At 36.4% G+C, this 72,089-nt stretch overlaps 1 long non-coding RNA gene and 1 other non-coding gene across 2 annotated transcripts; both read right to left on the reverse strand.

The window, feature by feature from the left end:
• Positions 1-22,414: 22,414 nt before the first annotated feature.
• Positions 22,415-31,497, reverse strand: LOC136794893 (uncharacterized). Its single transcript, XR_010842368.1, has 3 exons — positions 31,453-31,497; positions 23,105-23,131; positions 22,415-22,436 (listed from the first exon to the last, which is right to left on the reverse strand). It is a non-coding gene; the product is annotated as an uncharacterized lncRNA (long non-coding RNA).
• Positions 31,498-64,903: 33,406 nt separating this feature from the next.
• On the reverse strand, positions 64,904-65,010 carry LOC131763117 (U6 spliceosomal RNA). Its single transcript, XR_009337518.1, has one exon. It is a non-coding gene; the product is annotated as a U6 spliceosomal RNA (small nuclear RNA).
• Between the last annotated feature and the right edge of the window lie 7,079 nt (positions 65,011-72,089).

The following is a 72,089-nucleotide window of genomic DNA, read 5'->3' on the forward strand; positions in this document are numbered from 1 at the left end:
TGGCTGTTTTGAAGAATCGAGTATTTTATTAAACTTTGGTACAAGTTTCATAAAAAAAAAACCACCTAAGATGCCACAACAGGAAGTGGGGTGAAGTGCTTGAATTGTAGATATGTTCTCAAGGCAGAGCCAACAGCATCTCCTAATAGACTGGATGTAGGATGTGAGAGGAAGTGAAGAGGTCAGGGTTGTTCAAATGATTTGACCTGAGCAAAAGGAATGATGGGAACTGACATCAGCTCACATAGGAAACCTGCAGGTGGAGTAAGTTTTAGGAGGAACATCAAAAAAATTCAGTTTTGATTACATTAAGATTGAGATGTCTTTTTAGCATCTACCTTAGGATAATCTAAATTATGCTAAGTCTCAAAATGTCAGTGGCTTAACACATCAAAAGGTTACTTCTCAGTCATGGTACACTTAAAACATAGGTAGTAAGGGCTCTGCTTCAGACATATACTCAGGGACTAAAGCTGATTGAATTGCTGCCATATTGTAACTGCATTGGAGACATGGTTTCCACGTTCATAAAACAGGGGAAGAGAAGAACTAGAGAGTCACATGTTGTCTCCTAATATATCAACCCAGTGACACAATCTGTCAGGCCCAGAGTGCTTACCTAGGATCCTGACAGGCTATTGCAATCTCCATTGCCTTAGGTATTATCATTTCTCTTGGGAACAAAATTGAACAACACAGAGATTTGCTTTGGTGGTGGTGGTGATCATGGTGGTGGTGGTGTGTGTGTGTGTGTGTGTATTTTCTTCATTAAATCAAATTGGCAATAATTAACCAATTAACTCCATGCATCATTGGAACTGTTCTAACTTTTTGGATGTATAAAAACCATTTTCTCTGAAATTAGTAGATGCTATATGGTAAAGTTGCCATGTTCTGAAAAATCAAGCTATTTTTGCTGTTACAATTCTAAACATGTCTAAGAATAGTACTAATCATTGAATCACAGAATTATCTAGAGTGTTCCTACACTGTAGCAATTTGTACCCATAGGAGAGGAGGAAAAGATTTTAGAGGCCATATGGTAGCCCACTGCCATCGTCTATATTGCCCAAAGAAGGGAAAGACTGTGAAATGGAATTGCCAGTGGAGCCCCTCTCTGGTCTTGTAGGCAAGTCTTTTATGAAAAACACATTTAATTAATTCTTCCATTCCAGACCTTTTAACAGGATAATAGTTGACAAGCTGCCAGGCTTTATTGGCCAGAATAGAAACAAACATCATTATGTCATAACACTTAGTCCTAAACAGGAGCTTTTACACTCTTTAATGCAGCATTTGAAGATTCTGAATTTTTGATGCATTTGCCTTGCTTTTCCGCCTTGCTTATCAGGCTTAAATTGATAAGCTGAACATATAGATATTCACAGAATTTTATTTTTTCTTACATACATTGAAAAATCTTATAAACATAATACATGTCCATGTTTAAAAATAACATATAGAAGAATTTATAGTTAAAAGAATCAGCCCTCTGCCACATCTTTTCCTACACGGAATTCTGTTTTGCAGAGGTAAGTTTTTTCTTCTCTCTTAAGTGTTCCCATCTTAACTTTCCTAGTTAACTTCATATATCTGTATACTGTGTATACTATGTCACTATCTCCTAATTTTCCATGTAGACATTATTCATTGACTTTCTGGTAGATGACGATTAGCCTAGGTAATCCCCTCTCCACCTCCACCACCATCACTACCACCTTCCAGTTTTTTGTTACAGCACTGTTTATGACTTCTATTGGTTATTTGTGTTTTCTACCAATTACAGACAGTATCTCTAGACTCCTCACTTTATAAAAGAACATTAGTGCCCCTACCCTTGATTTAAACTCTTCTTATTTCTGTCTCCCAAATTATATTATTTATACCTTTCAGCATTCTGGGCTGTGAATTTTTTTTTTTTTCTGGCCAATTCTACTAGTTATCCCATTTCATTTTACTTTTTGTCTCCTGAAAATTCATTGAAAAATTATTTGCTGATGGTTTGTCTCTGGTTTTCTCTGTTTTTGTGTTCTTTTCATCTAATGCCTTCTTTATTTCTTTACTTTTAATAAGATCTAGAGAAGGAAAGAGGATAAACAAATGAGCTCAGTCTACCATTTTGCACCAGAAGCTACTTTTTTACTTGAATTTTTTTCCTGATACATATGCAACGAAAGTGTTGTACCAGCAATAATTTAGCTAGATGTTCATATTTCCAGTAATATACTATTGGAACATTTGATCCATATTTTCTTTTTACTTCTGCAGTCTAATGTTTCATTATTCCTTTAAATTTGGAAGAAAAATGTTCTAATCCAAAACACTCTGAGAAAGCAAATTGGAAAAGCAAATCCACACTTTGGAAAATTTAAAGAAGCCTAAAAAACTGACCATCAATTTTAATTGTCTGTTTACTTTGACATTCTTCAAATATATTGAAAACAAATATCCTTTTCTTTTAAAGTATTGGCATGATATTTTGAGTCTTTATTCTTCTCCAACTACAGTTTATAATACACCTGGCAGGCAACTACCCATTTAGATATCTTTATCTGCACTGCAGGATAAGATACTAAAATGCTTTCCTCTTGCCTCTGCCTTTTGTGAAGTCTGGTTTAGAGTTTCAATAACTCCTTGGAACAAGTTACTATACAACATAAACATATATTCCTGTTTATTCAGAGTGGCAGATTTGTTATTGCTGTATTATGAAAACAGTTGTGATTCCAAATAAAGTATACTCATAAATTAAAACCAAGAGAGCAACGTAACTACAGTCTATACACAATTTAAAGTCCCAATAATTTTGTTTCACAAAATTCAGCTAGCCTGAAACACATTGCCTACAATAAAGGCAATGTCTGCATAATTCATTTTTTTTAAGTATGTCAAATTTACGTCTCCCTGTTTTCTTACTGACCTCTAATAGTACAATCTTCTTGGATATTTTCATTACCACTTTGTGAGCTTCAGGGCATGTCTTGATGTACCAGCTTTATCCTTGACTGAAGGTGATCTTTTGGAAAGCTGACTTCAAGAAAAGAGAGGCAGTGCAGCTTGGTGGTGAAGGGGCCTAGCTTGGAGAGCAGGCAGTGGGTGCCAGTCCTGACTCATCCTCTTACTGACTGGGTGACCTTAGACACTTGACTTACTCCCTTGAAGCTTGTGAAATGGGAATAATAACAGTATTTACCTTAGAGAGCCGCCAAGAGTCTAAAATAAAATAATACATGTAAAACATAGCAAAATGCCCACACTTATTAAATACACATTAATTGTTAGTTATTTTTATTCTTAGTAACAATAATTATTAGAAAGTATTAATCTGTCTGAGCACACAGAAATACCCCTTAAGTTTTTTGAGGACCTAAAATACATTCTAAGGATAGCTTTTCAATATTAGGAACTTTTCCTGTTTCACTTTATGGACATGATTTGTATTTTGGGAATTACTTGCACTAGGCAAAAATGTTAAGTCCAACTTTAACTTTTCCCCCACTTAGGAAGTCAAGTTTGTATATAGCTTATTTATATCTAAATCCCTGTTTTTTTTAAGCTGACTTCAATGGATTAATATGTACATTAGTTTCATAAAACCTGTTTAACCTTCACTTGACATAGCAAACAAATCTCTAAATTTCTAAGAGGGAAGTTTGTGTATCCCTAACAGGTAAAGGAGAGAAGATGAGGAAGAGGCAGGACAAATACTAAAAACTCAGTTTAATTCTGGTTCTACCACTAACTTTCTTTGTAACTTGTCAAGACACTTTATTCATCAATTCATGCATGTTTATCCTGTATCATGTACCAGGTACTAAAGTAGAGACACAAATAAAATCCCTTACCTTGGGAAACACACAGCTTGGTTTGGAAGGCAGAGCTAGTACAATAAAACATCGGTCCCCAGCCATTTTGGCACCAGGAACCGGTTTCGTGGAAGACAGTTTTTTCACGGACTGGGGTGGGGTTGGGGGGGATCGTTCAGGCATAATGAGAGGGATGGGGGGCGGCTGTAAATGCAGATGAAGCTTCTCTTGCTTGCCTTCTGCTCACCTCCTGCTGTGCAGCCCGGTTCCTAACAGGCCACGGACTGCTACCAGTCCTCAGCTCAGGGGTTGGGGAGCCCTGCAATACAACATATGTGACAGTACATACACAGTGTGACAATATATATATCACCGAATGATACATGATGTGATGTGTGTGAATGTATGTGGCATAATACATGTACTATGAAATCTATTTTACTATATTTTATTAGTTTTTTTTTCATTTTTTAGTTTTTTTGTGTATATATATATCTTGCTTGATATTTGCTGAATTTCTGAAATCTTTAAATTTATATCTTTGACAAAATTTGGGATATTGTGTCATTATTTCTTTAAATATCTTTTCTGCCCCATTATCTTTCTCCCTTCCCTTCTGGGATTACAAATACACACATACACACACACACACACACACACACACACACACACACACACACACAGGAAATCTGCTATTCTCCCACAGATTCTTAAGGCTCTGGTAAGATATTTTTCCTTTTCTTCAGATTAGAGAATTTCTCTTATTTTATATTAAAGTTCACTGACTTTTGTAATTTAGAAGTATTAAATAAATATTAAAGTTAATCTGTCATCTCTAATCTGCTGGAAGTTTTATTTTAGATATGTAGTTTTCACTTCTAGAATTTTCATTTGATACATTTTTATAGTTTCTGTTTCTCAGATGAAATTTGTTACATTTGTTCATTCATCATGAACATATTTTCTTTTATTGAGCATAGTTATAATACTTACTTTAAAATACTTGTCTGCTGACTCCAATATCTAGGTCATCTCATAGTCTCTTCCCATTGACTGCCATTTTTCTTGAGCATGGGTCATGTTTTTCTGTTATAATTAAATCTAGGAGTTTGGGATTGCATCCTGGAATTTACAGAAGCTGTGCTCTGGAGACTCTGAGATTTTCTTATATTCCTCAGAAGAGTGTTCATTTTTCGGTTTTAGCAGGCAATTAACTTGTCTAGATTCATACTTCCAGCCCTGTCTCCCCTATAATGGGTAACAGCTAAAGTATCTATTTAGTTCTTTCTATTTAGCCCTAACTGGGCTGCTTGCAGTCTGCCCTATGCTTATATACTACAGGGTACAGCCAGAAATTTGGGTAGAGTTTATGAACAGGATTTGGAGCTCCCCCTCTCTTACTCTCTCCTTTTCAGGGCTTACCACCACTTTCCAGCTGCTGTGGTTACCTGAACTCTCTTCTCTCATTCTTTACACCAGAAAGACCATCGGAATCTATCAGAGTTCTAGACATCCAACACTGAGCCACACTGGGTCCTCCCCTCAGATAAAAGGCTATAAAAAATTGGAAATCCACCCAGTGCTGATGTCTTCTTTGTGTAGATTCTCCCTCACATCCAGATTCTGCCTGCTTTGCCTTGTTTGTCTGTATTTTCAAGCAGTTATTTTCTGTGTTTTGTCCAGAGTGTGTAGTTGTTATCTGCAGTAGGATTGATCCAATAGGAGCTCCTCAGCCATTACCAGAAAGGGAATCCTCAATTTGTATTATCATACATAGAGCTAGAGAAGTTAATTTGCTTCTGTAATTAGCATTATACCTCAACAAGTAAATAGTAAATTCTATGTGTTCAATTTATCTCTTTTATAAGTACTAAATCCTTCACAAATGGTCTGCTGCTATAGATCTAAGAAGTGTAGCTATACCACATTTTAGGGTTAGTTGATTTAAACATTTACCTATATCTGTGCTGGGTGTTGTAGCATGCTGTAATTTAAGAGTGATGCAAAGTACTTGAACTCACCTCTAAAAAATATTATTATTTTTGGAGTAATGCAGAGTGATGAAAGAAGTTTGTTTTAATTATGTGACTTCAGTATGCTGTTTATTTATATTGTTCTATAGGTGTGCTATCTAAAACAGTAGCCATAGCACATGTGGCTACTTAAATTTTTAAAAAGTAAAATGAGAGTCTAGTTCCTCAGTTATACTACCCACATTCCAATTACTAAATAGCTACATGTGGCTAGAGGCTACTTTATTGGACACAGAAGAATAGAACATTTCCATTATTAGAGAAAGTTCTGTTGTTTAACACTGTTCAACAAAGTGCTGCTCTTTGAGCAGACAAGTATACTTACTAGGAATTATATTTGTTTAGTTGGTCATCTGAAGTCCACAGGTGTAGAATCCATTGCCAACTAGAGCCATACCTTGATGGACACGGATGTTTACCCTCTTCTGTCACGTTTGCTATTTTTCCCTTTCACGGGTTGATCAACTATGTAGATCACTGCTTGTTCCTGTGAAATATCTCTGTAGACTTAAAGCCAGTGATACTTTGCATGGCTTAACTATATTCTAGGCACTGTGCTCAGCACTTTATCTGCATTATCTCATTGAATCATTATAACAACTTCATGTCATACGTGCTGTTAGTCTCTCCACTTTACGGGTGGGGAAGCCAAGACAAGAGGCTACATAATTTTCTCACAGTCCCGTAATAGGTGGGAAGTGAAGCCAGGATTTAATTGTGGAAGAATAAAGAAGTGGAAGAATATATATATTATATATATATATATATATATATTTTATATTCCCTGTGTGAAACTTTCTGAATATCAAAACTTGGAGATGACATTGTTTTACTTTTATGAACAGAAATATAGTACAAAAGGATTACACAGAAATTAGTCACATCTTTTTAAACTCATGTAAAAATATTCAGTTATATATCGTTCCTTAGTCACATAAATTCCTGATCTAGGACTGTTTGTGGAAAATATTTATATTCCCTTCCATTTTTCACCTCTCTCAGATGTCAAATTTCCTTTCAAAGTACCAGCTTCTAGATCACAGAGCATCATTCTAATTCTGACCCATATCACTCTCCAGCCTATTTTAAACTCTTTTAACAGTATAATTTTTGTTTGTTTTTTATTTTTCTATTTAAAGATGATTAACATTTTAATATCTCCTACCAAATACACATTTCTATGTTTTAAACTTCTTTCTTTTACATAAAAGAATTTCTTGGCTAAATTAATTTATTTTCATTTAGAAGGTTTCATCTTTTTTATTAGCATATATTGATTCTATTTATTGATTGATTGCTCCTCCACCATTACCCTTCCTTGTTCTCAGTAACATTATATGAAACATGTCCTAGTGGTTGTGAACTCTTAAATTTAATGTTGGGGTAAAAGCTCCCTTTTTTAATGAAACGATCCATCCAAGAGAGGAAGCATAGTGACCACAGTGCTGAAGCTGGAGCATAGAACCACTTTCTTGCTTTGTTTTTTATCTCACAAATACTATGCACCTCTTGCTACCATTAAATGTGTCTTGGTGGTGTCACCAGCTCAGGCTTCATCAGCCTTCTTTGGAAACAGAATAGACAGGACTGACCACTTAAAGCTCATTTAGATTAATATTTGTAATAAAAGAATAACATCTGTAAAATATATTTTGCCCAGAAAAGGAAAGCATGACATAATTATTGTGACATACTTTTTCTTAGATATGAATAGAAGAAAAAAGCTCTAAAAGATTCAGAAATATATTAATAAAGAGTACTTAATAAGCTTTTATAAAACACTAAAAAAATCTGATTATAGTTAGAAATACAAGTAGAACAAAGTTTTTATAATGGCCTGGCCTTTGGTCTCAAGTAAATGAAGTGAACTTGTCCCCATCAAAATGTTCTTTGCTTATTCTGTAGCCATCTTATAAAAGAGGAAAATCTGCAGTGAGGTCCTGTAGGTTCAAATCACTTAACTCTACTTATTTTTATTTAGAGACAAAAACAGGAGAGCCCTCATAACTCCATCATGAACCACAAGAACAATAGTTTTAGAAACATGCAAATTTCCTTTGGTATTCAGCTGCAAGGAGCTCTTTGAAAGAACTTCCCAGCCATACTTATTTTGGAGATGCAGCTGGATAATTATATACATGTGGCAGAAACAGGAAGGCCTCATTTCCTCAGCATTTTACCACTCTGCTCTTCAAAGGGAATGTGAAAATATTTTTGTTAAAGAATGGGATTCCCTGCATTTCCTAATAGTTGAAATTAGTTGCTCCTCATTAAAGTGTTACATTTTCCCCCCTGGATGGAGCACCTGTGTTTCTGCACACTCTTTTTTTTTTTTTTTAATTTGAAGGAATTTTCTGTATTTACTTAACAAATGAGCATATTAATATGTAACATGTACTAGATTTTTGTGAGGTTCACTGCAGGTCAATTTATTACCTACTGAAAAAGTCAAGGGAAAAAGTGCCTTAAACAGAAAAGTAGAAGAATCAATCATTACTCTATTTAGAAATGAAATTCTACATCAAAGCATCACCAAATTTAGAGTGATTTGTGAATTACTTCCTTTTCTTTTTACGTCTTTGTATTTTAACTTTGTCAATAATATTTGTTATTTGTGTGATAAGAAAGAACAAGAAAATGAAGCATTTACCTATCTTATTTTACTCATAATACAAGGAAGACAGGATTTAACAATTTAAAAGACTTTAGTCTGGTCGTTAGCATATTATTCTCTCTTACAGATATATTTCACCATTATTAGCACCATCTAGGTCCATGTTGTCCAGTTGTCTATGGTGTTGGAGACATTCTGTATAATGCTGCTGCTTATTACTCTAGCCACATGTGCCTAGTAGCTATTGAGCACCTATGATGTAGCTATGGTGACTGAGGAATTGAAACTTTAATTTATTTAATTTTAATTAATAAAAATTGATATAGCAATGTATTGCTAGTGGTTTCTATATTGGACAATTCAGACTTAGAGCCAAAACAAAAATCATTCACAAGCATCTAAAAATTATTATAAGTTAGGGATATAGGATTAAGAAATACAAACTACTATGTATAATATAGGTAAGCAATGAGGATATATTATACAGCACAGGGAAATATAGCCATCATTTTGTAATAACTTTAAATGGAATATAATCTATAAAAATATTGAATCACTATGCTTACACATGAAACTAATATAATATTGTAAATCAACTATACTTCAATTAAAATAAGAGTATTGTAGCACCATTTGTGGTTACCGAACCTGCATTTGTTTACAGATAGTTCTTTGGATGTTTATTTTCTCTATAAATGATGTGTCTATAAAATGGAAAGTTTGTTAAGTAAGTTTTGTTAAGTTTGTCCATACTTAACAAAAGTGAACTAGAATTTTGCTATAATACTATTAGTTATAGGAGAAATTAAGAAGAATGCAGGTCATAACTAAAATGAAATACTACAAGAATTTTAAAAATCTGTAAGATAGTCACAAGCCTTTGTCCTTGATTCTAATATTTCAGAAAAGCTCGGGTATGTGTAAAACATGTTAGACCTTCAACAACTCTAGTAGTAAGGGAAGGGAATAAGCTAGGAGTAAGCAGGACAGAGACTGGTGAAACTCCCAGACATGGGACCTGACCTTGCATGAGTAGTGAGAGGTATATAGCAAGACTGATATTGGTTTTAACAAGTGTCACTATGGAAGGAGGTATATATAAGCGTAAGCTAGTATTATTAAAACAACTAGGCATTTGAATTTATGAGTAGGGAGCCTTTAATCACTATTATTGTTTCTGGTAGGTACAGTGGGTTTTCATAAGTCATAAGGCAAAGGGTAAGAGAGTGAGATAAGGCATGAAAATTTGGGAGTGGCTGAGGGCTTGAGGAGTAGATAACATAGATAACATTAAATAACATAATTATAAATAATTGAACCACAGGTTCTTTAAGAATAGAATGACTTTAATAAAGGCTACCTCTTATTGAGACATTGACAATGCATTAGGCACTATACTAAACACTGCATATACATTAACTCATTTTTATTAATTTATGGTTACTAACTCATAACATTGTGAGGTATATATTATTATCCGCATTTTACAGATGATGAAACTGAGGCACAGCAAGTCTACGTGATTCCCTAAGGTCACATAGCTAGAGGATACAGAGCTGAGAGTCAGCCCAGGCAGTGTCTCCACATTAGCTCCTTTGTGATGTCTTTATAGTCATTTCTATGTTAACAAATTATACCCCTGGGGATCCTTTCATTGTAGGTTACAGAAAACCCATTTCACAATGGCTTAAACTATATAGAGGATTTATTGGCTCATGTAACCAATATCCCCAGAGATATATCAGACTCTAGAACAGCCTATCTTGCTCTGGTTTTGTTCCCTGTGATTTTCATGGTTCTGCCTTTCTCAAGATGTCAGCCTCATCATCAGCTACATGGATGAACTGGTAGGGAGTTGACTATGGTTGTTCTAGGTGCCATCATTCAAAATGGAAGAGACGGGGCTTCCCTGGTTGCGCAGTGTTTGAGAGTCCACCTGCCGATGCAGGGGACGCGGGTTCGTGCCCCGGTCAGGGAGGATCCCACGTGCCGTGGAGCAGCTGGGCCCGTGAGCCATGGCCGCTGAGCCTGCACGTCCGGAGCCTGTGCTCCGCAACGGGAGAGGCTACAGCAGTGAGAGGCCCGCGTACCGCAAAAAAAAAAAAAAGGAAGAGACATTGTCTCCAGTTGTTTCCCAGAAGAGAAAGTTTCTACTGTAGAAGCCCCTGCAAGTACCTCTTCTAGTCTCATAGAGAGAAATTAGGTCATACAGCCTCCAGTACCAATGGCCAGTGGATGGACTTGTCCAGGATGGTGTATGCTGGAGCTGCCTGCCTCACTTCTAGATCCAGGATGGAGTCAGCTTTCCCTGAAGCATGCAAGTTCCTCATGGGCCATGTGAACAAGCAAGCTGAGGGTGGTTATTACCAGCTGACTGGGGAGTGGATGGTAGGTAGGGAACCCTGGTGCTTACTGCATCTCTCATATTGAGGATGTAGACCCTTAGAGGTATGGTGACTTATCACAAAGTTATTTAGCGATTCATCTATCTTTGAGCTATAAACATCTAAATTCTAACAGCTTCTTCAAGGAAACTTTTAAAATCATGTCTTATTGGAACTCTTCTGGGGAAATAGCATTTATCTCTAAATAATTTTTTTAAAATATGAAATAATCAAGGTTTCTAAGAAATTAGAATTTTTAGTTAATTACGAAAAAGAAAACAGTATGAAAATAAAACTGATAATTATCTAATTCTCATAGTATATTTAGAGATTATATACATTATATATACAATATATTTTGTATTGTATAACACCTTGTAATTATAAAAAACAGTATAATAAACTATGTAGTACAATACAATCGGCAGATAGCTTACTACTTTATATTTGATTTTAATTTTTTTGTGAGCCCATATACAACTAAAAATGATTTTAAAAACTCTCTGAAAAGTAAGTAGCTAAGATATATTGTAGAATATCTGTTAATCAGCCCATCGCAACCTCAGTTCTCTTTCACTAAAACTGTATTTGCCGTGTTTAAAATTGATATCAAAGCAAACTCTAATAGACATGCGTTCATCTGTTCCTTCATTTAGTGAATTCAATATTTATTGAGGGCAAAGCACTTGGGGAGGGAGTGTTGAGTACTTGTTAGCTGTATTTAAATTCTTTGTGTATTCTCAGGATTTCTTTCCTGAGAGGCTAATTTGCTCCTCTGTGTGTAACTGAGCCTTTTTACATTCTACCCGCAGAGCAAACTTTGTAAAACTCAAATTCAATAATACTATGTTTCTGCTTAAATAACTTCAGTAGTTTCCTGAGAACTATAGGAAAATGTTCAAAATCCTAGAATGTCTTAAAAATGTTTTCACAAGCTAGCCTGGACAACTCCCAAGCCACATTTTGTGCTGCTTTCTCACACATACATCCCTAAACCTGCCCTATTGAACTCCTCACTGTGCTTTAAATAGAGATATTTTTAATGCTAAGGCTTTGTACATGCTGACCTTTCTTTCTGGGAGATCCTTTCTTGCTCTTTTCCATCTACCTACGTTCTACTCATGCATCAAAAACTAGCTCAAATATTACTCGTTCTGTGGCTATGGCAAACTGTCTAGGCAGAATTACTTATCCTTTATTATATTTCCATGAAACTTGATGTGACATTATTGTTCCATTTAATACAGTGCATTGTTTTTGCATATCTCTCTCGTGAAATGAGATAGGGTTGATCTTTGAACCCAGTGTTATCATTCACCGATATACCAGTCTGACCAATACGTAGACCAATGAGCATTTTCTTTCATTGTTTCTAAAAATACTTTTTGAGTACTTTGTCTAGGCCAGGTACTGAATTGGTATTTAGCTCCAAAATATGGCACAGGGACTTTGTTTTATTTTTAATAATCCATGTGCTTTTTGGACAGTTGGATGTTTATTTTGGCTTTGGTGATCTTCCAAGATGTATCAAAATGAGAATTGCCAATGCCAGAAATTGATTGCATACTAGTTATTTTTTTTCTCTCTGTATATAGAAATGTACTAACAGGGCAAGAGTGATTTGCTATCATTCCAACATACTATTTATGATGATGGCAATTCAATACTAAAATATTAGGTGTTTCTCTCTTTTCTTCCCAGATAATTCTTCTGCCTCTCAGACAGTTGAATATAACAAAGTTTTAATTTAATTTTTTCATATTTCTATCTGCATATTATTGACTGCAAAATTCCAGGTTAAAAAGAAATGAAAGCATATTTGTTTGGAATTAAGGCTCTAACTTGGACTTCAGATTATACAATTTTACTAGAAGATTTTTTGAATTACTCCAAAGTTTTCTGACCTATTAATTTGAAAAATGTATTTCACAAAAGAAAACTGTGGTACACTTAAGTGATTTTTTAAAAATTCCATTGAAGAACAAACTTTGAGATCGTAATTCCTGATTCTGAATCAATGAAGTAATGCTACTTTTGCTTATAAATATTCTTACTTTAAACATGCACAAAGTATGAAAAGCTTATGTCATTTCCCTATAAAAAAACAATTAGAAAAAGCATCACATTAAAAAATTGTTAGGTGATATTTCAGAATTAGTTCAAGCATTTTTAATTACTATGGAGTATATTAATCTTCCTTCTAATTAATAATTTTATGAGTGAGATTGGACTTTCTTTTCAAATTTTCAAGCAGTACCTTGTTGTAAATGGTTTTCTTACATAGAGGGTTTTGATTCTTCCCCCTTCACAATTATTTGTTCTTTGCCTAGAGGATGAATATATTCCATCAAAACATTAAAAAAATGCTATCCTTATCCTTGTGTTTGTTAGTCCTGAATGTTAGAGACCTAGGATATAACCTTTTGGGTCTCTCTCTCTCTTTCTGTCTCTCTGCCAAGCCCTGAGGAATGCAGTCTTGCAGTACAAAGTGGAACATGAGGCAATGAAAAACAGAGTGCAATAAGCATGATTGTTTTAATTTGCCACTGCCAATTTTCACTAACAGGCATTACACTGCACCTGTGTTTCTAAAAATTGGACTAAGGATCTCACCACAAAAAAAGAGTTAACTATGTTAGGTGACAGATTTGTTAATTATCTTGATCGTGGTAATCATTTCACAGTTCATGTATATCAAGTCATCACATTGCACACTTGAAATATATGCAGTTATGTTTGTCAGTTAGTCCCTAATACATCTGGAAAAAAATGCAAATAAAGAAAATTTGAGAAACAAAAGATATTGAGACAAAGGAAAGATCCTTCCAGGATAAAACAGGAACAAAATTTAACATTATATCAATGAGTTTCATCACAGACCATCTCAGCTTCTCCTGAGCTGACCACACTTGGCCTACTCAAAGACTGACATGAAGACAAACTATAGTATACCATGCAGGTTGAAGTTTATGATTCCAGCCTGATTCAGACTCAGGCTAAAAGCCCATTGGGACAATCCCATTCAGTCTCATTGCAGAGACAAGAAATATATGGCAAGATGGTATAGGAAGTATTCATCTCTGGTGGGATAACAGTTCACATACTAACTAATGTCAACTTTCTTGTTTTCCCTGTTGTACTGCCACCTTCTTCCTATTAGGCAATGAGGGAGGGGTACACCTGCTGCTCAGAGAAGGAAAAGCCCACACGTGAGAACAAAGAGCTTCTACATCCTATTCTAAGCTATATTTTAAGCTTCTACAGTCAAAAGATATCTCAGTTTAAGACCAAGAAGATTTGATGCAGCTCCACTAGCAGGGAGAATAGGTGTGTCTTTCTGCCCTTCATACTAGACAAAGGAACTTCACAGGAAGTGGAGAGTTTAGGAAATAAGTTAGAAGTATTGCAGGGGTCATGATTTCTGCCACTCCCCGACGTAGGAGTCTGGTGTGTGTGTGTGTGGGGGGGGTGGTGTGGGGAGGAAATGATATAATTAACTTTAAGTAGGAATATGAGGATAAAGGGTCTCATGCCCCACTACACATCTAACATCTTGGAAGGCAGCAGCGTCATGGATGTGGTACACTCTGTCTACCAGGGTGCTCTAGTAGGGACAGTGAAATGATGTATCCACATTTGAGAGAAGGGACAAGTTGGCTAAGAGGTCTTGGGACTGGGAAAGCAATAAGCAGAGATGTGGGTGCTTTCCCAGCAACAGATAAGAAGGATTGGCAGTGCTAAAGTGCTGGGTGATCCACCCGCGAGCAGTTGCCCTCTGAGTGTAACATATGCTTCACACACGCTGTCCAGTTTCCTGTGAGTCAAGTTACACCACTAGAAAAGTTCTCAACACAGGATAGAGAAAAAGGGAGACGGAGAGAAAGACTCCCTGTTCCCCCCACCATGACAGAGTGGCCGTTCTCTAATGACCACCTCTTGACCAAGGAGTATGGGTTAGGGCTAAAACAGGAGCACATATACCTTAAAAAATTGGAATTGGTTAAAAGGAATCCCTGGATAGGATTGAGAAATATGGAAGTTGACTAAATTGAGTTTTTTTTAAATATCATGTAGATATGGGAGCTCATGATACATAATAAAATTGTTAGTGGAAATAAAGTTATTTTTACAACACAGAGAATTTTGTGGACCATTGTGTCAGAAAAATGCACACACACATATAGAATGATAATCAGCAGAGCAAGATGGCAGGTTATGTATGTGTGTACAGAATAATTGACTCTGGAAAGCAAGGGTCTTGTGAAATTCATGTCAGGAATGCTGTCAGAATCAGATTAAACCCTGGCATTTTTAAAGTGCATATTTATAAAACTGTATTTGGCATAGCTGAGCCAGTTATCTATTTTCATTTCCAGCGTTTCTACTGAAATGTGAGGGGGTTTTTTTAGCAATGTTTTTCCCCGCAGTGAAGGATAATGAGCATATGTGAGCATATAAGACAGAGAGAGACAGAGACAGAGGGAGACAGAGAGGTTCTTGGAGCAGAAGGAAGCCCCCAAAACCTAAAAGATATATTGCTAGCTCTGCCCTCAGCCTGGTAGCACAGACCATCCTTCCTCTGTGATAACTGATTGCAAAATCCTATAGTAAATGCCTGAAACCACAGAGAGCAAAAAGGGATTCTCAAACACACCAGGAACTACAAAAAAACTGAGAAAAATCAAATTGAAGAAATGGAATTAATGGAGAAAACAGAAAACTTAAAAAAAAATCATTACTATCTTCAGAGACACTCAAGAGATAGCATATCAATAAAATAAGAACAGGAGGTTCCAAGAAATAGACAAAAGATTTTTAAAAAGAAAAAAATTGAGGATCAAAATATGTATCAGTTAATGGCTATTGAAATAAAATGTAGCAATATTAATATCAGGTAATATATAGTGTAAGGAATATATTAATTTAACATTGCTTTCCATTTTATCCTTGTTCTAAATTAATTCTTCACACACTACTGTACACCATGGGACATGGTTCACTATTGTATCCTAGAGAATTGCCTTATACTTAATAAGTACAGTAACTATTTCTTTAATTGAATTTAATTTAATCTGAATTACAAGATCTCTTTTTTCAGCGAGCTAGACTGAGGAGGAGGGCATATAACTTCAGTTTTTTGTTTTTGTTTTTTGTGTGTGTATGTGTGTGTGTGGTGTGTGTGTTTGAGAGAGAGAGAGATGGGGGATAATTGTTAGTGAAAATTTCAGACTCTTTTGTAGCAATTTCATGTATAAAGTGATGCAATTTTTCCAGTTCTATGCCCTATCCATATTCATTTTATAATAGAATGTCAGCTATCTCCTGGAATGCTATTCTAAATTTATCTTTATGATTATACTACTGAGGTCACAAGACTCACAGCTACACTGGATCCATTAAGGCTATGGTATCATTGGCTTTAAGCCCAGATAGAAAAAAATTATGCTTTTGACTCCGGTGAATGGAATTTCTGAGTCACACATCCTTGCCCTGCTTCATATGCAGATGCATCCTCAGAAGATGAGAGCCATTCTGAAGAGGCATTTCCCTGTTTTGGTCAAGGGTATCCAAAACAATGAACTAATTATTTAATTTATTCAAAAGGTATTTTTTGTCTTTGTACAGTATTATGAGATTCATTTTGGACCCCTTGATATATTTATCACACAATTTTCTAATGAAATTCAGAAGTCGTTAAGAAACTATTATCTAGGCCTCAACTTTCTATTCCCTGAGGAGCCAGATGTTACCAACAAGATTGTGGAAGAATTCTGCAGAAGCTTGCTATTTGATGACTTTATTGTGACAATGTGCTGACTTCTCTTGAAAACCAAATCTATTCAGTGAAATTATATCACATACACAAAGGGGTAATGACTAAAAACCACACCTATCCAGTGCAGGCAGGCAGTCTTTATAATCTAGGCAGACTTTAAATTTAAAACACCCACATACTATGTCAAAATGCATTTAATAGCAGATTTGCAGGTCCCTACTCTACCGGTATTATAATTATGATCCAATATATCCTAGTATCCCAAAACTTAATGGCAGGTACTCTTTTTCCAAATCTCTCAGACCTTGACATTTCTGTTCATTAATCTAGATTTATTGAGGGTGTGCTAAGTGCCAAGCATGGCTCTATGCACCATGGATGCAACAATGAGTTAGATACACCACTGTGCCAAATAGCTTATATTCTGGGGGTGTTGGGGGGAATCATAAACAGATAATTAGAAACAATCTGATGGTGCTGTCATAGAAGTATGCTCTTGGAAATATGGAACTACCAATGAGAACTTCACCTGACTTGAGGACTTGAGGAAGACTTCCTGCTGGACATGATAACAGAGGTGAGTTAATTAGGTGAATAGTGGGCAGGAGTCCATTCTAGAGACAGTAGACTGCATGTGTTAGTGCATAGAGGCAAGACAGCATGGTATGTGAGGGATTTACAAGCAGTTCTAAGGAATAAGGGAAGGCAGGAAGTGATGAATGATAAACTGGAAAGATGGAGGGCCATATGTGAAAAGGTAGCTTTAACCTTATCTTGTGAGTTAGGTGGACTAACATGGTCATATTTTTATTTTAAAAATTTCCCCAGCTTTATGTGTAGAGGATGGATTTTAAGTCCAATTCTGGAACCAGGGAAACCATTTAAAAGGCTTTTACAAGGAACTATGAGATACTAAGCTAGGGATGGAGAACTGGGATAGATCGGTGATATTTTTAAGGTGGTAAAACAGCAGGACTTGGCATTTATATGTGGGGTTTAAGGCAGAATATGGACTCAAGAACAACTCTTGAGATTTTTAGTGTGGGTGACTGGATGAATTGTAAATTATGTGTTTGTATATGGAGCTCTGAAGATAAGTCTGAAATGGAATACTAGTTTAAGTTTCATAAGCATGTAAGTTTTAGTAGAATTCAACACCAGGGGAAAAAAAGGACATCTCTATCTGTGTTCCAATATATTTTTTAGAATTTATACCCATTGGGTCTTTTTCTTTCCTTTCCTTTTTTTAAAAAATATTTATTTATTTGGTTGCACTGGGTCTTAGTCATGGCAGGCAGGCTCCTTAGTGGCAGCTCGTGGGTTCCTTAGTTGAGGCATGCAAACTCTTAGTTGTGGCGTGCATGTGGGATCTAGTTCCCTGACCAGGGATCGAACCTGGGCCCCCTGCATTAGGAGCGCAGAGTCTTAACCACTGTACCACAATGGAAGTCCCCTATCCATTGGATCTTAATGATTATGATTTTAGAAAAACAAGGTTATTCTTCTACCCAACTCTCATACACTGTTGGTGGAAATATACAATGTTACAACCACTTTGGAAAACTATCTGGCAGTTTTTTAGGCAGTTAAACAAACTTACCATGTGATCCAGTCTTTCTACTCCTAGGTATACCCAAGTGAAATATAGCATGCATCTATACAGAAACTGGTACACTGACATTGATAGCAGCTTTACTTGTAATAGTCAAAAACTGGAAATAACTCAAATGTTCATCAACTGGTAATGAGTAAACAAACTATAGTATATCCAATGCAATGGAATACTACACAACCAATAAAAATGTTTTTTGATAGTGGAACTATTGATACATGTTAAAGCATGGATGAATCTCAAATAATTATGCTGAGTGAAAGAATCCAGACAAAAAAAGAGTACTTATATATGATTTAATTCATATAAAAGTCTATGAAATGAAAACCAATGTATAGTAACAGGAAGCAGGTCAGTGTTGGCCTGGGAGGGGTGGGGTAGGAGGGAATGATAACAAAAGGATACAGGAAAACTTTTGGAGGTATGGCTATATTTATTATTTTGATTGGGTTTTCTCTTTTCGTTTTTCAGAAGGCAATTTGGACAGATTTTCATATTTTCTTAAAAGACCACAGGAATATTGAACTGATTAAGAGAATGGGTTTTAGAGTTGGTTTGGAGCTCAGATCCAAACTCTGTGATTCAACTTTGGCAAGTGAATTAATCTCTCCAAGTTTTAGTTTCCTCATCTTAAAAATGGGAATAACAGTAGTACATATCTTACAGAGTTATTTTAGGGACCAAATAAGATAACACATAAAAAACACAGCATAGTACCAGGTATAACACACAAAATGTCAGGTACTATCCAGAATCCTTGAAAAGTTCCCACTGCCTGTGAGGAAACCTAGAACTGAGCCTTCTGACATGGTAGGGGGCAAAGAAGGAAATTAGCAGAGACCACTATAAAATTACACTTTGGTACATTTCCTTTATTTAGAGAAATAACACTGCTCCGCTGGTGTAAAACCAGAGGAATAAACATGGAGGGAAGCCTCAATATAAGAAGTAATAAAGAGACTATTTAACATCTGTGCAAATAAATAAGCAATCTCAGAAAAAGGCATCGGGAACACCATTATCTGTGCTGCTAAGCCACTACTTTAAACTGAAGGGAACTTTTTTGTGGGGCGGGGGAGGCACACAGGTGGAAAGTTGTATTTTAAGAATAGATGTGGTGAGTGGAGAAAGAGGATCGAGAAGGTGGTTAATTCTTGTCTATGCTTTGGTTCCACATTCGCTCACTCACTCCTTTTGCATTTATGTTGTTTCCAAATCCTTGCATTGCTCCATCTACTACCCACACACTCTTAAGTTAAAATGAACTTCCTATGTTAAGGCAACAAGTGTTTTCCTCATGAAATGATTTCTAGCGAAAACTTTAAAAGGTGAGGCTGAATTCCTTACATTTCTTTTCTCTACACCCTGATTTCTTTAGCAAAGCATCAGTTCTTTGGTTTTGGACATTAAAACATGTTAATAATCATTGATTATACTAATCTGGCAAATATGCCAAAAGATGATTAACTTCTCTGCAAATGGGATGATAATGAACAAATATAGGAAATGTCTAGCATCTTTCTAATGTGAAGTGAAATATGTTTTGACAATTATTCTAACCTTTGCAAATAATAAGATATTATTATTAGATTTTTCAATTCTTCATCCTCCTCTTTTCATATTTAAACATTTTTAAATGATTAAATGGATTTTAGTTTGAGATTTTGTTTTGGAAATTTTCACAAGGCCTCTTTGGATCCCTTCCTCTTTGGAGAACTATTTGGGCAATAGTTGATGATGATAATAAAATGTGGACAGTTCAGGTTAGTCCTCTCATGTAAACACAGGGAATATTTCCTCTGCATGAGTACATATACTGTGCCAGGAACTGGGTGAAATATGTTACCTTTTGAATATTTTTTTCTTTGCCAATGTCTTTTCTATGGGCTTGTTAGCAGCATCTGATTTGGAGGAAGTTGTTGTTGTTTTTTTTTTTTAATGGATATTCACTTCCTGGGATGATGGTCTTTCTAGTGGCATTCTGATTAAATTCCTGTGAATGATAATGTAGGCAAGCTTATTTTGTATTAGGCTATAAAAGTGGTTTGGGGAGATGATGGGGAACAGATTGGGCAATAGAATCCATTGGGGCCTGTGTAAAACATACTTTCCTCTGGTCTACGTGTTGTGGCTTAAGGCATTAACAAATTTTGCTGAAGGCACACTGGAAGGCAAAACAATAACCAAACTGTGTGCTGAATGCGTTTGTAATTGCATTTACAATTTAATTGTTCAGGTAATTTGTATGTGAGCTAATTATACATGTAACTGTATATTAAAACATGGCTTTCTTCTCTAATACAACTCCCCATCGTTTGGTAGGATGGAATATAAACTTATTAGCAAAATAAAATAACAGTTCCAAGTTATGCTACAAGGCAGTAATATTTACAAGAGGATGATCTGTTTCTTGTCCACGTGTTAGTCTGAAGATCATGTGGTCCTCAGGTCCCTTTCAGGGATATACAGGATCTGCAGAATATGATTCTACTCCAAAATAGAGCTAGGACCCTAGAAGGAGAGGAGAGTGGAGTAATTCAGGCATTGGTGCTACTAGGGGGATGATTATTATACATGGAGACACATATTTAATATGGTTCATGTGTTTTTTGTTTTTGTTTTTGTTTTTTTGCTGTTGTTGTTTTTTTGTGGCACGCGGGCCTCTCACTGTTGTGACCTCTCCCGTTGTGGAGCCCAGGCTCCGGACGCACAGGCTCAGCGGCCATGGCTCACGGGCCCAGCCGCTCCACGGGATGTGGGATCTTCCCGGACCGGGGCACGAACCTGTGTGCCCTGCATTGGCAGGCAGATTCTCAACCACTGCACCACCAGGGAAGCCTGGTTCATGTGTTTTGTATGTGTTTTATGCTAACAAAGTCACTTACTCTTTAATCTACTTTACTGAAGACCAGGAGTGGGATTGGGGTTGGAGAGATGGAAGAGAAAGCCAAGTCCTTCCCCCATATTTAATGTACATAAAATATCTTTATACAACATAGTGAGGAAATTGCTCTGGCATTAAAAAAAAAGTTCTTTAGTTAATGCTACCATTTTAAGTCTGCAGTTTATTTAAGTGCTGTACTTAATTGGGAATAGGTTTTATATAACATGATGCATGGTTCATATAAGTTCATACCTTCTGGACTGGTATATCCTGAACACACCCCATTCTTTCATGGCCAGTTCTTCTATGAGTGTTTTGTTTGCTAATTTAACATTCAGGAAAATAAGATAAATTGCTTTTATGGTATGAGACATTGGAATTGTCTGCTCTGAACACAAACACAATAACTTATTTCAAACTGGCAGAATGAATATTTACAAACACTTTAAAAGAAGGATTTTATGTTTTCTAACCCTCCATCACATGAAAGAAAAGCCACTTCTTTACTTTGTAAATATTGACAATGATTAAGTTGTTTGGCTTATAGTAGGTGATTACTAAGTGTGATAACTGAGTAGACAAATGAATAAGAATTTAGAATCACCAAGGAGCAGACTAAGTCAAAAAAGGATTTTTTTTCAGAGTAAGCATGCTTCTAAAAGGGCCATTAGCTATGCTGCTGGTACAAGTCCTCTGAGTATGTTTTTCAGCTGAAGTTGCTGTAGGAATAATGTTTTCCTTTACCCTACTCCACCTCACCATACTTTTTATTAAAATTACCTGAAAGTCAATTGATTAACATGTTTTTAACTGATTAATGAGTGAAACAATGTACTAACTACAACTAACCTGTCCCAGGCAATGCTTGTCTAATTTCCTGATTCCAAGGGAGACTTGTCTTTGGAAGCAATCCCTTCCTTCTATCATTCTTTTGGATCTGCCCCCTTTTTCCTGCTACCCTCAATCTGGCTCAGTGAATATGGAAAATATAGTGCCAGTGTTCCATCATTCAACTTTAATAGGTCCACATTCCTAGTCTTACCTCTACACCTTCTTTTCATTCCTTGCCTGTCATCCAGTACTTAGTTCTTGATACAGCCCTGCCATGCAGCTATTTCTGCTGTTTGGGCCTTTTACCACCTGACCCACTGGACCTAGGGATGATATTTGTAGTTGCTTATCATAGGGGTGAACCCTTGAGATGTAGGTGATTGTGAAAGAGCTCAGAATTGGGCATCAGGAACCTGGTTTACAATCCTGGCTTTACCACTCACAAACCGTAAACCCTTGGGTGGTTGTTCACCTTCTGTGGCTTCCATATTCTCATCTGTAAAATAAGAGTTAATGCTAGGTAATTTTAGACTTTCTTCTGGATCAAATATTTCTCTATTAACATAAAATAGCTGTTTCAAAGAAGAGAAATATAATTGGAAATTTTTTGATGCATGGGTTGTGGAACATTTACTTATGTTAATTTTCTATAAATATCATTAAAACTGTCCTGGGCAAAATAATCTATTATTAAATAGTACTGCAGCCTTGCTTTTAAAAAACATTTTTAAAGAAAAATGCACTTTTAAAACCATGCCTAGTATATTCTATGATTTTTAATAAAGGGGCTTAAGAACTTTGTGTAATTAACAAATCATTTCAAATTAATGAAAACCCACCTCAGTATAAATTAGGAGAAATGAATGACCTGATTTATTTTGTTCCAGACTGCAGACCGAAATCTGAAGAATACATAAATAAGCAAGCAAAATAGAACTCATTGGAAAAATCACATCTGTCCACCATCATCACACAAAAAGGCACATTGTGTTGTCTTGAGAAAGATTACACATCTTCCAAGGGAGGAAGCTCTTTCTCTAAGACAGAGGTGAATAACTAGAAAAGCAAAAGGTTCTGTGAGAAAAATGAAAGACTGGGTGGGTAGAGCCAGAATTAGAGGAAGAATTGAGACAAGAGGAAAAACCAAGGACAAATAGTTTTTACCTGGACATTCAGGCTTGCAGGTGTCATCTGAAATTACAAAAGGAAAAAAAAATGAGCTTGGGATGTGATTAGGATAGTCATATTGTGTATGTTGAACAAAATGTAATGAAAGAATGAACACAATGATTTAAGAAGGAACACATATATTTTTTTCATTCAGTTTCCTGCATTTGAATTTGAGTATAGAGTATATAGCCTGAGTATAGAGTATGTAACCTCTATAATAGCCAGATCATACCAAACTGGGTGGCAAGGGCACATAAAGATAAAACTGCAGGCCTCCAAAACATACAACATGCTCAAATTCTATGAAGCAAGAAAGAACTAGCATTTATAAGTGGACAGTGTTATTGGAAGTTGGGTATTGCTGAGCATCAGGAAGGATGATGTACTTCCTGGATATTTCCAAGAAAAATAAAAATAAATGGTTAAGTTTGAGCCTGGGACACTTCTGTGGCAGATATTGTTGACTGGCTTGCTCAGCACTTAATCTCAACTTTTTCTTCCTTTCCAACCCCAATTATAGAGACTGGAAAGTAAAATACTTGCTTTCCTAGCCTCCCTTAGAACTGGGAGGGTGGCCATGTGACTAATGAGAGCAAAAGAAACATCTGGTGGGGTTTCCCCTTGTCCCCCTGTTGTTTCTGCTTGAATGAGGACATGTTCCCTATAGCTGTGGCAGTTATCTTGTGACTATGAGGGAAAGGGTAAATTAACCAGACAACAGTCATCACGTCACTGAGCCACTGAATCCATGCTACCAGTCATTTACCTTCAAATTTATTGTCTAATAAAAATAATTTCTCATTTGTTTAAACCCCTGATAACTAGTTTTATTCTTTCTTGTAGAATGCATCCTAATACACCTTCCAGAGAAGCAAATTCATAATGCTTCCACGTTATGCACTCTGATTCCACAGTGAGGTGAGACTTATTTTGCTTCAGGTCTCTTATCCTCTTTCCATGAACAAATAGAATCTCTTCCCAGGGCATCTTGGCAAATAGACACAGGAGCTTGCCGAGGTCATTCTGGCATCCTATGTGTTGAAAGGAGTAGAGGTAAAGACTGTTCCCAGGAACATAAGCTCTCTGTTCTCAGAGCAGAAGCAGACTAGGGTCCTAGAACCTAGCATGTTCCTTCCTCTGCATCTCCCTTCTTTCCTCATCCACAGGACAGTCAGAAAGACAAAGAGCTCAGGGCCTGAGAAACTGTGCTCTGTGTGTATGAGTGTGTGTGTGTGTCTGTGTGTGTGTAGTCCTCTCTATGCTTCCTCCACTCCCAATAAGTAAGGCAGGGAAAGCAGGAATGGAGTTCAGTACCACAGCTACGAAGAGCAAAAGTCAACTTGAGATCCGCAGTAGAGAGGGGACTCCAAGTTTGCTGTGAACAGCAATAGTAAAGGGAAAGACTTTGGGGTGACTTAAATGAGCCACAGAGTGGCTTAAATGTAGTGAATGATCCATTAAAAAAAGTTGAGAAAATTTATACAGAATAATCATTTTGGGTGGAAATTAGGGGCTGTTCACAAAAAAGAGAGAAGAAAGTGTGGAAAGGTTATTCTGGCCTCATTTTCTCTTCCAGTTGCTTAGATTATATTATCAATGAAAGTAACTGGTCATGCAGATGAAATTTATACAAGTGAAACCTGAACCACTTTAGAAAAGTCTACTCATGGAGACATCTAATTGGTAGAACTGCCAAATTGGCCAGAGACTTTGCAAATATTGATACTAATGGAAAATATCTGGACTACTAGTTTGGCCTGCAAAAGGGAGAATAAATTTGATTGAAAAATAGCACTCACTGGAGACATCTGTCCTGTGTAACATCCACACATAGTCTTAACAGGGGTAAGAAAACCTTTGCCCCAGCCTTCTGAGGTATTGCTTAATAAAAATTATGAGATCTGTGATAGAGATTGCTGTCATCATAGAACAATCATAGCTATTTAATATCAAGCCATTCATATTTAGTAATATTAATACTAAATTGTAACCTGATATATTATTTGTGCTGAAATAAGATGGTATCTAATGATATTAATATGGAAAATCTGATTTACTTCATTTAACTCAAACACATTTGCGGTGAACATTTTTAATCATGAAGGAAATGTCACTTCACTTGTAAAGAATTTAAGAGTTCCTGTGATCTGAATTGGAGATCAGATTTCCTCTGTTATGAAAATTTGAAACTAACCTATATATTCTAGAGAACTGAGACATTACAGTTATGAATCTTTATGCCATAGAAATGATAGCTTCAGTAGTATTTTGGGAAAGACTTACAAATCGTTTATTAACCAACAGTACCCTTTTCTGATTAAAATTAAGTAGATTCATATATCCATTGATACTGGGAGTTAGTATTGAGTACTTCTCATTTCCACTTTGGCTACCTGTCATCTTTGCTAGTTCTTCTGCTTGTCATTGACTTTTGATGAAGGAGGAGTTTATAAAGAAAATAAGCCAAAAACCTAAAGAACTCTGCTGTTGTGGGCAGCACACATAGTTTCTCAGAGTGAAAGGTTGAGAAGTCGAAATAAAAGGCTTGGTTAATATTCTGAACAATGTAGTTTTATATGACCTAATTGATGGATTTGTCCATTGACTCCCTAGAGGCTGAAAAGGTTTGACTCTCAGGAAACTTTTCTTGTGTTTATTCTTCAGTTTTCCTTTTCATATTTTCCAGTCATCATTCCTTGTTAATATTCCTCTATGGGCTACCTTAAGTGATTTATCATTTTAATGGCATTTTTGCTCTTCTATTTCCTGATTAGTTGCCATCCTGCCAAATTATACATTTTCTTAATCTTCACTCATAGCTTAATTCCTTCAACAACATTTCAATGATCATTAAACATTTCTTTCAATATGCCTCTGTCTTTAAAATACCAGATATGAATGTAGCAGTGTCACCAGCATTATCTAGTTTTAATTTTAAGGAAATTGTACTACAGTGATAAAATCTAGCATTCCATATGATTTTCCACTATTGTATTTAACCATGGATTTCTATTTAAGTTCATCAACATTTGTTCTTAAATTTCTTTCAATGGAATTCCCTCTGAACCAAATAATTTGCCTTTACATTCTTTTAAAATACCTCATTTCACCCCAATGAAAGTCTGAAATGTTCATTTAACATTGTGTGGTGTGTGTTTTCTGTTTACAAAACAGCAAAGTGAACATTCCCTGTACCCTTAGCATTTTTGACATATTTCAGTCTGTTGCAGGCACAGTATTTCTGAGATTTCCTCCTGGGATTATTAGAGATAATCCTGGGGAAGTTCTTTGGAGAGTACTTGTTATTTTTCTTTACAGTTGACTGCAAGAGTCTCGTATGCCAGATAAACCTCTGTTGGAGGAAGATTTTGACTGTTTGCTCTAGTGACTAATCTCTGATAGGAGAATCCAGTGTTTGAAATATTAGATAATTTATCAGAGAAAATATGGGGCTCCCAAAATGGCCAGAGGGGAATCCCTTCCGTCATCAGTTGTATTGAGAAATATTGTGACTCATTTTAAAGGGAGTTTGGCAATAATAGTGTCATGGGCAAGGGGTTTGAATAAAACTTACAGCTACATGTGATCTCTTCTTGTTCTAGTCAGAATAATAATTTTAGTCTTGTTCTTCAGTGTTTCAGGTTGACAGTCATGAGATTTGGGGAGAAAAAAAGATTAAGGTAAAACAAGACTTATTCACTTCAGGAAACATAGACTTAGTTTTCTTTGCAGGTGTTTGTTACCCCACTTCTCCTCAGTCCACCAATTTGGTGAATGAGCCTTCCAGCCAGGACGAGTAAGAGATGGTTGTGCCTCTGTCCAAGGGGTGCCTTCTAGGTCTATGGCTAGCACAGTGGCTGCTACCAACTGTGAGGGGCTTTGGAGGCTCCATTGAACATGTCACCCACAACTTCTTGATCCTAGGCATCTTCTTTATAAGAAAGGTATCTTTCTCATGATTCTTTGTAATATACTAACTTATTTGGTTTATAATTGGTGAAAAGAGAACATATATTTTTGAATAACTCCAAGTTATATAACTCCAGAATTTATTAGAAAATATAAAGTAACAGAGCTCTTCAAGATTTAAAGAAATGTAGTATGGTACTAGTGGACTATTTTACTACATCAGGGAGTTCAGAATTAAGCTTTATTATCCTTAAAAAAATGATCAAAGCCCCAAGAAAAGCTTCCTTTGGCTTCTAAGTATTTTACAAATCCAGGGAGTCTCTGTGTCAAGTATCACTTGCTTATTTATTGAGTGTTTCCCTAAATGACTAGTGTCATCTCCCAATGGTCATTAATATTCTTCTCCAAAGGTTCCATCTGTCAGAAATGGTGAAATGTGATCCATTGTAAATAGCATGAAGTATTTTCATTGGTTCCTGTGGTCTACCATGGCTTGCTGCTGCTCCCAAGGGGAGACAGAGGTTCTGTTCAACACAGCTGGAAAGTTTCTAGCCTCCAAGTGTCAAATCAGGAGCAGAGACACAGCAGTTTTCAAAGGAAAACAAAACAAACAGCTGATACATCTATCTCTTTTTCTCTTCTAGTACGTATTCTATCACCACCCAATTTAAATTTCACTCTCTCACCTTTGTTTGAACTAAAGCTTGAGTTCACTTTGAGCCAATAAAAATTACAAGAAGGAAATATCTGTACTGTTAAGTAACTAATGCTACTGTGATAGTAGAGCAAAGTGAAAATCTAAATAAAGATCATGACAAGGTTTCTCAGTGGATGCAGAAAAAAATTGGCACTACAACGATTAATTTCACATATGAAATTAGATTCATGTCAAATTTGCATTTTCTTATATTTTATGACATTTAAAGTATATACTATTCCATGACATTTGATCCTTGAAATAAATGGAAGGATAGTTATGTTACAGAGATTTAGTTTACAACATAAGTAGAAGAGCCAGTACAAGATCCTAGTAAATTCTTTACAGAAGTTATCTGCCTGTGTTAGAAAACATTGTTGAGTTGTAAAGTGAATTATTTAAGAAATTCTCATTGATTTGCTGGTAAGTATTTTAAATGCTTTCTGGAAGGCAATTTGATACACGTTTTTGTGGACCCAGAAATTCCACTTCTAAGAATATATGCTAAGTAAATAATCAACGTTTGCACAGAGTTAGCTACAAAGTGGTCTTCTGCAGCATTGTTCATATATTATTTAGATTAAGTAACAGTAACACCAACTGCTGTAAAAGAAATCCAAAAATTTTATGACTGGACATACAGAAAAGCATATTTCGTGTTCATACAGATTCCAAAATGGATGTCCTTAGTGAGTGCACATCCATATAATTATTCAAAGACTCAAACCCCTTCCACCGTGTGATTCCTGATGCCTTCCTCCTCTGAAGGAGATCCTCTGCCTTTGGCTGACCTATGTGATAACAAGAATATGGAAGTCACATGGAAGATGCTTTATGCTGAGTATGCAAGTGGCATAGATCACTTCTGCTTCCATTTCATTGGCTAGACACAGTCTATGGTTACTCAACAGTATGAGAGGCTGGGAAATGTACTCCAGCTTTGTTCTTAGACAACAGAAGAAATAGATTTTGGTGAACATGTAATAATTACAAATTTTAATTGTAGATACACTTTAAAATAAATTATATCCATATAGTAGAACACTGAGCAGTTAAGAAAAAAAATTTTAATACTGAATGCAATGATAAGGTGTTCTTGATATATTGAGTTAAAAGCATGTATTACAAACAGTACTTTTGGCACAAATGTTATCATTGTTCACATGGTCACCATGACTTACGAAGATCCTTTAGTTATAGAAAGCTGACAGAGCAAAACTTCTGAAATGATATCATCTCAGTGATGTTATAATTACTACTTTCCCCAGCTTTCCTTCTTTTTCTTTTCCCTTCTAAAGCCACATATGTTTGGTAATGAGACCATAACAGGGCAGAAAGATTTCACACTGTGAAAACTGATTGGTATAGGTTTGAATATGGATTTTTGTCATTTATTAGCTGGGCTAACTCAAATCCCAATTTATCAACTTACATGAAGATAAATTTCTTTTCTTTTTGAAAAATGAGGAAAATAATAATCCACTTCATATGTTTATTATGAAGACCAAATGAAATTTCATATGGAATACACTTAGAAAATTGTCTAGCACATAGAAGGGGCTTAAAAAAATACTGCAAATGATGGAGAGATGTCAGTTGTTATTTTTGATATCATATAGCAAGTCCAGTTATTCTAACTGGATAGTAATTTGTTGAAAATGTCATATTCAAATGAAGTACTTTTCTCCTGTTTTTTTCCTTATCGTCTAATAGTTTGATATACATTTTATATGAAATTTTCTTGTTTTAAAATCCAGCATCTTATCTATCACAAACCTTCCAAAGTATATATCACAGACTTAATATTTATTCCTGTTTTTTGAATATTTTATTTTTATTATATGTGACATTGGGTGGTCCTTCTGTTCTTGACTAAGTACTGAGAACTGCCTTCTCAAATTGAGGTAAAAGATTGTACATTTTGGAAAACATGTAGGTTGCCTGCCAAACAACCTTTTTCTCCCTTCCCCTTAACAGTGGAAAAGTCTGTTTGTCATTATGGACCTGAAAATGTCAGACTCTGGCTATCCAGTCTTTCATGCAGCTAGGGTGTGGACATGTGATTTAATCCTTTAATCCTGTCCAGTGAGCCACAGGAAAAATCTTCTAGGGATGTCTCAGAAAGGTGTTCCTCCTGATAGTGAACTGACTGTGGTCTCAGCTATCTAAACTTCCTTGTATCCAGATCCTTTGCAATAGAACTTTGTGGTTCTCCTTAGCTAGAGATGGAGCCTATTTCCTCACTTCCTAAGTTTAGGTTGATCTTGTGACCTAGTTTTGGCAACAAAATATAACAGAAGTGATGGTGCACCATTTTGAAGCCTGGTCTCAAGAAACCTTGAAAGGTGGGATTTCCAGAATAACAGAGTAAGGGTCTAGATGGACTCTATCCCCAGCAAAATGACAATTTAACTGCAAAAATTTTAAAAGAAACAACAATTTTTAAAGTTTCTGGAAATTGTCCTAAGAGGATAAAGCAAATGGAGAAACATTCATTCAATAAAATCTACTAAATTGGTGAAAACAGTAAGAGTCTGTGAAATTGCTGCAGCCATTTTGGAACTATGAGGGGAAACATTGGCAACACCCTGAAAAAAGAAGAATGGAAATTATAGAGAAGAGATCCTTGATAACATCATTGAATCCCTGAAGTGGCTACGTCTTGAACTGTACTTACTGATTACTTTTTAATGTGAGAAAATAAATTCCTATTGTTGAAAAAATTTTAATTTGAATATTTTATTTTTTGCAAACAAGTCGATATTCCCATGATAACTCTCTGAGTAGAACTGATCCATGGCAAAATCTGTAGATTGTAAAGTTTGCAAGTGGGTGGGTTCTTTCTAAACTGATGTCCTTTACTCGCCCACTCACTTCCATGTGCCCGCAAAGTGCTTCATCCTCCAAAGGCTTGCTTTTCCCTGTACAGTATGTGTACATGTCTGCATGCTCCCACCCTTAATATTTATGACCCATTCAAATGCAAGATGTTGAATAAGTCTTTGCTAATTCAAACAGGATTACTTGTACTTTAGCTTTTGTATCCCGCGCTCTACCAAACTGTGTAGTCAGGTATCATAAGACAAACAAGGGACTCATTAGAGTCCTTAGATAAACACTGAATGCTGGCTATTTTCAGAGGTCATTTTTGTTGACCTAGGTGTGTGCATGCTGGATCTCTCTGCAAAGAGTCTTAAAAGCATGGCATGGCCTTTATAAAAGTCCATATGTAATTTAGTATAAGAATCCAAGTTTTCTGACTTCAAAATTACTACTGCCTTCATTGGGTCAGGTGTAGCCTGAATGTCAGCCACCTGGAGACCCCTTAGACTCTATCCTGGAGGAGAACCATTTTTAAATTCTTGCCTTTAGACTCTCATAATTCCTTCAAAATTTATTATTATGTATTACTGTGTTTCTCTTTTCTCTGCAAGATCAATCACCATCAAAAGAATATGAATTACAATGGATGAATAAATGTTTGGTAATCGTGTTTTTATCTTTAGTTTTGGAAAACTTATCAGTCTCTTTTTGGTATTTGAAATATAGATGAAAAGAAGCTATATACATGAAATAAAACAGCTCCCTTGAAAAAGAAACAATGACATATCAGCTTTTCATTTTTAGTAAATGTAGCTTTCCTAGGTGCTATTTCAGTTTGCTTCTCAATAAGAAAAGATAACAAATAAAGCTCATGATTATATGTAGTACCAAGAAAGAAGATAAAGCCTCCTACCAGTGTAGCTGGGTAAGTGTGAAAATCCATTTCAATTTGTATTCCTTTCGTGGGTTGCTTGCTCATAGTTAATCACTTCCCCTGTGTTGATGTCTTTGCAGTATTTGGTTTCAGAAACTGCCTCTTGAAGGCCTTGCACTGATGTTGGCCTTTCATTTTATGGTAGTGGAGTGCTCTCTGTGACTGGCCTCAGATTCAGACAATCTTAAATTTTCTCTGCTATTGTTTCCTGGGGGAAATAATATTTTAGTATATTCTCAAAGTTATTGTGAGTTGGGTCCTTTGTTAATTGTTGCTAAAAATATCCTAATACATATAAGTGCCAAGGCAACAAAATCATAAGCACTGGTATCTTAAGGTAGGAGATTGAATAAGGAATAAAAATCGGTTGCAAGAGACCAAGCTGAAAAAAGACAACAAAAAAAGATGGTAAATAAGAATGGCATAAATGCACTTTTATAAGCAGGTTTGTGGGTATAGGATAAAAATTCTGGAAGAAAATTTTTAAAAACTCTTTTAAGATTAAACTATTGTATATGTATACGAATGATTATTATGGAATAATTATAATAGAAAAAATTGTACACAATTTAGAACTTCCAAAATAGGGGATAGGTCATGGTTGAGTTGCCTCATTGCAGAAGTGTTTGACCATATAATGGTGCTTCATGTGTATGATACAATGCAAATGTAAATTCAAAATATAATTTAAAATGAAACGCAAATGCACACAGTGCAAATTCCCTGTGGAATTGTGCAACACAATAGCCCTGGAACTACTTGAGTAAATGATGGTATATCCATCTAGACTGTTGTATGTCCAATAAAGGGATATCATAAAAGACTAATGACATCAAAAAATCTGACCGCAAAGGTTGCAATGCAAATATATTCTGCAATTGTAAATATATTCTGCCATATAAAAAATACATAGAAAGAAAGGGACGAGGATATACTGAAATATTATTTGTGCAAATATGAGTGATTATAATTCTCTTGATAGTGTAATTATGCATGATTTTAACTGTCTTCTTTATAAGCTTCTATATTTCCATTTTTGTACACAGAACAATTGTTACTTTTATGATTTAAAAAAAAACCTTTTTTAAGTTGTATGGTTCATTGGCATAGTACTAAGTAGAAATGAAAAGAAAAAATGGATTCAGTTCTTCTCACTTCTATCTCTAATCCTGAAAGTATGGCTGTGTCATTTGGATAACGCCTCCATTATATTTGATAAATGACATTCTTTATGTTGTTTCCCTTGTTCCTAAAACAGTGTCTTTCACGGGAATCAGACTTATTTGGTCTCCATTTCATGTAAATAAATGGTCTACTTCTGCAAAGTCAAATGCAAAGGTTCTGCAGATACCAGAGTCTCAGCAAGAGAAGGTCTCTGCATTCAGGAAGTGTGAAACACACAGGCTTCAGGTGGCTGCATTTCCTTCTGAGTAGTCCATTCCCCTGGGTACATCATTGCTCACACCTTTGGTTTTTTCTTATCTATAAGAATCTGTCAGGAATTTTTTTTTTTTGCGGTATGCGGGCCTCTCACTGTTGCGGCCTCTCCTGTTGTGGAGCACAGGCTCCGGACGCGCAGGCTCAGCAGCCATGGCTCACGGGCCCAGCCACTCCGCGGCACGTGGGATCTTCCCAGACCAGGGCACGAACCCGTGTCCCCTGCATCGGCAGGCGGACTCTCAACCACTGCGCCACCAGGGAAGCCCTGTCAGGACTTTTTAAAGGAGCATCACATTGTTGTCTAATCAAGTGCTTTGATTTGGAGAGTAAATTCATTGATTTGAGAGAACAGTTTGTGAGGTTTCTGTAGGAAATCATATTACTTAGGAGAGCTCAAAATTTGTGGCAACCTCCTCCTAATCTTTAAGGCTAATCTCACAACAGACTATGGAACTTTTTAAGAGGCATTTCAAAGGAATTAAAGCCACTAGAAGGCAATATATTGTGAATTTTGGGAGCTCAGTGTATTTAGCAACATTGGAAATTTGATGGCTCCAGGAAAAAAAATGGAAAAAATAACTAAGAGGTTGTTTTATCTTATATAACATAAAGAAGAGAACATTTCTGTTTTTAATTTCCTTTTGAAGTATATGGCTTCAGACAATCAAATAAATTGTTACAATGTCTATGGCTTACTAGTTTATTTCATTTAGGCATCATGTTAATGAGTCCAAGTTTCAGATTCATCCCCAGGTAAGCCAATAAATTTACTCTGGCTTAGAACCAACTCCACCCAGATTCAGCCAGCCAATATTGCAGAATTGTTTCTTGAGACTGGTTGAGTATGGGTAGATGGATTGGTGCAACTCTCACCACCTCCTGGAAAATCCACTCATACCCAATGTTGTATGAAGAGTGAATTTGAAGCCAAAAACTCAGCCTCTGTGCACTTGTGCCGAATCGAATCTCAGAGACAGAGTTTTGGGTGAAGTAGAAAGTAACAGCTTTATTGCTTTGCCAGGCAAAGAGGGACACAGTGGGCTCATGCCCTTCAAAAACTGTGTGTCCCCACCTGGGAAAATTTGGTGAGGAGTTTTATAGAAGAACAGGGTTGCTGATAAGATCAGGGTGTGGGAAGGGCCTGCACTCCTTACTCTGGGCTCAGGAAATCTCTTGATAAGCTTCTCTGGTTCTTTTAACCTGGCCTTTGATCTTTTCTGGAATGAAGAATGCTAACACTTTCCATTTGTTGGGGAGTTTAGTTAGTAAAGAGCTCAAAGATATTGTTATGTGTATCCCTTGAGGCAGAATCAGTACCCTGCCCCAAGGCTACAATATTGTTTCTTGGCTACTCCTCCCTTGTCTCTGCATCCCCTCCCTTCTCTGATTATAAACTGTTCAAATCTGCCCTTTGGAACTCAGGGAAGGTCATGGAGGCTGGAGTCTGTTCCTTACAAGCAATGAATGGGGGACACAGAAGGCTTCTGTGCCCAGGAGCCCCACAGGGTCCTGCTTGGTTTCAGTTTCTTCATAGAAAAACAGCAGCTTCTTGGTACAAATGCTGCAAAGCCCAGTGGTTGAGCATATGGACTTTCTAGACAAGCTATCTGAGTGTATATCCTGGCTTCCGGCTTACTAGACATTCAACTCTAGGCAAATTACTTAACCCCTCTGCCTCAACTGCTCCATCTGAGAAGTAGATCAGATAGTATTATATAATTCATTGGGTAGTTGAAAGGATTAACTGAGGTGATACATTTAAAGTTCTTCTGGCACATTAGTAAATGCTCAGAAAATGTTACTACACCCAGTCTCTTGTTTTAGAAAGCAGCTTCTCAACTTCCATGATGGTTGTGGAACTCAAAGATTGTACACATTGTTCTTGTGACCCTGTTTGGGTTCAATACAAAGGGTGATCACTGTGGATTTAACATAGATAATGTTCTTTGGCAGGCCTGGATCTCCATTCTTTATGGAATGTAGTAAGTTGGATGTGACCTGCCATCAGCCTATTGCCATTTAAATGAATGCAAATGAAAGCCCAGACTTCTGTCCCACAGATGAGTGAGTCAGGGATTCCAACCCAGCAAACTGCCTGTTTATGTAATAAATCATTGAAAGCTCTCTCTGTGTGGCATTTTCTAGTTTTACTTAAAATCTGTTGCTGAAGCCAGAGGTGCCCTGAGAGAGAGGTTGTGTGAGGAGAATTTAGCCATGAAAAAAGCTTATCTTAATCTTTTTCACAGGTATTCTGTGTCTTGACAATCTCAGGGAATTTTACTGGCAGGTTGTCTTGAGCCTCCTGTTGCAGAAATTGGAATGCATGCACCACTAGATGAGACAAACAGATGGTGTAGATCAGAGATTTTCCACTTTCTACTGAGAAATTTGAAAAGATGGGGGAAAATTAGAATCACCATTGATGGAGAGAAAATTTCCAGATTCCTTATCAGTTAAAATCATTACCTGAAGCAAAAGGTGCTCTCCTACAAAATTATGTTTTATTTAAAATGAATTATTTTCACTTTCTGTAATGTTCAAATAATTCTACTAAGGATGAAAGTGAAAATTATATAGTAAATGGAACAGCTGCAATTTTGTTATGTGGCTATAGCATTTTCCTTATAGTAGTCATTAGATCTATTTTTTAAGTAGTGTGTCTAAGATGTACATTTAATTAGGTTTGCAAACCTCTCTAAACAGCACTGTTGACATAAAGACTTGAAGCCCCCATACAGCTTTTGTAAACTAGTTGAGTCTCAGAATTTTCAGGGCCTCTTTCATTCTGTGTTATAGAAATGATACATTTGGGGCAAAGGGAAAATACAGCATCATATGTATTATTTTATTTTAAGTTTTACTTGCTAGAAATACAGTGTTATTATTCTTCAGAATAGTATCTTTCAGATCCTCCTTTCTTTTTGGTGTGAAGGTATAGAGGGAGGCTAGTCTATAGAGTCTGGTATGTCTGGTTTATTTCACTTAGCATAATGCCCTCCAGGTTCATCCAAGTTACAAATGGCAGAATTTCCTTCTTTTTTAGGCTTGAATAGTATTCCATTCTCTGTCTCTGTCTCTGTCTCTCTCTCTGTCTCTCTCTCTCTCTCTCTCTCTCTCTCTCTCTCTCTCTCTCTCTATATATATATATATATATATATATATATACACACACACACACAGTAAAGTTATTGTATAAAGATAATGTATAAAGTTTTCTTTATCCATTCATCCATTGATGGACACCTAGGTTGTTTCCATACCTTAGCTAATGTGAATAATGCAGCAATGAACATAGAAGTATAGATAACTCTTTGAGATAGTGAGTTTCCTTTGGATACATACCCAGAAGTGGGATTGCTGGATTATATGGTAGTTCTATTTTAAATTTCTTAGGGAAACTCCATACTGTTTTCTGTACTGGCTGCACAGCTTCACATTCCCACAACAGTGTACAAGGGTTTCCGTTTCTCCACAGCCTCACCAGCATTTGTCATTGCTTGTCTTTTTGATGATACACATCCTAATAGTTGTGAAGGTACAGCTCAGGGTTAGAACATTTGATAGCAGATGTGATTTCAATGAATTGAAATGCAAGTTAAAGATTTTGAGATGGGATGATTATCCTGGATTACCTGGGTGTAATCACAAGGGTCCTTATAAATAGGAGAGGGAGGTGGGAGAATCAGACTCAGAGAAGGAGATGTGAAGGATGGAAGCAGAGGTTGGAGTGATGTGATTGCTTGCCTAGATACAGAAGAGGACTTGAAGATGGAAGGGGGTCACTAACCACAGAATTCAGCTGGCCTTTAGAGGCTGGAAAAGATAACAACAAAAGGATTCTGTCTTAGAACCTGCAGAAGGAACATAGCCCTCTTAGCACTTTAATTTTAGCCTTATAAAAAAATTATTTTGGACTTCTGTCCTCCAGAAGTATAAGATAATAAATTTACGTTGTTTTAAGTCTTTAAATATGTGGTAATTTGTTACAGCAACAATAGAAATCTAATACATATAGGAAACAGTTCATGAACTGCACTATTGAGAACTCAGAGTTTAGAATTCACTTACTCTGGTGAATATAGAGGAAGCATCCAGCATCTATTGCCACTCCAGTGGCTGTCAATGTTCCCAGCCAAACTGGGTCTATTCCCTAATCTCCAAGTGTGTCCTCCAAGTCTTCCTGCCTCTTTGCTGATGTTCTTACTGCCCCTCCTCCTGAACTATCCTCTTGTTATTCTGTTCAGACTATTTTCCAGCCAACAGCTTCGCTTGTTTTTATAGATATACTGTTGTCTCTGTCCTGAATTACTGTCATTTAGCTGAGAGAAAAATCACTTTTCTTGGTTTAGCTGTGGAAAACTGCATACTCCTTTTGTGAGCAAAGATTGTAAGCCTAAACGAGTCTCAAATTTAGTTACTGCCTAAAGTAGTGATAAGGAAATTCAACTCATAAACATTTGGTGAACAGCCATTATCTTCAAGTCATAGGGATTATATGAGAGGAAATGTGAAGAATGAAGTCTATACCTAGGGAGCTCACAGTCCTATGGATATGACAGATAAGGTCATAAGTAAGCAAACAAGGCAGTGTGTGACAAGTGCTGTAGGTGATATTAAATGGAAAGAATAGGGCTTTGCCGTCAGAAGGACCTGGATGATTTATGTCACTTACTAGTTTTCTGTTACCCTGATTTCCTCGTATTAATTTTTATCTGAAAAAATGTGCAAATTAATTTCTACTTCACTAATGGCTGTGAGGATTAAATGACAGGATTGATTGGTTGGTTTACTGATTAATTCAACAAATATATGCTTAGTGCCTACTATGTGCTGGAGCCTATTCAAAGTTCTGGGAACATATTTGCACATGAAATAAATTCCCAGGGCTCATGGATCTTATATTGTGGTAGGAAGAGACATTGAATAAACATATAAATGGATAAAGATAATATCAATTAATGAAAAATATTATACAGTTAAAAAAGAAAAAGTCAGAGCATGACTGAGGGGAGGGAGATGCAAAGGAGACTATCCCCAGCATCAGTGCACAGTTCCTGAGATTGCGTTAAGTTCCTGTCACTTAGAAAAGGATTCCAGTTTGTGAATTTTGCAAACTTTGATGAGGAAGTAGTGTTTGAATTTTAAAGTTGAGGAAGATTTCAGCAGGAAGGGGTGGCAGGGAAAGGTATTAAAGCTTTGAGATGAAAATATCCATAGGTGCAAACATGTTAATGTGTGTGTTATTTCTGAGAAAGTACATTATTTCTCCCATTCATCAGACTCTATTTCACACCAATTGCGTTCCAATTTTGAGTAAGGGGCATTAAACTCACAGGGCTTTGGCCTAAAGTTGGGAAGCATTCTCTCCTCCAGTGATCTAGCTGATTGGCTCTGCTGCTTTCTATAGTTCAGCCAGCTCTGAAAGTTTGGACCAACTTGTTGACCCAGGAAACTGGACCACCAGGCAGGCTCCTGGTAATCAAGTTTTATCTCTATTTCCTATGTAACTTTCCTTCTTTCCCTCTCTCTCTCTTTTTAAAAATTTGGCTGTTGTTTCCAGTAGAATAAATCCCTCCTTGATTGCCAGAGATATTTGCCTAGCTTGCTTAATAATCTCAATTTGCTAGGTTCAAATTTGCAAGACAAATTCAACTTGAGGGAAAAAAATGGGAGAGGTGGAGTGAGGGTGTGGGGTGCCGGAGGGAAGAGAGGGTAGGAGAGGTCAGGGATGCCTTTGGTTCACCACAGGATGTTCAGACTCTCACCAAAGGAAAAGCAAACAAATAGCAAACTGCCTGCATCATGGGCTTAAGCCCACAGCTGTAACAGAAGGGGAGGGAATTCCTAAATTCTCACGGATGTGGCCTACATGAGTGTGTGCAGGAACAGCCCAAACCTTAATTTTTGGTTCTTTGGAATTTTAATTTTTTAAAATAAACTTTTTATTTCCTTGAGGATAAAGGATTCCTATCCTTCCTCATCTCTGTTCAAATTTCACCACTAGAGCTTTTTTTTTTCAAATGCAGGAAGCTGCCCTCCAGCTTTCTCCCCTCTCAAAGATTGTGTCTTTTCCTTTTCCCCCTTATTTTTTTGAATGAATTATCTATTCATGTTTCCTCCATTGCCTAACCACTTACTCATTTGCAGTCCAGTTCTTCTAACAATCTAGTTTCTGTCCTCAGCAGTCTACAGAAATTGTTTTCTCTTTATCAAAACCTATTTGCCAGTTTTGATAACCTGCATCATGTCCTGGTCACCTCTAGGTTTATTATATTCTCTTGGCTTATCTTTTTATTTACATGTGTTCTTCTCTCTTCATTTTCCAAATATAGGCATTTTTTGAGACTTTGTTTTCAACCTTCTTATCTTTCCTCTCCTTTGGCATTTTTTCTTGTTTCAGTAGCTCCAATGATCTTTCTCTCAAACTCTCGGTCCAAATCCCCAACTACCTGATAGATGTTTCCATCCATGTTCTCTCATCAGCTTCTCAGTTTAGCACATCAGTGAGATTCACTTTCTTCCTCTGATGCCTCCAATCAGATGTATTTTTAAAGGTCTCATAATTAATGCATTTTTTTCAAGGAATATAGATGAAAAATGATACATGAAAACAAGATATTCAGTTCTTCAGTTGCTGGTGCTTTTCATTTTAAGTGTTCCCCTGGTAAAGTTTTTAAGGCAGTCTGGTACACATTTTCAAGGACAATTTTCAAAAAGGGGTCCAACACACTCTTCTAAACTGAACATAAGAATTCAAGCATTTGAAACCCATTTCTAGAAGGTCCTGTAGAAAAGCTACTCCATCTTAATACGTTTATCATTCTATTATGGAGCCTCACCACATCTCTTTACATGCAAAGTTTCTAAGTTCCTAGCTGTCTTAGACTGAAAATTATTTTATTTTGTACTTTTTATAAGTTCTTTTGTGAATATCATAATTCTCTCTACAACCTGGGGAAGCCTATGGTGATATGAGTATTTTAAAAAAATCCCCAATTAGCCTTCCCATGTCACCACCACCTGATACTTTACTGCACAAAAACCAGGTTTAGAAGTTGTTTTTCTTCCCAAGTCTCTAGCTGCTGCCCTGCCAGCATTGAGCAAGGCTTGTGCAGCTAGTCACAGGCAGGGTTTCCTGTCAATAGGCAAGAGGAAGCAGTGCTTTTGGATGAACCCTCATTGTCCCGGCTGGAACAGTGATCACCAGGCAGTGATAAGGACCTTTTTCAAACCTACTCAATCTGCACGAATCTCCCTGACCTTGTTAGGGAGAAGAGGAACGAAGGGGCGGTTACTAAGTGTTGGGAACACTCTTCCTCGGGCCCTCATATCCCAGTCATCGAAAAAAGCTAAAACACACTGAGTAAGATGATTCTTTTAAATAGTCAGAATGTTTATCTTGCCAAGGCTTTGGATCTTGTTGTTGTGCAAAGTGAATATAAAATTATGTCATGACATCAATTATTTTAAAATAATAATTAATAGATGATCTTAATTTTAATTAAAAAATCAGATATTGTAATGTGTTCCAGAATGTATTTGACTTGTCTATGTTCTTTTATTTGGAGTAATTCATGAGTTTAGCATCTTCCACTTAAGAAAGCTATGTCACAGAGTATCCTTTTGTTTCACCTTTATATATTCCTCACTCTTTCCATCTCATTCTTTTTTCCTTCAAGGGGTCTTACATCTAAAAGATGTTTCTTAAATATTTGTTGAATAAGTGCTTTATACAATGAAATACATATCATCAGCTTGTCTTTCCTTCACCTAAAACTTGACATAAGTGTGATATCGTCTCAGTTATTTTAATTACCTTTAATATGTTAAACCAAAACCATTATTCCCATTTTCCAGATGACAAAACTGAACCCCACAGAGGTTACATGAATTTGTGTGTGTGTGTGTGTGTGTGTGCACGTTATGGTGAGTCAGGGATCTAGAGAGTATTTTGGCTTGTAGATAGCAAGTACATTAACAATAGTCTCTGACTTTGGCTGTTGTTGCCAGTGACCTATGATCCTAAAATAGAATGAAAAAACTCCCATAATTTAAATAACTTTCTTTGTAAGGAGTATTAACTTAGTGATATGCTAGGAGAAAAATTTAAGCAGTTAAACGATGATTTTGGTGTGTCTTCATTACCCAGAGATTGACAGCTAGTAGAGCTCCATTGTTCACAAGTATTTACATTGAACCTGTCAGCTAGTGAGGGTACATCCAGAGTGCTCCTTATCATGAAATTCTATTTAAAATTTATAAGGGCTAGAATGGGGTCCTAATTCTAGGTGAACTGGTATTAAAAAGTATTTTCCAAGTAAGTGTAGGAAAGCAAAAAACAAAACAAAACAAAAAACAAAAGTTCTATTTTATTTCTTAGAATCACTACTATATTTTAAAATAAAATATTTTGAGTTCTTCCCATAGACAGTAAGCACAGGTTTGAGGGCTTTGGATTTAGATAATCTGAGTTTGAGTTCCAGATGCAATATCTTGAAATTTTGTTTAATCACTCTGAACTAAATGACATCATTTTTACAATGTCAAAATATAAATGAACAATAATGCATGATAAGCACAGCAGTAGTAGTAGGTGTTTAAAAACAGTAGCTGTTATAATTATTCATACTTAATATTTGCTATCATTATTATTTTAAATATACTTATTCTGTTTTTCAGTCAATGGTTTTACCTCTGTCTACCAATTTAAGTACTAACCTTTATTTTTTCACCAGTAAATGTTATACTCTGAATAAATATATTAGATGCCATTCATATTGATCGTGTGGGAATAATGTCTATTTATAAAAGATTGCTTTTCTCTTATTGAAAAATCATAGAAATTTGTGATAGATATGTGGCCTTATTTACTTCTGTTATTAATTGAGCATTCTTCACTTGAATTTATATCATAAAATAGCATGTTACTTTATAGAATTCAAGACTCACATTGTGTGTATGGTTGTGTGTGTTTTTGTGTTGCCGATAAACCGTAATATAATATCATGCAAATATATATCCAACATGATATATGCAAGACTGAAGTAAGATGTGGTTTGACTTGTTTAAGTAAGATGTGTTTAATTTGACTCAAATTTCTGGAATTTCCAGAAATACACATAAATGATCTAATATAAAATATGTGTGATACCAGCATGACAGATTTCTTTAAAGCCAAAAACCTTCTTAAAATTTGTTACAAAAATAAGTATAACAACATGTAAGGCAGAATTTGCAGATCATATTCAGCATCTGGAGAGCATTCTGAATATGTTCTATAGATATTCCACACTAAAGGGGCATGTATTTTCAAATTCATTTGAATCTAAGAAATGAAAATTTTCAGATCAAATAGTTTAGTTTTAAATGGTTTTATAAGGATGCTAACACAATGTCATGTGTACTGCCATTACACAAAATGGCAGTATGGTTATTTGGGAGTATTTGTTTGAAAACTGTACCGTGTGTCTACATATACCGCAAATCTCTGTTAAGGGTATATGTAAGTATCTGGTATAGTTCCAGATTAGGTGCTCAGGTCAGGGATAGCTGGATTGTGTATGTCTACTGGCCTTCCTCCCCTACAGCATTCTGGCCTACCTCATAATTCTTCCACATCTCACCCTTCCTCCACTGCCTTGCACACAGAATAAAGGCTACTATGTTATGCAGCTCCAGAGGGTGACATTTACATTATAGTTTATGTATGTAAATGATGCCCCCTGGAGTTGTGCGATGCTCAGCACATTGACCACAGACAGTAGCCCCTCCAAAAACTGGCTAAAATACACGCTAACGAAATAGCAGCTTAGGAGTCCAAATTCATGATGCAAATACTCTTTTCTTAACAAATCTAGGTTTTTGTTTGGTAGGGTATACCATTGTTAACCTTTACACCCTCCTCCCATCTTGCTCAACCAACCTGCACCTCCAGGTGTAAGTATAGGCAATTACATTGCTTATCACTTGACCTCTCTTTAACTATGGTCTTGTGATATATTTTTGGAAACCTATTTAATATACAAAGATTTTTGCATTTTTCTACTTCTCTTTGATTTTTGAATGGTGAGGAATATTCTACCTAAACCTCTTAATATCTCTCATGATTAAAAATAACTTATAAGATAATCAAAAGAATCACCATTCTTCATTTGGTTTGGCCAGGACAGTATAGAACTGGGGCTTGTAGAAGGGCCTGAAGAAATTCCATGACATCAATCTCAAAAGCTAAATGTTATTTGCTAACATGTTTTAGTCTCTATTAATAGTCCTATTTTAATTTATTATTTATGAGTTGCCTAAAATCTTGTTTATTTTTTTAAAGTACAACCAACCAGAGAAATTGATTCTATAAGTTTGGATTCATTATATGAAGCAGACTAATAATACAATCATCTTGTGGGGTAGAAGCCATAAGCTGAATTTTCTGATTTTCTTATTCTTACTGTATACTGACACTTAACAGCAGAGTATTCATTCTTCCAGATAAGTGGGTTATTTTTAGCCAGGAATTACTTGAGGTCAGGGACTCTGCTTTATTTATCTCAATTTCCTTAATGCCTAACAGAGTGTTGGGAATGTAATAAGCACTGAATGTGTGTTTGTTGAAATTTAATATCCTTTTTTGGATCTATCCTAGTTCCATTATATCTTTGAGGTAGAGTAAGGAGATGTACAAAAAAGTGTTGTGGATTTAGATGTTGATTATTTTTATTTATGTGTTTCCATGGGCACATAAATTCTTTTTATTTTGCAGCTAATAGAACATTATGATAAGGTGGCACCATTTTTATATTTTTGAGCCATAGAAGTAAATTGAGCTAAAAAGCATTATGAGTTTGAGTATATATTAAAATTTCAACAGGATAATGTCACATTGTTGTATTGTTATTGAGATATTTTAAATTTTGTTAGTTGAAATTGTGCACATTGTATAGGCTTAAAAAATCTAATGTGCTAGCTATGTAGAAGTTACAACAGCAATGCTTACATTTGGATGATGCTTTACAATTTCATGTCTAGTATCTAATTTTATCAAGGCAACAACTCAGTGAGGTAGGTCCTTTTTATATCCCTTTTACATAAGAGGACATTGAGATACAGAGAAAGTTAGTCATTTGCTTTGATTATACAGCTCACAAGGTTATAGCAGATTATCTGATTCCAAATCCAGTGCTTCTTCCTAGACTTGGATAAGTCATTGGTCTTTCTCAACCTCTATTTCTGCACCTGTAAAATTGGCATCATAATATTTGTCTTTCAGAGGTGTTATAATAAATAAAGGTAATCAGTGTTAAGTATTTGACACTCAATAAATAGTGGCTATGCTCCTAGTTTGAACATAAAGGGCATAATCATCATAAAGGTCATCATCAGTTGATGAGACAACCAGCTAGTCAGAAGTACTTATATTCCCACCAAGAGTAGGAATGAAACTGCCAAAAAGAAAAATAGGGGTAGCCTTATAGTGAGAGATTGGAGGTGATACATACTTAAACGAATGTGATCACAATAACATGCAGTCATTGATAATGAGTTACTTAGAAGGAACATGCAGCACTGAATGCCATAACAGGAACCAAACCACTGTTACCTGGAGAGCTTGAGGACTGGGACTGCCTTGGAAGTCTTTAAACCCCTGCAGAGAGGGAGACACCCAATAAACACTGATGGAATGAATGAAATAATCATATACTGCACTGTGACCTCTTTCATAATGCTGTCTTGTGTTGGGTTGATAAATCAATTTATCAGTTTGTCTTCATAAAGCATTTTCTGTAATCACACTTTGTCTCCCCATGAAGTAAGTGCTTATGTTCCATAAGATGTCAAGTATATTCCCTTGAGCATAATATATTTTCAATAGGTATTATTTGCTTCAGTGATTGTCAAGAGACTGTGGCAGAACACTTTTGCCTCTCTTGCTTTGGACTGTCCTTTAAGAAGTTAGGTTGCCCAGTCTGTGGAAAGTAACCTTTGGTGGCCCATGTTTTCTTTCAGTGTAGGTGCTTTCAACACAGAATTTAGAAATGTTCGTTAACCCCTGCATTAGATAGATGCATCTTCCATTGGTTTGATTCTTGGGAAAGTACTTTATTGGCCCACTATTTTACTAGTAGCCTGCTATATTACTAGACTACTTATTCGCCTGCTATATTCCTAGATTTTCCCTGTTGTGGGCATGGGAATGGCCAACACAAAGTCTGAGAATCATGCCAAGTGGGAAAATTGAGATGGGAGCAGTGGTCAAAAAACCTGATCATTCACTCTTCTCTTTTCTGTGGAAATAGGTACGAAAATGAGTTTCTATGCCTTTTTTGCCATCATTATGATTTTTAAAAAATTATTTAAAAAGACTGAGAACTTTTTAAAAAAATTATTTATTTATTATTATTTTTTTTTGCGGTACGCGGGCCTCTCACTGTTGTGGCCTCTCCCGTTGCGGAGCACAGGCTCAGCGGCCATGGCTCACGGGCCTAGCCGCTCCGCGGCATGTGGGATCTTCCCGGACCAGGGCACGAACCCGTGTCCCCTGCATCGGCAGATGGACTCTCAACCACTGCGCCACCAGGGAAGCCCTAGAGAACTTTTAAAAGAATAATTTTGAGTAACTTAATCATGATTGCTGTCTAAAACCAGAATAGATTGACTGACAGGGAGCAGTGAATCTTCAGTCAACAGGAGCATTCAAACATACTTCAGAGACAGGATCTCTAAGATAAGGTTATTTCTTGAGTCAAGTCTATGATTGTAAGCATGGTCTCTCCCTTTATGTTACTATGAAAGAATTGACCTAAACCTTTATTTAGGATGTTATGAGAAATTGACCCCAAGTGAAAATCTCCTGAGAATTAGAACACTTGTAACTCACATTTTCAAAAACCCTTGTAAAGATCAAAATGCTGGAGAAGAATGAACAACTGTAATCTGGCCTAAGCCATCCATGAATTTTCTTCTTGGTGAAATGGGTAATGCTAATTCTTAGAGGTTTAATTTGTAATCATTGTGGCTGGAAGAGAGAATTTTTCTCAAAAGAAGGCTTTTGGATTGTTCACTTTTTCCCCATTAGGCAAACTAATAGGATTAACAGTTAAATTTTTAAGAGAACACAATTTGGCAGGAGTTTAAGTCAGTCTATATTTGGGATTGGGAAGTGATTTTAGACATTGCATCAAGAGACAAATAGCTCAATTTGCCAGGAATCTGATACTATTTTATTTGTCCTTTCTTCCATGGTAAAATATGAAAATTTCTTTAGGAAAGGTAGTTTACTGTGACCTAGGTTACCCATTAAATGTCAAATAAAAAGTAAAACATTTATACAGACTGAACCAAAGCATATAGTTTATACAAAAGAACAGAGTATTAAGATGCTGTATTAGTTTTCTACTGCTGCCTAACAAATTGCCACAAACTCCGTGACTTAAAGCAACACAAGGTTACTATCTCACAGTTTCCAGAGGTTAGGAGTTCAGGTAGGGCTTAACTGAGTCCTCTTCTCAGTGTTGCAGACGACTGCAGTGCAGGTGTTGGCTGCAGCTGGATTTTCATCTGGGTTCAGGGTCTTTTTCTAAGCTCACTGATTGTTGGCAGAATTCAGTTCCTTAAGGCCTCAGCTCAACTAACAAGTGGGAGGAGGATGAGACAGTTTGGGAGTGACAAAAGTGGGACAAAAGTGGTCAGCAGAACATCATGGGAAACATGTGAAAGGTGGGAAGGAGCTGGTCAAAAGGGCTGAATGCTACAGAGAGCAGAAACAGATACCCATAGTTACTTGGTGTGGTATTTTGGAAGTTATCCATGATCTTTGAGGTGGCAATTTACAATTGTTAAGAATTAATAACCTAATGGTACTAGGAAATGAGGTTAAAAGACAGAAGGGATTCTTTCCCAGTGTCATCAAGTGTGCTAATCAATTGCAGCTATTTTTTCACAATAATACATTTGCCACCTCTGTCATCTTCAGACTGGAAGACACATGAAGTGGGTATGATATTTCTCAGGTCATAGCTCGCTTCTACAAAAATTAATTTTTCTATAAATGGAATGTATTTCTAGTGCAAGTCTCCTTTCTACCTGATGGTAGGAAACTCAGTTATCTTCAAGTAAATTCAATCCATATGATGAGTTCTTTCATTTTGAGTCTTTAACTTGGTCAAAGAAGAGGTCAGTGACTTGCTCTGGGGATTCAGGTGCACATGTGACAGCCAGGTTTTTCTTTCAGGAGGGTGCATTTGGGCCTCAGCAGTTCTCTGACATGTGCCATCATGGGCTATGATGAAAATCATCTGGTTTGCTTGTGGGTCTATTTCCACTGCATTCACTGTGATGTTGCAGTCCTATGGACTCTACCATCAGATCTATGTGGGTCTATTTCTACCCTGCTTCCCTCTGTCTTTTTTCCCCTTGTATACCAGACATATCTGGTATTAATAGTTCACTCTCAGTCCCTTCCAGCTTCCCCTAGGGAGCTCAGAAAACTCAAAGGTTCACCTGAGCTGCTGAGGGCCAGGGTGAGGTGGCTAAGGATAGTGCTTTTCTATCTTAGGTCCTCACTGCCCAGACCTACCCCGTGGTCATTTCTACCTGATGGCTACAACACATACTGGGGCAGATGGCATCTCTAAGGAGTTCTTTGCCTCTTTGGGCTTTTCCTCTTCCCTCAGATAGCCTCAAACATGTCTGGCTGGATTATCCAAAGTCAGCCCCCATCCCCAACCTATTGTACTCAGAGTAGGGTATCATGCCACTTCTCAGGACCTCAGAGATGTTTACGCTGTCTTCTGTCCTCCACAGAACTCCTTCCAATTCCTTTATGTTGCTTGCCGGGGTAGGGTTATGTAGCTCATCACAGTTTTTTCTTTTCAGTCTATTTTTTTTTAAGATTTATTTTATTACTTATTTTATTTTATTTATTTTTGGCTGTGTTGGGTCTTAGTTGTGGAGTGCAGGCTTCTCTCTAGTTGTGGCGTGTGGGTTATTTTCTCTTCTCTAGTTGTGGCACGCAGGCTTCAGGGCTGGTGGGCTCTGTAGTTTGCAACATGTAGGCTCTCTAGTTGAGGCGCACGAGCTCAGTAGTTGTGGCGCGTGGGCTTAGCTGTCCCCGGCATGTAGGATCTGAGTTTCCTGACCAGAGATCGAACCTGGTCCCCTGCATTGTAAGGCAGATTCTTTACTCCTGGACAACCAGGGAAGTCCCAGTCTATCTGTTAAATGATATAAAATGTATGTTAGACTTAGTCTCCTCTAGAGATTATTCTTTTGATTTCAAAATACTAAGATCTTCTGAATTAGAATCTTTGGCTTTCACAACAATTACCCTTGCTATGAGTTGCAAGAACTTATTTGGAGCTAAAGCCAAGAATTGGCCTCTGATTCTGCATGCAGCTGTGTTAGTCATGCCTCAATCCAGTGTGTGCTGCTCCTTTCATGAGGGGGTGGTCACAGGAAGTGTGTGTTGAGGGTTGGGGATGGGGACTGGGTCAGGATGGTGATGCCAAGGAGTGGAGGACCTAGTATCTCAAATTCTTATCCTTTAACACATTTATGCAATATATGCAATTTAAGAAACTTCTCTTTGACTCTTCATATGAAGAATTTTTTAAGGACTTGGGGCCTTTTGGTCTAGAGAAAATAAGCCTCTAGGAATTGTTGATCAGTGTTTCACTGAGCTGTTATTGGGTGGGGGAGCCACCAGAAAGAAGGAGGAAGGGAAATCGCATGTATTGAGTCCCTATTTTGTGTCAGTACTTTTAGGCATTTTGCTTCTGTTATTAGAGTATTCTTTACAAAAACCATATGAGGATAAGTATTATCACCCTATTTTTATAGTAGAGCAACAGAGGCTCAGGAAAAGTTAAACAGCCTGTCTTAAGAGAAGTAATAAGGCAAAGTGGTCACAAGCACAGTCTCTGGAGGCAGACTGTCTGATGTTAAACCTGGCTTTGCCACTTATCAGCTGTGTGACATTGGACAGTTTGCTTAACCTCTCTGTGTCTTGGTTTTCTTAACTGTAAATGAGGAAAATGATAATACATACTCTTAGGGTTGTTGTGAGAATTAATGTGCTAACATATACAAAGTAGTTAGAACAGTACCTGGCATTCAGTAATGCTATACGAAGGTTTTATACTATTATTATTATTTTAAGTTATCCTACCCATAAAGCTATTAAGTAACAGAGCATGAATTTAAACATAGGTCAGTCTGACTGTTTTAAAGCAAACATATATTACCACACATAATGTAATACCATATATTCATATGTGTTGTTTTATTTCTTCAAGAACTTCCTTCTGTAAATATTTATTAAGCTTTTCCTATATGTTGGAACTGTACTACATAGCATTGAGGAAGCTATCTGTATACACACAATTACATGTTGAGTGCTACAGCATCAAGAAAACTGGCTTAAATGGATTGTCTCAAATTTGGAGGTTATACTTTAGGTGGGCTGACTTAATATGTGGACTCCAACAGTGTTCTTGGGAGAAGATCTCAGTGTTCATTTCTTCTCCCAAGAAGCTGCTACCACCAACTGGGAGAAACACACCAAACATATTTAGAAACTTGAAGAATGACCCTAAATAAAGTCATGTGAGTACAGCCTCCACAGAGCAGGAGTTGATTTATAACCAAGTTACCTCTTACATGGTTAATGCCATAATAGCATGGGTTGATTTATTCAAGGATGGTGCCATAGAGTCAACCATACATGCAGTAAAAGTCAGATATGCAGAAGGAATCATAATTTCTAATCTTCTGTAACTGAGGTAATGTTGCCCTCAAGCCCCAGTCCAGTAATAGGGTGGGGAGCGAAGGAAGTGAAACGGGATTTAAGATTGCCCATTGACATTACCTTATTTTCTTCTAGTTTAAAATAATCTTACTTAAGGTTAACACAGTCTCTTTTTTGGTAAATACTTCATCCTCTGGGTTTATTTGTTTCTCTTTCATATGGTGACATCTTATTTCAAGGGGAAGCCTCTGTGTCTTTAGGTCATAAAGGAAAGGGCTTTTAGTCCATGCACTGTCCCCTGGGTTAAAAAAATCTCATTTCCAAATCATCAAAATAGGGAAGATAATGCAACTTAGTTAATTTCTAAATTCTCATATTCATAAGAGCTTTGAAAAATGTTAGTACATTGATCTGACACTCGAGATTTCAGATTGTGGCTGCTACTTCATTTATAGGGCACTAAGATATAAGAACAACAAAAAATCCGCTGGTTTTTTAATAATACTGGCTATGGCCTTAAGATCACTTTTATATTTTCAAGTTCACATCTCATTATTTTGCGCATATTATTAAATCTAAATATTTTTGCTTAATACCCAAACTGCTTTTGGAATAGCAAAGAAAGCTGTTTAAATATCTTGTGACCTATTAAAAAATGTAAATCCAAGTCTCATAGCAGCATTTTGCTGATTTGGGGCATTGCTTGGGATAATTTAATGTGAAACACAATAGAATGAGTAGATTTTTTTCAGTCTCTGCTTTTTTTAAAAAATAAATTTATTTATTTTATTTATTATTTTTGGTTGCTTTGGGCCTTCGTTGCTGTGCGTGGGCTTTCTCTAGTTGCGGCAAGCAAGGGCAACTCTTTGTTGAGGTGTGCGGGCTTCTCATTTCGGTGGCTTCTCTTGTTATGGAGCACGGTCTCTAGGCACGCGGGCTTCAGTAGTTGTGGCTCTCAGGCTCAGTAGTTGTGGCACATGGGCTTAGTTGCTCCATGGCATGTGGGATCTTCCCGGACCAGGGATTGAACCCGTGTCCCCTCATTGGCAGGTGGATTCTTAACCACTGTGCCACCAGGGAAGTCCCTCAGTCTGCTTTTAAATTTGAGTAAATGAATGTCCCAAATAATGAGACATTCCATTTATAAATGATCTAGTCTTATAGTGAGCATTGGAGGAAGGCATCAACTCATAGCACCCTAGAAGAAAATTTAGAAAATATTGTTGAATTTACTTAGTTTACTGCAAGAGCTAAAATTTTTCTCCATGAGTTCTTTTCAGTAAGAAAAAGAAATTCTTTTGTGGTAGCATTTTCTTTTTTACTTCATATTGAAGGTGAAATGCACACCATCCAGATTTTTCTCAAATGCTTTAACTGCTTAAATAATCTATTGAGAAATATTTTTCCTTCCTCTCTGAATTTAAACAGTGTTTTCTTTGTAAATTAGAATAATTGCAAGTGTCCTTTTATGAAGAACAGGGTTAATGTAGCCAATATGAGATTCTATCCTTAGAAAGCCGTGCTTGCAGAGTTGGCCTTTGGTTGATGTCTGATCATTTGAATTTCAGGAGTTGATAAGGTGGTTCACTGTGCCTAGACTGCAATACAGTGTGGTTATGCTGAAATCCTGCTTTCCTTCTGGGGGTCTGGAATTTTGGTACATGCTAAGCAGAGGGTGCCTACATGACCAGCCCCCAGTAAAAACCTTGGATGCGGAGTCTCTAGTGAGCTCCCTTCAGTAGAAACACCACCCACATGTTGCTGTATTTTCTCTTCAGGGAAGAACATGCTCTGTGTGCCCTCTTATAGGAGGAGGTGAGCACAAGGAAGCCTACACACAGATTCCCCTAGAATGCCTGTGCCTCTTCCCCTTATGATTAAGTCTTAGCTGTGAATACAACTGTATGCTGAATCCTGTGAGTCTTTTTAGAGACTCTAAACATGGAGTGGTCTTGGGCATCCCAACACACCTTTGCAATATTTTACATTTTTTAAAGAAACAACAAACCGTAAAAACATTAAAAATGGAAATGTGCTGTAACTGCTGATTTATAGGTTTTTCGTCAGAGGTTGATCAAATTTTATCTCATCATTCTCACAAGCAAATAGGTCAATATTTCTTTTTCCAGTGTTACAGTAGTAGCATTTCACAGTCCCTAAAATATGATAGGACATCAGAGATATCTGGTTTCAGTAGAAATACTGAATAAAAGAAAATGAAAATTTTGAAAAGAAACTCTGTTGTGTGAATGGTATAAATTTTAATCCAAATAAGGTTAAGAGTGGCCCTTCATAACTATTCAGCCCAGAGGGGGGAAAAATGTAGCTGGGCTGGTAAATGTGTAACAGCTGGCAAGCCTCTGTTGCCAGCTCTTATTTTAGATTACTCAGAGTCCTGGTTCTATGAAGTGTAACTCTGAATCTCAAAGAACCTTCAGAGGAGATTTTTGAAACTTCATTTCCTTTTCATTTTCTTGGGCTCATTAAGTTAGTGAAAGCAAAAGAAAGTGTGACTTAAAAGAAGGTATGTATGGTGATGAATAACAAGTTAGAAAAGCAGAGAGCTCTAACTCTTGGTGTAATGAGTTTTAAGCTGATGCCTTAACGTTGCCAGTTAAACTATTGTGAAAACTTGCCATTGACTAATTGCATGCTGGCTTATTTGGAAGAGAAAGTCTGAAAGCCAATTAAATAAATCTGAAATGGTTGTATTCCCTGAGCTATCTCTAAGTACCTATTTATAAATATGCTGGGGCTTGGAAATACATTTTTTAAAGTATTTCAAAATCCTATGAATTTTATTATTATTTCATTGAAGGAAACTGTATTACAGATTTTGCTGTACTAGAAAATAGAAATTAAAAATAAAAACTCAGTTTGCATAATGCAAAGGGCTGTCTCTGGTTGCAGACTGCTTGCTTTCCCAGACTTCATCCTCCTGTCTCTATTCCACCCCATGTTAGTATTAATTATTAAGTTATCAAAGAACTGGAATGACAATGCTTAACTAACTTAACCAGACCTGAGTGTGAATGGAAAAGTTATTGTCGTCTGTAGTATAAAACATTTATACATTACTTTTTTAGTGTTTTGAAGTGTTAGGTATAACTATAAGAACCTGTCTTATTGCCCTTGTTGCACAATTAATTCAATCCGTCATAATGTGCCCACTGATAATTACCAAAAAAACCCCATATCAATAATTTCCCCATGAATGCATAGGATTCGACACATTTTTTTCCCTAACCATTGAGAATTCTTACCTTTATTTTCATGCCTTACTACATTTAAAATTCTTTGCCTCTTCCTTGAAACATATGTCTCCCTGATCTCAACCACTTTTCTCCAGTGGTTGACAGAGGAGTATTGTAGATGTGCTTGATTGAAGAGATGTATTTTATGGAAATAACAGCTTTCTCTTGTGTATACCCTCCCAAATTTCCTGGCTACTCTGAGGAAAAGCACCATCATGCTGAACTCTTGGCCACTACTCTGATTTCTAAGTGTTATATGATTCACCCACCATATCCAATTCTCTCCTTTCTGTTCATTTGTAGGAGAATGTACTTCATGCTTCTAGCAACTTCATGGCTCTCCCCTTTACTCAGCTTCTCTCTCATTCACTGATTATATATATCTTGCTGCAAGAATTATTTCACATAAAAATATATATTCTATTTTTTTCCTGCTCAGAAACTAAGAAAATCAACACCAAATAACATATATATATATATATATATATATATATATATATATATATATATATATATATTTCTTCCTTCTTTCCCATTTTATCATCCATAGTCTTTAGACAGGGCCTACTGCTCTAGTCCAGTGAGCCCCAATCTTTAGTCATTTGAGTAAGGCCTTCATGATTGTTGCTTTATCTGTATTCTTCCTTTATTGTTATTTACTTAATGATTTTATTTAAATCAACTCCCTAGCTGGGGTTGCCTATTTCTAATTTAAATAAGCTCACTACCTCTTGTAACCTTTGTCTGATAATATTGGTACAATTGTGGAGTTAATGTCCTCATTATAATTTTTTAATTTTAATTTTTATTTTTTAATTAATTATTTTTTATTGAAGTATAGTTGATTTGTAATGTTGTATTAGTTTCAGGTGTACAACAAAGTGATTCAAATATATATATATATTCTTTTCCAGATTCTTTTCCCATATAGGTTATTACAAAATTTTGAGTATAGTTCACTGTGCTACACATTAGGTCCTTGTTGTTTATCTATTTTATATATAGTAATCTGTATATGTTACTCCCAAATTCCTAAGTTATCCCTCCCTCCTACCTTTCCCTTCGGTAACCATAAGTTTGTTTTCTATGTCTGTGAGTCTGTTTCTGTTTTGTAAATAAGTTTATTTGTATCATTTTTTAAGATTCCACATATAAGTGATATCATATGATATTTGTCTTTGACTTACTTCACTTACTGTGGTAATCTCTAGGTCCACCAATTTTGCTGCAAATGGGATTATTTCATTCTTTTTTATGGCTGAGTAATATTCCATTGTGTGTGTGTGTGTGTGTGTGTGTGTGTGTGTGTGTGTGTGTGTGTGTGTACCACATCTTCTTTATTCATTCGTCTTTTGATGGACATTTAGGTTGTTTCCATGTCTTGGTTATTGTAAAGAGTGCTGCAAGGAACATTGGGGTGAATGTATCTTTTCGAATTATGGTTTTCTCTGGATATATGCCCAGGAATGGGATTGCTGGATAATACGGTAGCTCTATTTTTAGATTTTTAAGGAAACTTCATACTGTTCTTTATAGTGGCTGTATCAATTTATATTTCTACCACCAGTGTAGGAGAGTTCCCTTTTCTCCACACCCTCTCCAGCATTTATTATTTGTAGACTTTTTGATGATGGCCGTTCTGAGTGGTGTGAGGTGATACCTCATTATAGTTTTGATTTGCATTTCTCTAATAATTAGTGATGCTGAGCATCTTTTCATGTGCCTTTTGGCCATCCGTATGTCTTCTCTGGAGAAATGTCTATTTAAATATTCTGTGCATTTTTTGATTGGGTTGTTTGTTTTTTTGATATTGAGCTGTATGATCTGTGTATTTTTTAGATTAATCCCTTGTCAGTTGCATCATTTGCAAATATTTTCTCCCATTCAGTAGGTTGTCTTTTCATTTTGTTTATGGTTTCCTTTTCTGTGCAAAAGCTTTTAAGTTTAATTGTGTCCCATTTGTTTATTTTTGTTTTTATTTCCATTACTCTAGGAGATGGATCCAAAGGATAGTGCTGTGATTTATGTTAAAGAGTGTCCTGCCTATGTTTTCCTCTTGGAGTTTTATAGTGTCCAGTCTTACATTCCAGTTTTTAAATTTTCTAATATACATTGAATTAAACAACATTTTAAATGTAAAACTATCTTATACAGCTCTAGTCACACTGGAATTTATTGAACCTTGTATTTAAATTACCCATTTATAATTTTGAGTCTTCCAATGTTTTTATCCCTTATTTGAACTCTTCTTTCCCATCTCCCCAAAACAGGTGCTCACTCATGACCCTTCATACCTATGCAATCTGGCTTAAGTCAAGTCCTCTGACCCTACTCTACTGATCTTTCAACTTTTTTCCTTCTATACTTCATACTTGCATACTATAATATTCTAAATTTCACTTATTTTTATTTTCCAGTAGTTTAAAAGTTTTACATAAGTATTTGTGGATTTGCTCCCCCATCCCTCATGCCTTATATTCTTTCTCAAAAGTCTTAGCTTCCAGAGGACAGAGATAATTATTGTTTAGTTCTGTGATATCTCTCCCCTACCTAATACAAGGATCTATACCCCCATAGACTTCTAATGATACTGATAGGCTAATAGCTGTATAATGGATGGATGGACAAGGCCACAATGTTTGATCTTTATGTTTTTACAGCTTTTGTTGGGGAAATAGAATCATTTCTATGGTATACAAATTAGGACTCCTTGATTTTTTTCAGGCCAGATTAACAGCATATATAAAAAGTTAAAGGTAAGGGAAAACATGGAGTGTTGGGCACAGGGAAAGAAGCTCAGAGTATCTGGAGCACAGAATGTGAGACCAAGTGGGGAAAGGTATCATTGGGGAGGTAAGCAGAGACCATGTCAGATAGAGCCTCAGAATTTGCACTAAAGAGTCTGGATTTGGTCCTAAGAGTCAGTGATGAGCAATTGAAAGGTGACATGTTGTATAGAAGATGGATAGAGGTGGCCCCAAAGAAGAGCCAGAACTGAAAACTGAGAGGGCCTTCATTGTCCTGAGCCCTGAGAAGGCATCTAGGCTGTAACACAAAGGAACAAGCACATCCAACTCCCTTAGTAAGAAACTGAAAGAAAAGATTATTAGACAATGAAACTAAGAACACTGAGGTCAATCCTCTTGTCTCAGTCTAGTTAGGATCCTCAGATAATCAGGGAGATAATCTTTATTGGAAAGTTTTTCATATCTGGAAGTTATATGCCAAAATATCTCAGAGAAAGCACTAGTATTATAAAAAATTATTAAATTTTATTGTTGCAATGATGTGCAAGTCATTTAATAGTGAACATGATATCAAAGAGCAAGTGCTATGAGTATCTATACAGAAGCTGAATTATTAAGAAAGACAACAGAAAGGTTATCTACAGAAGATGACTGGAGATAAACTGGTTTAAAAAATAGTCCCAAAGCTGGGATAATATTTCACAGAAACTCTTTATTTGGAAAGCTTATGACAAGTCTATGGAGGCACTCCTGATGAACTGATAATTTATATAAAGACTTAACACTATTATTGTTGTTGTAAAAGCCTTACCACATAAGTTACTTTTTTGAACTACATACACTTGCATATAATTTTTATTAATCAGATATGTAAAAAAAAGGATGTTAGATACCCTTCTAAGCTCTTTCCTAGACCTAGGGTTTTATCATATTTACAAAAATAATTACTGTTACCACTCTGGAACAGGGATAACATAGAGAGATAACACTACTAGCACATTATACTAAAGAAGAAAAAAAGGCAAAGCAGAGGGAGGGAGGGAGGAGAATGGGACTAGAGGTGCTGCTTTACTTGCTTCCTATCCTTGGTCATGGGCTGTCTCACACTGAGAATGCAAACGCTGAAGCCAAGGACAAAGGAAGCCTTCCTCCACCAGCAGAAGCAAGGCTGAGGACAGCTGTGACCTTTCTGACCACAGAATCAAAACGGTGTCTCTGCTACATCTATTTTGTGCCAGAAAATTTTTAACCCTGCTTTCTAATAGCTAAGGGTAACCCTGTTTTGTTCATAGTTTTACAATATCTCACTCAGTATTAGGTTTTGAAATAATCACATTCAGAAATAGTTGAATCTGTTCAAAATACTAATTAATGTTTTATTGAATGAAAGCTTAAAAAATCAAATCACTTTTCAAAGGAAAGCACAAAGTCAACAAACTAGTCACACTTTATACTTTGTTTTACCTGGAATTTTCCAGTAAAGACTTCTGGGCATAGAGTAGGTACCCAATAAATACAACAGAATAGAACAGTTTTAAGGGAATAATGGGAACCCCTAATTCAGAAATCTACTTTATATCTTGTTTATAAATTTCTTCATATGATATATTTTTAATATGTCACATACAAATTTTAAAAGAAATTTCTATTGTTTGCCAGCTTCAGAAGACATCAAGTCCAAACTTTGCAAAATGCATAAACATAAATAATTCAACTGTATTAAATAATATTAAAAGTTATTTACATGCTGTGGTTTTGGATTCAGACTAATGAGGGCATAGTTCCTCCTTGCAGTACCTTCTTCTGACATCTCAGGGTGCCAAGTTGTTAATTCTGTGTGCGGTTATTTATTGAATATTTGTATACCCTATTAGATAGTCCCCTTTGTGAAGACTAAAAGATGCATCCCTGGTGTCTAGAATTCTTAATAAATATTTAGTAAATGAATGAAAAAAGGGAAAGGGAAGGCAAGGGAAGAGGACTAACATTCCTTGAGGATGTACTATATGCCAAAGCCCATCATGCTCTGAATATGATTAAGCTTTTAAGCTAAAAATGAAAAAAGAGGTTAAAAAGTAGTAATTTGAATATATTTGTTCTTACAAAGAAGTAAGAAAAGACTGTAATAAAATAAGGCCAATAAAGAGAGTAAAGAAATAATTCTTATTTCACTATTGGTTTAAATTTGTATAATTGTATGCATTTGTAGATTGTAATCATCATATTTTCTAGTTTCTGTATTTGATGCTTTGCTCTCCTAGGGCCTTGCTGACCCTGGAGGAACTGTCCCTCCCAGGGCTAACTAATTCCTAGAGATAGCAAACAACTTATCTAGGAGTGTGCCTTTTACATGCAAACCGACCAATTCAGAGCCCATACCCCAACCACCTCCTTTAAAGTGCTGTCACACTCTGGGCCACTATCCATCTGCCCTGATCACTTTAGGGCTAGGTACCAGACTACTAGGGACAGTCCCTACATACCAGAGCCCACTGAAATTATTCAAACGAGCCAATCCTGAGGCTGCTTACCCTGCCTTGCTTGTTCCTTCCTGTGGAAACCACAATAAAGGCTCTTGCCCCCATTTTCTCCTTGTTCCTTCTTCTTGAGTGACCCTGGTGCTTCTCCATGTGGCCCTACATGGTGTGGCATGCCCCCTCCTCTTGGGACCTATGATTATAACAAACTATCGTTTCAGTGGCAATTATTATCTCCTGATCTATTGGCATGACATACTAAACAATAACAAAACCTACATTTTAAAACATAGATTCATTGTAAAAATTCTCTTCAGTATAAATATTAAAAGAGAAACAATGATCAGATGACAGTATATAATATATAATACCAGTTAATTATAATACCAGTTAATTAGAACTTCTTCCTTATGAGTTAATTGAAGTTTTCTAAATTATTACAGTGAGAAAGACCTCTTATTATGGTATTTCATTTAATAAGATCATTACACAGAAGCTTTTCAATAAGTTGGTTTTTTACGAAGTTTTATCCTTCCAACTAATACGATTTACTGACAAGTTAAACAAATGCAGATTAATTTTATAGGAATAAAGATTTTGAAAATAGACTAAAATTCTAATGATAGATACAAAGAGTATTTTATTCTGTTACTGTAATTTTTTAAGAAATAATAATATTTTGTTCCAAATCCAATTTGGAGTGCATTCAGAGAGGGAGACTTGATGAAGCACCAAATAGGTTGTATTATCCATGTCCACAATCCCTTATTCACAATTTGAAGATCTAAAACATTTTGAATACCGAAACATTTTTCATAAGTTTGTGGCAAAGTCATTTGGTGGCAAAACCTGTTCTGAATTAATGAGGTTATTTTTATCTTTACTTACTTTTCTTGAAGGTAAATATTCATACTTATGCTACAGAAATATTAATGTGTTTTGGCGGGGGGGGATGCTGAACGAGACCATGGTGGAAATATTAAATATGTGCCATTTACATGCTGTCATATTCTGAAATTTATTTAAAATTCTGAATTTTGAATACAGCTATCCCCAAGAGTTTCAGATGAGGGTTTGTGGGCCGAATTCAGCATGTATGTGTGTTCATATAGGTTGCATGTTTGTTTTTTTTTTAAACATCTTTATTGGAGTATAATTGCTTTACAATGGTGTGTTAGTTTCTGCTTTATAACAAAGTGAATCAGCTACACATATACATATATCCCCATATCTCCTCCCTCTTGCATCTCCCTCCCACCCTCCCTATCCTACCCCTCTAGGTGGTCACAAAGCACCAAGCTCATCTCCCTGTGCTATGCAGCTGCTTCCCACTAGCTGCTTGCATGTTTTGATCATAGGGACATGAACTGTTTCCCCTTCTTTGTTTAATATTTAATGTTACTAAGTATTGTGACTTCTGTATTACTTTTTCTTTAATTAACTTGAAAGAATGCAATAAAGTTACTGGACCAACATTTTAAGACAAATCTTGGTGGTTCCCTGTGTAGGGGGCACTGAAGGTACAAAGATAACTAAGATCCAGTTACTGCACTCCAGTGAGGACAGATATGAAATAAATAATAGTGACACAGTGTGACAAATGCTGTTAAAGTGGTGTTCAATGTGCTTTTGGTTCAGAGAGAAGGGAACTACTACTTGCCTGGGGGAATTCGGTAAGGCTGCAGGGAAGAGGAGATTTGGCAGAGGGAAAGAAAGGAAAGGCAGTTCACAAGGTAATGAAATGGGAAAGAGTTACTCAATCCCAGTATTATTGGATCTCAAAACAAATGGGAACTATTAATATGATCCGTTAAATAACTTGACATACTGTAACTCTTGCTAAAGTTTAAACTCTTCTCATTAGTATTGTTCTGTCAGCAGTGAGAGACATTGTTAAGCTTTTCGGCATCAATAGAAGTTCTTAAAGAAAAGCAGGCCGGGTTTTGAGATGTCATTGCATTGAAGCAGAATATAATGCTATTTGCAGTATTTATAAAAATAAAATGCCAGTGCAGTTTGGATTATCTTCAAGGAGCCATCCTCAACCAAATGCCATATATCCCTGTCCCACAAGGCAGTTCTTTGGACGGGAATGACTGTGAGACACTTGAGTGCATTTTACTCATCCATAAAAGTCATATCAGTAAGGCAAATATAGGAGCCACTTTCTTCCTCATAAATGTAACCACCTGCCTGCAGTGGTGTGGTATTTAAAGCTCAGGTTAGGCTTGACAGTGCTGAAGTTCAACCTGGTATTTTCAAATGCTCAAGTCCAAGAAGTGCCAACAGCAAAGATAGGATGATCTGTTGGATCTCTTTCAAGGGAGGAAGATGACAAGGTGGTTTTAAGCAGTGGTACAAAGGGAAAAGGTTATAGGCAAAACTAAACTAAAATAAAAATTTTTTTAAATCCCCATTCCCATTTCCATCTGCTAAGTTATTTTGGGGGAAAACTTTAACATTATTATTAACAGTGTCCCTAATTTTGCAGCTGGAGCCCTTTTTCACTTTGCATCATGGCTGACACAAGTAACAGATAATCACTGTATAGTAAATCATTTGAAAAATACATAGAAGCAATGAGCCAAGAAGGGTATTTAGCATTTAATCGAAGGTGACCTAGTGTTTTTCACCTACCATCTATAAAATGAAACATTCGATTTAATCACGAAGCAGTGTTAATGCAGAGGAAAAATGTTGATCCTTGCAACAAGCAGGTGGTTTGGAATAGATTAAAATAAAAAATACTGAACCAAGAGTTTAGGGGCCTGGTTTCCGTTTGGAATTCTGTAACTTCATAACTGATTCCCTTAGATAATATATGCAAGTCCTGGGAATTTCAGATTATGCAAGTGTAAAATCTACAAGGTTAGATTATATGGATTCTAAGGACTCTTTCAACTTTAAATTTTATACTGTAGGCTATTACCATGTATGGATCTAATAGTGTTGATACTTGGCTTTTAAGGTGGGTTATTTTGCCTCACAGCTTCATTCTTTATGCAATTGTTAATAAAGTAATACTAGCTAATCTTTCATAAATGATGTCAGTTAAAACAGCTGACATACATAATCATCTCAATTCTTTACAGTTTTTGCAAAGTGAATGCCTAGCTTTCTGTCAGACTCAATGTATTACCCAAGGATAATTAGGGAATACATTATGCATAAAAGGAAACCATTTATCTGATAAAAAAAAAACCTGTAAAGCCCATACATATTATACCTTATTTGAGAAACCATTATAGCAGTAAAAAAAAAAAATCTTTGATAGCAGTCCATTTGTCATCTAGCCTAGGTCCCTTAGCAAACTCTCGTGAGATCAATCCTTTGATAAATGAAGAGGCACTGAAATCTGTGTCAAAGTCTGACACATTATGCAAAACATTACTCACAAAGAACAGGTAAATCAAAAGACTGGGAATTGTCAATGCTACATCCCAGGTATATCTTTTCCAGCTTTAAAAAATAGATCCCATGGCTTTATTGTTAATTCATGCTCTTAAATACAGCTGCCTATCCCCAAAAACTTCTGCTGTCATATATTATTTTCCAGTTCTTAAATGACAAGTATTATGCACTTGAAACTATTTTAAGTTCATTACATATATTTATTCGTTTAATTATCACACCAACTTCTGAGTTGGTACTATTAGTACCTTCATTTTACACATGAGGGAACTCAGAACAGAGATGTTTAAGTAACCTGTACTGGTCACATAGCTAGAAAGTTGTTGAGCTGGGATTTAAGGCTAGGACTTGAAGGGAAATGCTGTAAACTTAACTAGTATGCTCCACTGCAGTGATGAAGAGCTGCTCAGATATATTTCTGTCTGGTTTTCATGGTCTCATGTATACATGTAGAACTGTTGTAGGTTGCCTACACATATGATATCTTTTGCAGCAGATTATTTGGGGTTGGTAATTTTAAAAATAAAAAATGTAGCAGAATGGAAACAAGGAATTTCTTTAACTCTAAAGTCCTTAAGTCCTATAATATGGTTTTGTTAAATGTGTTACTGATCAAGTGCAACATGAGGTAAAAGAAGCACTGGTTTTCTAGTCACTGTAAAGACACTGTCTCCAATAATAAATAGCAAAATTGTATATTCATGATCTTGCATCACTGTATGAACTTTAACACATTTTTTAATGTTTTTGAATATTGGTATACTTCAGGGACATACTTTAAAAAGTAGATATGACTAAGTGTATAATAATTCTAATGGGATATGACAAGACTTTCAATCTTTTATAAATGTTGTTTGATTAGATTGTGGAAAAATTTTTTATCATAATTTTTTTATCCATTTGTTAATCTGAGCAGAAATCTCTTTTAGGGTCAATGGGTTAGATCCTTAGAGGTGTGTACCTCAAAAAGTTGTTGGTTGATAGTAAGCAAGTCACATAGTTTAAAAACTCAATTTTTACCCAAGTTTGTTGAAAAAGGTCATGTTGATAAGTATTTCGTGGGAAAGAATGATGGGTGTATTATCACTAGAAGGAAGTACCATAAATTTCATGGAAATATATTTTCAGGTGGCTATTTGACATAGTTTAAAAAACTGGAAAATTTATTAAAACACAGTATCAATATAAACATTTGTTTTGTAGCCCAAATTTCAGTGTGAACTTCTGGGGGAATGTCTTAAGATGTGGATGTGTTGTAATAGTTTGTGGAAATGGATTGGTATGATGATTGTTAGCTAATTTTCCAAGTGAAGTTCCCCTGCTCTTTCTGTTTATACAATATTTCTAATGTAATAGGCAAGTTGAATCACAATAGTGGGTTGTTAGTAGGAACGATTCCTTGCTTGTAAAAAACATAAAATATTATAAATATGTGGATATGGAAAATAAGTGATTTGAGTTCTTATGATGTAATATCCCAAACCACAGCTGAACACTCCATTTTTTTTTTTTTTTTTTTTTTACAAACTCAATCACTACCAGACTTTGCTGATAATCCCACTCTGAAGGGCAGACTTGTTAACCTCCAATGCCTAGACCTGCACATCACTATTTTTTTTTTTATGTTTCTCAAGTATTTTCCAAAGTCTAACTTTTGGGTTGTACTATTAACTAAATTTCACAAAACATAATACTTATCTTTGGTAAAAACCAACAACATTCATATTATTTCTTCAACTCTTAGCCTCCTGGCATGTCTGAGTTGTGAAAATAAAGTATTCTACTTTTATCTGAAAATATCTGTTTCATACTTTATGGATAATTTTATATGCCACCCAATATAATGCCAAGTTGGATTTTTTAAACTTAGAATTATTAGTAATACTACCATGCTACTACTATTAATGATAATGAGGAAAATCACTACTATGTAGTAGTATATTTTTAAAATGTAGTATTTTGGCTTAGGCTTTACTTAGGATATACATTAATATACTCAATGTTTAGCATTAAAGCTTCCTAGTCTTAAAGGCACTTACCTGTTTTAGGCCTCGTTGTTGATCCAAGTTAAAAAACCAATATTTTCCTTTTATGCATATGATAGCTACAAATTATTAAAACTTCCAAGCTCAGAAACAAAAAGCCAATTATATTCAAAGATGGGAAATGCTTGGCAAGCATCCCACCTCTTTTCCTCCCATGCTCATGGCAGACATTAATCATTGATCATGGCCAGAGGCAGCCTCTGACCTCTCCTCAAAATAGTGCTCTAGGAGCCACAGTCAGCCAGTCAGGGATGGTTAAGGGAGCAGACTTACCTATCACGAACAGATAAATAAAGATAGAGTGTGACGCCTTATTATCCATAATTCTCTCCTATCTGTATCTATAAACCAATATGGATCCATTATATACAAACTAAGTAAAGGAAATGAGCCATTAGTCTGTAAGAAAGCAAATGGAGAGACACGATCACGCAAAAGTTATTTTAATTTTTCTATGTCATTTTGGACCTACAGAGAAAGCATGTCCTTATATGAAGCAATCAGTTTTGGAAAGGGAAGTTAGCAAGGATTTTAGCCTCAAGAATTCCTTCCACAGGAAGTGTGGCATTGCAAACTTAAGGGCTAGGCTACTCAGAGGAAATCTGCTGCTGTGTTTCCATATGTCAGGGAAGCAAACCTTCTTTGGAAGACCCATACCCAGGCTGGCTAAGAATAGAAATGGGCTGTGTGGCAGTGAAACTGAAAATATTTTCCTCTTGTCCTTATTTATTCAGTTTTGGGGGTGGGGGGTCCTTCCCTTTATAAATTATACATTCTCTTTTTTTTAACGTCTTTATTGGACTATAATTGCTTTACAATGGTGTGTTAGTTTCTGCTTTATAACAAAGTGACTCAGCTATACATATACATATATCTCCATATCTCCTCCCTCTTGTGTCTCCCTCCCATCCTCCCTATCCCACCCCTCTAGGTGGTCACAAAGCACCGAGCTGATCTCCCTGTGCTATGTGGCTACTTCCCACTAGCTATCTATTTTACATTTGGTAGTGTATATATGTCCATACCACTCTCTCACTTCATCCCAGCTTACCCTTCCCACTCCCCATGTCCTCAAGTCCACTCTCTATGTCTGTGTCTTTATTACTGTCCTGCCCCTAGGTTCTTCAGAACATTTTTTTTAAGATTCCATATATATGTGTAAGCATATGGTATTTGTTTTTCTCTTTCTGACTTACTTCACTCTGTATGACAGACTCTAGGTCCATCCACCTCACTACAAATAACTCAGTTTCGTTTCTTTTTATGGCTGAGTAATATTCCATTGTATATATGTGCCACATCTTCTTTATCCATTCATAAAAATATGGAACACTTCACAAATTTGCATGTCATCCTTGCACAGGAGCCATGCTAATCTTCTCTGTATCATTCCAATTTTAGTATATGTGCTGTTGAAGTGAGCACAAATTATACATTCTTGATTGTAAGTTTTAATGGTGACCTATTTACAAGCATTCGAAATTGAAAACAGCTATTAAGTTTGAAAATCTTTTTGTGTATGTTGGGGAAGAGTAGGATAAGCCTACTAGGAAAAGAATGTAGTATTTGATCTGTACCAAAAAAATCCCAAACAAGCAAGCAAACCATAATTTCAAAGTATTAAATCTGTAAGTTTAACAAATAAGTGTTACATGCTTTCTTACTGGGGTCCCAGTAATACTCTCAGTACGCCTAGCATAACATAAACTCACTGTCTTAGCTTGGGCTGTCATGAAAAAAATACTATAGACTCAGTGGCTTAAACAACAGTGGTTTATTTTCTCACAGTCCTGAAGGCTGGAAGTCTGAGATCAGGGTGCCAGCATGATTGGGTTCTGTGAGAGCAGTCTTCCTGGCTTGTAGATGGCCACCTTCTTGCTGTGTCCTCATATGTCCTTTCCTTGGTACATGCACTGGGAAGAGGTCTCTCTCTCTCTCTCTCTCTCTCTTCCTATTCTTATAAGACCACTAATCCTATTATGAGGGCCCCACCCTCATGACCTTATTTAACCCTAATTACACTCTTAACACCCCATCTTCAAATGCCATCACATTGGTTGTTAAAGATTCAACATATGAATTGTGAAGGGTGAGCACAGACATTCAGTCTATAACACTTTCAAAGGATTACTTTGATTGGTTGATCTTAAAAAACATGTGTTTCAAGTTTTACTAACTCCCAACAACTAATTTGAGAAATATATAAAGTTTTCTACCAAGAAAATTGGAGGATGATAAGAAAAACTGTTAGAATTTTAAGAGAGTAAGAGTATAGTAAGGTGATCAGATATAAAAGTCAATATACAAAAATCAATAACTTTCTTAATATTAGCAATACTCAATTAGAAAATGTAATGATAAAAGGGATCTCATTCATAATAGCAACAAAATCCATTTTATACTTAGAAATAAATAGGAAATGTGCAAGATTTTTATGAAAAGGGTATTTAAAAATCTACTTAAATAAAATGTTATTCCATATTTCTCAGTGGGAAAACTCAACATTGTGAAATGTTGATGAGCTGGTTCTCAAGCACGTATGAAAGAAAGAACAGCAATGCTTAGCAAGTTACATTTTTAAAAAAGAGAATTATGGGATTTGAACTACTACTAATAAGAAGAACATAATATAAGGCCATTTAAACAGTGCATTTTGGCATAGGAATAGACAAACACATTGGTAGAAAAAAATAGAATGGAAACCCAAGAATATAGTTTATAATAAAGATGTCATCTCTAATTAGTAAAAGTGTTCAAAGCTTCTCAATTAACCACATTATGACAATTGGTTCTCCTTTTGGGGAAAAATTTAACTCATAGTTCATATCATAAGCAAAGATACCTTTTGGAGAGACTAATGAGAATAAATGTTAACAACAAATTATAAAAGTATTTGAAGAGAATATAGAAAAAAATTCATAACTCTGGGAATTGGGAAAGCTTTCCTAAGTAATACGCAAAATTCATATGTCATATAAGAAATTATTTATAATGTTGACCTCATAAAAACAAAAATCTTCTATGAGACAACAATAAAAAAGACGTTAAGGGCTTCCCTGGTGGTGCAGTGGTTGAAAATCTGCCTGCTAATGCGCAGGGGACATGGGTTCGAGCCCTGGTCTGGGAGGATCCCACATGCCGCGGAGCAACTAGGCCTGTGAGCCACAACTACTGAGCCTGCACGTCTGGAGCCTGTGCTCTGCAACAAGAGAGGCTGCGATAGTGAGAGGCCCGTGCACCGGGATGAAGAGTGGCCCCCGCTTGCCACAACTAGAGAAAGCCCTCGCACAGAAATGAAGACCCAACACAGCAAAAATTTAAAAAAATAAAAAAAATAAAAGCCAACACAAATATATTTTTTAAAAAAAGAAGAAGAAGTTAAATGATAAGCTACAGACTAGCAGAAGTATTTGCAACAGGTATAACAGATTTGCGATATATAAAAGGTGCCTAGATATGAATATTTAAAACACAAAGAACCAAATAGAAGATAGACAAAGGATACAAAGGACCATTTACAAGAGAAATGCATATGGCATACATGTGAAGCTCAGCATGTATAAATTAGATAATATTTACCAAAATTTGAAGTAACCCTGATCTTTGACCTTGCAGTCTACTTCTAGGAATCTGTCCCACAGAAATACTCACTCATAGTAAAACACGTTTACAAGAATATTCTCTTTTATAATAGAAAATAGTAGAAACAAACAGAATATCACCAACAAAGGAGACAGTAATAAATTACAGAACATTCCATTGTTATAGAGAAAGAATAAGATCTGTACATATTAAAATAGAAAATTCTTTAAGACTCAGGTAAAAAGAAGTTGCCATAGCATAATAGAATCGTATGTAAATGTATATGACCCATAAATGTACAAATACTTTGTGTTTATTTTTTTGCTCTATATACTTTTGTATGGATTGATTCTTCTACTCTGAGAATATATTCATGTGTTTCTTGTTTAACTGAAAAAAAATGTTTTTTAAATCAAAGAGACAAGTATTCAAGGAAGATCAGGCCTAGTGGCTCAAACTCTTTTCACATGATAGACAGCTGCTTCAAGGAGGGTTTGAGAATCACATGTCTGTCACTAATGTGGTTTGGGCCTCTCTGTACTTACATTTCCTCTTGACCTTTGGCTTTGCTACCAATTTTTCTTTTCTGGAGGGTGTTAAAATGGGCATAAAAAGAAATTCTTTAAGAAAGTTTAGATCGTTGTTATGCAAAATTGCATTGCTGGAAGGGTTTTAGATATGATCTAATGCAACTCTCACGTTTTATGTGGAATCCTGATTTCCGAGTTGGCCAGGAAATGTTGATGGGATTTTCACATTTCTCATGCTTGTGTCACATCCCCTTATCCAGAAACCTGGGAAAACTTTACCACTGAAAACTCAAATAGGGTGGTACTACTCCCCCAACTTTTAATCCAACAATGTAAGAAAACAAAAAAGGTAATTTCATTCAAAAGAATAAAAATTAATAAATATTTTTTCGGCAAACAAATGAGTACTGTGATGCCACCTGATGACCGACAAAAAGGGACTCCCAGTCTTATTTCAATTATCTGTATTTGTACCTTTTAATCCATAAATTCCTGCCATATTACCTTCCATCAACTCTGTCCATCACTAGCCTGGTTGTTTTATCTCCATTTGTCAAATCATTATAGTGGGGCAGTTGGCCAAGTTGGTAGTTTAAGCCATGTCATATTCTCTTAGTTGGGTCCTGTGTGTCCTAAGGGCCGTTCAAGAAACTCACTTGTCTCCTTAGATATTGGTAAGGAAAAGTCAGAAATCTCTCCTTCCAATATGGTGATTTTTGTTCTTAGCGAGAGTACTTCTTCGGCAATTATGTGCCCAATACCTTTGCTCAGAGCCTATCTGATTTGCATCCAGCTAAACTACCTCCGTGCACTCAGATATGTGTCCTTATAAAGAGACCACCTCCTCACTTTTGGAACTCCAGTGTACCTTGACCTATGCTTGAGTGGACTACAGCTCCGACTATAAGATCAAATAGGTCATTAAACCCCCTGAGCTCTTGAATTGTTCTCATTTAGTCCTCAAATGAATAATTTGCATAGTGCAAAAGTCATTGGGAAGCCATGATTCCTCTCTGGAGCTCCAAGCTGGCTTCCCATAGGGGCCTGTGTTCCATTCTAACTGAGTTTATCAAGCTATAAATTCCTGACTAAAGCCCAGAACCTTGAGACACAAGGAGGTTAGGAGAATGACTGCTCCAGCATCTCCCATCACCCAGATATTTGCAGAGAATGCACAAGCACCTTGGACTCCTGAATCTAAGGCCAGTATAATAAATTTATAACTTAAGAAACATGGTTTTCAATTTTTAAAATTTTTCTGTGAAAATGAAAATCACTGTGATGGAAATGTTCTTTCTTTTCTAAGTTCTTTAATGTTATATTATCTTTATATGTTTACAATGGAAGGAAATGATCCTACTGGCTGCCAGTGAATGAGGGAGTGAGTAGAGCTGATGAAACAGAGCTAATATTCAGCATAAGCTTCTATAGTTTCGTCTGTTTGATGTGGTGGCCCTTGGGCCTACAGAAATACACCTTCTGTTTATGCTTCCAAGTGTTCCTTTTATCTTCAGATAAAAGTGTAAAGGGGAAGTTGCCAAAATTAGTCCACCTTTTGGGCCCAAGCCACAGTTAAACTTAGATGTAAAAGAGATCAAAGCATTTCCATTCTGATCCAAATAGCTGCAACCCAGAAGTGTAACTGGTGGCGATATAAAAATGGCTGAACACTTTCTGATTTGGAATATCTAAGTGATACATTCTAGACTTCAAGGCAGAAAAAGAGGCAGTATGCATGTCTGCTTTTGAAATGACTGCCTGCCTTCTAGCATTTGATAAAGAAACACTTGTTTAGACTTTGGTATGTAATCTAGTAAGAAGCCCTCAGGTACTCCTGAAGGCTTCCTTAGGGGGTTTCTATGGATGGACATTTTCTCTCACTTCCCCTAAGTTGATTTTGTGCATGGTCCTTCTATGCTTCTTTTAGGTGAAGCCAAACTGTTGAGGATTACTCTTTGCAAAATGGCAGCAACTCTCTCTTCCCCTCCCTTGTGTGTGTGTGTGTGTGTGTGTGTGTGTGTGTGTGTGTGTGTGTGTGGTACGCGGGCCTCTCCCTGTTGTGGTCTCTCCCGTTGCGGAGCACAGGCTCCGGACGCGCAGGCTCAGCGGTCATGGATTACGGGCCCAGCCACTCCGCGGCATGTGGGATCTTCCCGGACCAGGGCACGAACCCGTATCCCCTGCATCGGCAGGCAGACTCGCAACCACTGCTCCACCAGGGAGCCCTCCCCTCCCTTTTTTATAAGTGCTTGTATGTTCTGAGATTGATAAAGCATCAGACTGGTATCCCTGGAGGATAGAGAGAAGACTTGGTCTCTGCAGGAGTAGGGTCACTAAATTACTTGTTATCCAAACCACTTTTGTGAGTGAAAGGGGCACTATTAGTAACTAAACATGGATAATTGGAGTAAGCTGAGACTGTCTTGACAAATTGGAATGTATAGTCACCTGGTATGTAGGGCAATGTGTGACATCACGTCTGGTGTCTAGAACCTCGATTCTAATGCCTCTTTACCTGTGCAAAATTGGACATTTTCTAGTTACTCCCTTAGATTATTACAGATGATCATTTTATGCTGTTGATAACAAATTTAGCAATAAGGTAATTAATTTCCATATGACTCAGAACACAGCCCCCTTGTTAAGTAATATAGCTCCAGAACAGAATTTGTTGCAAAGAAAATGTTCTGTGCAAATTCTTTAAAGAAGTCTTTCAAGTGCATTTTTTTTAGGATGCCACCACCCACTGTTTACAAAGAAAGTCTTTAAGGGAAGCAGCAGACCCCTCAGGCCATTTCTAGCAAAGAGATGTACATTTAGTACCAACAACACAAAAACACTGTTGTAACTACACCCAAACTGATTTTTTCACCCAACATAATTTTGTCTTCAAACTGCAGTCGGATTGCTGTGTTTCCCTTCTGTTTGTTTCACCACTTCCCTTCTAAATATTTTGCATCATCCTGGAGGTTTTCCCAAATGTGGTCTGCTCACTGCAGGGCCATATTCCTCTGACTTGTGGCATTAGGTTGTGTCGCCATGGCAAGGCTTGTTTATCATAAGGGAATACTTTACAGGATGGGCACCTCTCACAACAATTTCAACCTCTTTTCCTGCTCTTCTCCCACATGCTCAGATATTCTGAGACAGCAGCCCAGATATGGCTTTCTCTAATCATAAGTTGCATTCCTAGAGTGTGAACTTTTCTTTGCTCTGCTTTCAAGATAGGGAAATTTTTGTCTCTGTTTATTTCTTTCAAACTGGGCAGTACCCTCTTGACTCTTATGACTAATTCACTTGACAGGGCTGGAATCTCCTCATAGTTCTCTCCAGGTAAATCCTGTTGCTCAAACTTGTGGGGGAAAAAATGCCAGAGGGGGCAAAGGGTGACCTCGTGGTGGTTGCAGCCTATCCACTGGACAGAGACCTCTGTTGACCATGGGGATTTTTTCCAAGAGAAGGAATGCTTAGTCAGAACCCGACAGTTCTTATACTCTCACATTCCTGCAGAGGAACCAGCTTGGGGAGAGATAAGAGCCCTAGGTTGACACCCTGATTATGCCTACCTTTTTATTTGTTAAATGTGGAAATTGACTTCATCCAATTAATAAGAGCAGGAAACAGTTTTTGTTTTCTCTTTGTAGGAAAACATGAAGTAACAGTTTTATCTTAATTTGTCAGGCATTGCCCAAGAGACTACAGCCATGTGGGCTGGTGGCCAAAAAATCTCTCTAAGTCCCAAGTACTAACACCCAGATATAAAAAGAATGCTAATTGGTTTTCCAGCTGAAAAATAATAAGGTACTTGGTGCCAAAAATGCTGTATGGCATGGAAACCCCAAGTTTATACAATAGGGCCTGATTGCAATCTGGGGGCTCCATTTGTACTCATATGTAGAGCTAAACAAAGGGAGGTGTTTCGCTTCTCTGCCTTTGTAGAAAGCCTCTGCTCCAAATCTCAGCCTGGTGTTGCACCAGGCTTCCCACAGTCTTCCTGCCAAAGCTCCAAGTTTTTTCCTGGCTGCCATTCAGGAAAGTACAGCTCCGTCCGTAGGGTGGAAAGTTAAAAAGCCCTTGCTTGGATACACCGAAATATATACAAACACTGCTTGACGTATGGAGCAGGCAGGCTTTGCACAGGCTGCTCCTGCCTGCATTCTAAGGGAAAAGAATTCAAGATTTTTAAAAGTCATTTTAGTAAAGCAATGGAGCTATTAGTTGGAAGAAAAAAGTATTTTTTGAAGCAAATTCAGCATTCCCCTTAAGCCCAACAATTAACTATCTTAGTTTCATTAGTGAAATATCAACTAATTTACAAGAGCTCATCCAGCTTGGGCCATTTTTAACTTAAGGACGCGTTTAGTATAAATAGGAAGATACTGAATGTAGAGA

This window comes from Kogia breviceps, chromosome 9 (assembly GCF_026419965.1).
Source record: "Kogia breviceps isolate mKogBre1 chromosome 9, mKogBre1 haplotype 1, whole genome shotgun sequence".
NCBI lineage: Eukaryota > Metazoa > Chordata > Mammalia > Artiodactyla > Physeteridae > Kogia > Kogia breviceps.